Source organism: Euprymna scolopes, chromosome 45, assembly GCF_053919585.1.
Source record: "Euprymna scolopes isolate OS-2025 chromosome 45, ASM5391958v1, whole genome shotgun sequence".
NCBI classification, from domain to species: Eukaryota; Metazoa; Mollusca; class Cephalopoda; order Sepiida; family Sepiolidae; genus Euprymna; species Euprymna scolopes.
Genome location: NC_136526.1, coordinates 58,474,329 through 58,546,417, shown reverse-complemented (window position 1 = coordinate 58,546,417; position 72,089 = coordinate 58,474,329). Strand labels below are relative to the sequence as shown.

The window sequence follows — 72,089 nt, the reverse complement described above, 5'->3', positions numbered from 1 at the left end:
AGTGGCCGGGAATTATCCATTTGCATAATCACATGAGAAAGAAACGTGATTTTCCGAGAGTTGCATGGGGTAAACGCTAATAAAAACCCCCGGACGCCATCTTGGAATTCTCTCCCCCCCCCCAACCGGTGACACAACAGACGTACCCGAGGTAAGCTCTTTTTCCCCTCCGCTGTGGCTGCTGCTGCTGGAAAGAGCTGAAAGAACGGCTGTGGCTGCTGCTGCAAAGAGCTGAGGGGAACAGCTGTGGCTGCTGCTGCTGCAAAGAGCTGAGGGGAACAGCTGTGGCTGCTGCTGGAAAGAGCTGAAGGGAACTGGCGTGGCTGCCGCTGCTGCTGATACTGTTAGCGAGGCGATCTTCTCTGGTCGGCAATCTGCTGGTGACAGCCTTTTTTCTCTGACGGTCGGCTTATTTTTACAGCAAGTGCGGGTGTAGTAAGAAGCATAGCGGCTCCGGAGTCAAAATGGCCGTCGTATTTTTTATTTGTGTTAGTTTTTTGTAATTAACCAAACATCGGGGATTCGCTTATTTGAAGGTATATTCAGTTGTATATATCCAATCAAAGCTGTAAACATTGCGAATCAGTTTATGTAGGAATCACGTCGCGACCGCACTCCGTGACCTAAATATTTATTTTCGAAGTACATGTGAGAGGGGTTGTGAGGTGTATTATTAATATTTCCACTCCTAATTTAGTTGACACCGTAAATGTGTTTCCTGCCCGGATGATTTGCGGGTTATGCTGTTGATGTGAGAGTGGATGTGTTTTGACACCTCGATGTGTATTTAATACGGCTCTGAACATTTTGCCGACAAACAACATTTTTGTTCTATCATTCCTCCTCGTTCCGTGCTTCGTTTATGTAACTGTGTGGGGATCTTGCGATATAACAGATTTATAACAAGTTTGAACAAATGTCTTTCGACTCTATTCACGAACAAGGCGACAGTCGGAGAGAGGTTTTCACAGACCTTGTAATCAAGCTTCCCAACCTCCCAGGCACCCATTTTCTGAAAGCCAAGGTTGAAACAGGAGCCGAAGGCAACATACTTCCATTACGTATCTTCCAGAAGATGTTCCCACACCTAATAAGTACAGCAGGACAGCTACTCCCCGGTGCAACAAAGGATGAACCAACTGTTCTAACAGCCTATAATGGTACTCATATTACCTAACATGGATCCGTTAAAATAGCTTGTTCACACAAAGGAATATGGAAGACCATCAAATTCTTTGTAGTGACAACAGAAGGGTCTATCATCATAGGACTACCTTCAATTAGAGAACTGAGACTGGTAACGTTACACTGTGCGATCCAGGAAACACCAGTCTCAGTACTTCCAACATAGGATCTGGTAAATATGTACCCAAACCGTTTTGACAATATCGGCAATTTTGAGGTTGAATATCACATTGTCCTGAAACCAGACAACACCCCTGTCATACATGCACAAAGAAAATGTCCTATACATATGAGGGAGGAAATCCAGACCGAATTGGAAAATATGACAAAACAAGGCATCATACGGAAAGTAACCGAGCCTACACCATGGGTCAGCAGCTTGGTTTATGTGCGGAAAGGCAATGGAAAGCTCTGTATGTGTTTAGATCCAAAAGATTTAAACAAGGCCATCATGAGATGCCATTACAAGACCCCAACAATGGAAGAACTTGCACATAAACTCTCTGGTGCCAAATATTTCTCCAAGTTGGATGCCAAGAATGGATATTGGTCCATCAAACTAGACGCAGCCTCACAACTGTTGACTACCTTCAACTCCCCTTTTCGAAGATTCTGTTTCCAGCGGATGCCTTTTGGTCTGGTAATGTCTCAGGATGTATTTGCCCAGAGGATGGAAATGATTCTGGAGAAGTTCTCTGGCACCTTAGGAAAAACCGAAGAGGAGCATAATAGGAACCTCCACAATCTAATGAGAATTGCTCAAAAGGAAGGACTGCGCTTCAACCGCGAAAAGTGTGCCATCATTAAGAAACAAATTTGTTTTTTTGGGCGCAATCTATCATCAAAATGGTATGCACCCTGATCCCAGCAAGGTAACAGAAATAAAAATGTTACCTAGTCCAGCAAACACTACCGACCTGCAGAGGGTGTTGGGAATCATCACATATATGGCACCTTTCATTCCACACCTGTCCGATCTCACAGCACCTTTAAGAGATCTTCTAAAGAAAGAAGTGGAATACCAGTGGACAGAAAGTCACCAGAGATCCCTCCAGCAAATCAAGGATCTAATTTGCAAAGACATCTTGCTATCATACTTCGACCCTTTCAAGCAAACTGTTATCCAAGTCGATGCATCAAGTAAAGGACTCGCCGCCGCCGCACTCCTGCAAGAAGGTAAACCCATAGCTTTTGCATCCAAGTCCTTAACAGAAACTGAACAACGCTATGCCAACATAAAGCGGGAGCTCCTTGCAGTTTTTTTCGGCTGCGAACGATTTCGGACTTATATCTATGGAAGTGCGTTCCAGGTGGAAAGTGATCATAAACCCTTGGAAATAATCAACTTAAAAAATTTGGTTGCAGCTCCACCTCGCCTCCAACGCATGCTACTACGTTTGCAGGGGTATGATATGACAATTGTATATCGCCCTGGAAAAGATATGGCACTAGTAGATTGATTCTCAAGGTTACAAAATAAAAAAGCTAACGAAGCTATTGACTTGGATCTGAGGGTGGATTTTGTTCAATTTTCAACACAAAAGCTAGCTCAGCTAAACCAAACAAGTGAAGATGCCACACTATGGGAATTGAGGGACATTATTCTGAGAGGTTGGCCCGAGACTCTCAGAGAAATGGGCAAGAATATGAAACCTTATTGGCCCTATCGAGACGAACTATTCATTGAAAATGGCATATTATTGAAAGCAAACAGAATAACAATACCTAAATCGATGCAACAAGAGGTATTACAGAAAATACATTATGGCCACCAAGGGATGGAGAAATGTAAACTCCGAGCAAAAAGTTGCGTTTATTGGCACAACATTAACAAAGACATCGACAACATAGTACAACAATGTACCATTTGCCAGCAACACCAAAAAAATCCAGAGTGCTGAACCCCTGATGCCCCATGAGATTCTGGTGAGGTCTTGGCAGATAGTGGCTACCGACATTTCACATTGAACGTCTCAACTTTATGCTCATTGTGGACCATTATTCCAAGTTCTCATTTGTGCGAGTGTTGAAGGAGTTATCTAGTCAGGAAGTTATTAAACTGACAAAGCAAATATTTGGAGAACAAGGAATTCCAGAGAGAGTGATAAGTGACAATGGCCCACACTTCAGCTCGATACATTTCAAGCAATTCGCAAAAGAATGGGGTTTTGAACACCACGCAAACTCACCTAAGTTTCCGCAGTCAAATGGCTTTGCTGAACGCTGTATCCAGGGAGCGAAATCTGCATTCAAAAAAGCATCTTAAAGTAATCCCTTCCAGAAGCATAGCACATCCAGAGATGCACTCCACTGAAATTCCTCAGGAACCTACCAGGGACGGTTCATCGAGTATAGAGACGGACAGTACACAATGTCAACAGGCACCTTTCAAACGTACACCCCATGGAGTGCCAGACACGGGCACCTATAGCAACCATACGAAAGTTCAAACCACCAGATCTGGACGTGTCGTCAGACCCCCCAAAAGATTCAGAGATGAGACAGTTACTAACTGACTTTTTATTTTTTTATTTTTATTGTTTGTAATAAACTGACAGAACAAATATACATGCATATGTGTTTTCCGTGGAAAACTTAAACGTCTGAGAACTTATACATATACTTCCAAATATATGTATATATTTTTTTTAATGACAGTAATGTATATGTATTTATTTATTTTCGTTGCATTTGAAACACGAAACACGAAAAACAATGCTTACTCACAGTTTGAAGCTTGGCGCCAAGTATTTATTTTTCCCATGCGGTCTGAACGTGGCCAATTTTATTCAATTATTTTTATTTTTTTTATATTTCTTTTACTGTCGTGTGTATATAATAGGACGACCTGTTCGTGCTACCATGAAACATTATGTAAACGAATACCAAAACATGAGATTCATTTATGAGAAGCGGAATACGGTCTCCATTTTTTTTTATTGAACTGTTAGTTCCATGTCAAACGGAAGTGAAGGTATATCCGAAACTTCTTTACTGAAGAGTTTTTTAAGGGGAGGTAATGGTTCGTACTATCACATTCGGTTTTTTAAATTATTTTTTCGACAATATGTAATGTTGAGCTTATATGGATGTCTCGTGATTATGTAAAAATTTTGTGTCCCAGTGTGTAACCGAACTTTCATTTTTGTTATTCAGAAAAAATTGAAAATTAATATTGAACTTTTGATGTCAAGAAGAACATATTTTGAATTGTTATAAATTGTTAATGCATGTGAAAAGTTAGTTTGATGTATTTTTTGGAGACAATTGTTGGCATGTTTTGACAAACTTGTTGAAAAAAATTAATCTGTATGTATACATGTATTGTAAATTTTGTCATCAGGAATTCAAGCCATAATTAAGTAGACAAAAATTAAAACGAAAAACACGTTAAAAACTGGAACGATAATTTAGACGAATGGTTAGCCTAAAATAATTTAGAATATTAGAGAGGGGACAAGAGAAAATTACGTAAATGGGTATTTTGAGAAGTTTTTGGATGTGATAAGCCAGAAGATAAAATTTTTCTTTTTGTTTTTTTTTTGTTCAGAACTTTTTTCACAAGCAAGTTACTTACAAGGAAAAGCACTAGGTGCACCTGCATAAAAAATCTCAAAACAATACGTTAAAAATGCAGATAGATTGGAAGATACGAGAAATCTTCAAATACATGGATGACAAAAGGAAGTCAGTACAAGGGCAAATCACTCAGAGTAATAAGAGGGAAAAAGTAAAATATGCCGTAAATACATAGAAACATAAGATATAACCTTATGATATTTTTTTAGAGATGAATGTATGTTGGATATCCCTGTTTTGTTAAAATATATATTGCTTTTTTCTTTGCATTAGAAATGAAATAAATCGGATATTTAATGTTTTAGTGCATTTGTGATATGTTGAATTTCACTATCAAGATATGGGTTGGTATGAGGAGATATCTATTTAGTAGGGATGTGACTGATTAACCTAAGGGAGCGTTTTGCTCCCCATTCGGGGGGATCAGACTTCCAAGAGTTCGAGAAGAGCCGGATAACTATGCAAAGATAGCTTTAATATATCCTGGGCAACGGCGGATATTCCAAGACTTGAATTGAAATGTATAGATATATTTTGCTTTATTGTTTAAAAATTGGAGATTTATTATTTGAAAGGTGGACAATAGGAAATGTGAGAATGTTAGTATAACCGAGTGTACTTGTCGACCTAGGGGATCCTTTAGACTATGGCTGTCTGAATGACAAGGTTTGACCACTGAGGTCATGAGAATTAAATCTTGATTTTGATCCCAGATTGCAAGCTACCGACATGGCTGAATTGCACACCCGCAAACTGGGGTTTTCCCCAATGTGTATCGTGATTTAATTGGTTTGGGGAATTTTCCACCCTGAACATACACCCGACTATATAATGTTAACCCGCTCGAAGATTAAGTAGATTCCCGTTTGGTTCCAAGGAGCACAGATTTTGTGGAGATTCGACATTCCCTGAAGACGGGATAAACACACACCTCCTCTGATCTGTCAGAGTGTTACCTCCGAAGAGAAGAAAGATTTGAGACTTTTAAAACTTACTATGACCTGAACAATATATTTGTACAAAGTCTGTAATAGAGTTATGAAATTAGAATAGAATTCAAGCGTCTGTTGTCTTTCTTGTCTGCGTGAGATTTGTTATTCGTTTTGTAAAATGTTTTTGACTTGTGATGGGGGTATATATTTAAATGCTGCCCACATCAGCATTATGTAGGACAATGCCGGAAAGTGGGAACTCCGCAGGCTCCCCTAAAGAAGGGGCACTCCGGCAATTTTAAAAATTGCCTGAGTAACCCCGTCGGCATTCCCCGGTCGGGCGCCTCAGGCAGCAAGCAATAAACTTGCCCCACTGGAAAGCCAAGTGGCAAGGTCTGGGAGGATGAACCTCCTAGGTATTACCCCGGTGGCGTACTTCAGTCCAACAGGTGCTTGGCCGGTTCCCGGCCCCTCACCTGTTGGGGTGAGTATCAAATGACGAATCCTTGACTTGTACTACCTTGTCTCCCTGCAGCCGAAACTGCTAGGAGACCTTCCCCATCAAGTGCAGTGATGGGGGTAGGAGACGAATGGATTCGCCAATCATTTTTATAACCAATGGCTGTGCTAAACAACCAATGAAAACCTTGCAAAATTATTATAAAAATTGTCGAATTTTGGATTCAGTCAGTTCGCCGTTTGCTACGCCACGGACCGCATTTGATTCTTGGTCGCCATCTTGGTTACTAATCTGAACTATGCTGCCATCTCTGTTCGACACAATGTCTCAAAACTTAACAGGTTATGCGCCCAGCCACCGTCTTTTCTTTGACGGATCGGAATCTAAATTCAGATTGTGGCAGGTAAAATTTCTGGGATATCTAAGGATTCGAAAACTACACAAATTCATACAATCTACAACAGAGAATCCAAACGACCTCTAATTTCTCGAAAAAAAAAACGCGACTGTTTTTGCAGAACTGATTCAATGTTTAGACGACAGAAGTCTGTCTCTGATTATAAGAGATGCATTGGATGATGGGAGGAAAGCATTGAATTGACCATATTACGAGAACATTATTTATCAAAAGAGAAACCGAAAATAATATCCCTATATACAGAATTAATCTCTTTGAAACGTAACGAGGATGAAACAATTACCGACTACGTTATAAGGGCAGAAACAACCGCCAATGCCTTAAAACTCTCAGGTGAAATAATAAGCGATAGCTTGTTGATATCATTGACCCTCAAGGGACGTCCAGCCGATTTTAAACCATTTAAAACTGTTATAACTCAGAAAGACAACCCCATAAATTTCAGCGAATTTAAAGGGGCATTGCGCAGTTACAAAGAGACTAATCGTATGCTCGTGGACAATGATAACTCCAGCAATATTATGAAGTTCAAAAATGCTTCTCGAAAGCAGACACCACCAAATTACGCAACTCACCGCAACGTATTCTCCAAAAATAATTTTCCAGAGAAAAAGAATAAAATTATCTGCTATAATTGTGGACGACCCAACCACAAAAGTTTCCAATGTCGATATAAACGCTCTAAAATGGATTCTGTAAAAAACGTTGAGAACTTTGAGGAAGAAGTTACATTTCTATTCACATGTAACTTCGACAATACCACAAACGGTAAAAATTTCCTTGTAGACTGTGGTGCTACAGCGCACGTTATCACCAAGGAAAATGATTTTATTAATTTTGATTCAAACTTTAATCCTCAAAGTCATTTTGTCGAACTTGCCGACGGTAGTCAAATAAATGATATAGTCTTGAAAAGAGGCGATGCTAAAATATACCTAAAAATAATAAAGGCGAAATCTGTAACTGTATTCTAAAAAATGCTTTGTTTATACCTACATTTAAGCAAGACATATTTTCCGTGCAGGTTGCAATTAAACAAGGCGCGAATATACAATTTGGTCAAAATACATCAAAATTGATATACCTCAATGGAACTGTAGTTGACATTAAAGAAAATGGCCGACTATATTATTTAAAAAGTATGGCTCCCTCAAACACTGCCTGTCACGACTTGGAAACCTGGCATAAAATTCTAGGACACTACAGCTGATATTAAAAAATTACCAAATGTAGTCGAAGGCATGAAAATAATACCTTCAGACGATCTCCCAAATTGTGGTGTGTGTGCACAAGGGAAAATGAAACTATGACTATGAACCAATCACGATACATTGAAAAAATTCTGCTCAAGTTCGGAAGTTGCAAGATTGTAAGCCGCGTTCAACTCCCATTGAAATGGACATAAATAAAAATATAGGGACCGAAACAAAATTCATAGATAACCGAATATACAGGGAAATGGTAGGAAGCCTCATCTACTTGATGACCGCAACAAGGCCTGACATGTTACACTGTAACAAAGCTATCTCAAAACTTATCGAAACCGACAATTAAAGACCTTAATCATGCAAAACAAATCCTTCGTTACTTAAAAGGAACCAAGGAACAATCTTTAAGATTTAAGAAATCCACATATCCTCTAAATTTAGAAGGCTTTTCGAATTCGGATTGGGCTAACTCTAAGGATAGAAAGAGTATAGCGGGGTATTGTTTTAGACTGTCAAAGACTAGACCTATGATCTCTTGGAAAACTAAAAAGCAACAAATTGTTGCCCTTTTTACTTGTGAAGCAGAATATGTGGCTCTTACTCATTCCGCTCGGGGGGCAATTTTTCTGAACACCCTTCTAAAATCTACTTTAAAACCAGATCTAAGTAAAACACCTATAGTCATTCATTGTGATAATCAGAGCAGTATCTTATTCGCAAATAATTCTATGATTCATCAAAGGTCGAAGAATATTGATATCAGATATCATTTTATAAGGGATGAAATAAGAAAAAATCTATTACTCTTACTTATGTGACGTCTGAGAATAATATAGCCGACATTTTCACTGAACCTATAAAAAGAATAAAATTAAGACATTTTATAACCGAAGTTATGGAATCTAATTATGAATAAATCTCTTTTTGGAAACCCAAAAGGAGAAGCATGCACGGTTAAAATTACACACAAAAATGTAAATTGTCCCGGGCACGACGTTAAACTGCGACCATTCCTACCTTACTAACCAAATTAATCAACTAATACTTAACAAAATGCTTCCAGTTTTTGTTACAAAAAAGCCACTTGTTAAAACCCTTTTGTAAACCTCCTATTTTCTCAAATAGTTCTCGTTGTATCTTTTTTTTTTTGGCCAACATTTGTTATAACAAAACAAAAATGTATATTTGTGAATTTTTGTGCATATGTTTATATGTATTTGAAAAGTATTCTATTTGTATGTTTATATATATTTAAAAAGTGTTTATTTTTATATGTATCCCCAAAAAAATGGCTTCTTTTTGCACACATTATACCAATATATTAATTCTTTTTGACCAATGAGAATAAAGACAAATTCCCATAAAACCAGAAAAAATACAAAAAAAAAATACAAAAAAAAACAATTATTTTATTGGTTGATTTTTCTTTGTTCATTTATTTTTATTTATTTATTTTTCTTTCCTTTTCTCAAGTGAAACCAAAATTGAATCCGAAAGGATTTTTCCATTATATCAAAAAAGGGTGTGTGTAAAATGTTTTTGACTTGTGATGGGGGTATATATTTAAATGCTGCCCAGTAATTGGGGTATGAGATGAATGGATTCGCCAATCATTTTTATAACCAACGGCTGTGCTAAACAACCAATGAAAACGTTGTAAAATTATTATAAAAATTGTCGAATTTTGGATTCAATCAGTTCGCCGTTTGCTATGCCACGGACCGCATTTGATTCTTGGTCGCCATCTTGGTTACTGATCTGAACTACGTCGCCATCTTTGTTTAACACAATGTCTCAAAACTTAACACGTTTTCATCATATCAGAGTCAATGTGACGGCCTCTAGAAGAACCAGACAACATGAGTCGAAGTTTTCACGAGAGAGTGTGTTACATGAATGTGTCTGTTATTTCATGTTTCTGTTTGCTTATGTAAGAATATATTTTTGTGGCATTTTTCTTCACATTAGAAATGAAATAAGTAATGTTTTTAGTGCGTTTATGATACATTGGATTTCATCATCAGTTATGGGTTGGTATGAGGAGATCTCTATTTAGTAGGGATGTGTCTGTTATTTCATGTTTCTGTTTGCTTATGTAAGAATATATTTTTGTGGGTTTTTCCTTCACATGAGAAATAAAATAAGTAATGTTTTTAGTTTGTGATATGTTGAATTCCATCATCAAGGTATTGGGAACTACATATTCTAAAGGCATGTAAGAAAAAGCCAATGAACATGCCAGTTTTTATCTATCATTTTTATTCGAGTAGTAATGTAAGTAATTGTTCTTATGTGTAAGGAGAAAACTAACAAATAAATATAAATAAAAATGCATTAAAAAAGCAAAATTAACGGTTCAGTAAATATGCATGTATATATGTATATAAATAACGTTTGAATATGTGTTATTAAATAAAATGAAAATTATTTGAACCATGGTATTACAAAGCTTAATTCTTTTCTTCATAATATAAGAGCACGGTTATATATAGATAAAAACTGTCATAAAAATAAAAAATATACAATATGTATATATTTTTGATTTTCAATCAAAAACAAAGAAGAAAGATAGAAGAAATATACAAATATTTAGAAAAAATGTGGGGAAGGAATATATAAACAAAATATAGAATAATATATATATGTATATATATATATATATATATATATATATATATATATATATATATATATATAAATGAAAATGTCTCTGTGTCTGTCTGTCTGTATGTGTACATTTCCCTATACAATAACTGTATCATTTTTCGGTCTACAGACTCGAAATTTAACATAAGGGGTATTGAGATATGGAAAAATATTTTGATCCGTTTTCGGCCAGAAATTGAACTGTCAAGGGATCAAAGTTCAACGATTTGCCTTTTAAAAACTCTACGAAACTCCTCCGCCAATTTTGGATCTAAACACTTGAAATTTAAGATGTAGGTTCTTTGGACATGGATCAAACTTTATAATTTAATTTGAGCCCAAAACAATAAGTGCTAAGGAGTCAAAGTTAAAAAAAATTGACCTCTGTTGTCTCTTCCAAATTACTCAGCTAATTTTTGGTCTTAATATTTGAAATTTTACATAAAGTGTATTCAGACATAGGGAAAGTTTTGTAACTGGTTTTTGGCCAAAAATTTGGCTGCCAAAGTATCAAGTTCAGAAGATTTTTCATTTTCGGTCTCTTGCAAACTATTAATCAATTTTTAGTCTAAACATTTGTAATTTTACATAAAGGGTGCTCACGCATACAGCAAGCTTTTTAATCAGTTTTTGGGCGAACGTTCTACTGCCAAGAGGTCAAGGTTAAGATAGTTGACCTTTGCAAACTCTACCAAACTCCTCCGCCAATTTTGGACCTAAACATTTGAAATTTTACATGTAAGTTAGCTGGACATGGCTCAAACATTTTAATTTGATTTTAGCCCAAAACAATAAATGTCGAAGGGTAAAAATTAGGGTCAAAGTTTTAAAAATATTTACCTCTGCTAACTTTTCTCTATAGTAGTTAAGGAAGTGCATTATATAGAAAGGCATTACTGTACATATGCACACTTTTTAATATATACATATGCACATGAAAAGTACATAGGCCCCAAGCAAAGCCGGGTTGAACTGCTCGTAAAATAAAAAAATAAAGATTAAACAAATGCAGTACAAATTTTATAAAGTCAACAAAATACGATCCATCAACATATCAAAGAAGGAAAATGGTAATCGATTAAGTCTTCAGTGCAGACTGCAGACCAGAAACCCCAAAATGATGATCTAACGTGTAAAATATAAAACTTTATGTGAAGCGTATTTGCATACATTTCTACACAACAATAAAAAACATCTATAAAAGTGAACCTATATACTCAATAAAGTTTTTATTTACATACTTGAAATTTAGTATATAGGATATTCAGATACGTGAACATTTTTAATCGATTTTCTTCCAGAGAAAAGGACTGTAAAAAGATCAGAATTAGCAAATTGGGACGTGGGAGTCATCGGATGTTTTGTGTTTGTCAACTGTTTTATGAGTGTGCATGCACGGTTGAGAAACATGAAAGCGTCTTCATGTTAAGTATATGTAGGTTTTAAAACATATTTAGCTGGACTCATGGTCATCGTACTTGACTCACTGTATTTCGGTTTGGGTTTCGATCTCAGCTCGAGTCATAATAATGAAAAGAATATGCTGTTGTCACAGCCCTAGTTATAAGGCAATTACAAACAGTAAATTATAGATGCTAGAAGTCCTTGTAAGAGCGAAATAACCAGTCAAGAGGAAGCATGTTGAAATAACCAGGAAACACATAGAATCACAGATTTGAAACATAATCGTTATTTTTATTAAATGGTGTTGTTAGATTTTTAACACTCAGAACCACACGTTGTCTCTCAGAAAATCACACCAAAAAAATCGACTTTTTCAGTTTAAATGAAATGCATTTATTTATGATTTTTCGAAAATAACGCATTATCTCGTTTTATAAGCCTTTTAGTTTATGTTGTCGTCAATGTAGTTAAATGATAAGGTGGGCGACCCAAGGTTGTAGCCGTTGATAAATCCAATGACTTTGACAAAGCCTGGCATAAGCTCTTCTAATAAAAAGTAAATCACATGGTATAACTGGACGGATATTAAATATAATTACATCCTTCTTAGACAACAGAACCATCCAGGTTGCTCTTAATAGACGTACATCTAAAAAGTGTAATATTAATGTAGGACTGCCTTGTTGTATTATTTACATGTGCTGATGATTAGTGATTAACTAGAACGCTGAGAGACTGGAATGAAACGTGTTTATTTTCTAGTCTTACAAACCGGAACTGCTTGGCGGTGAGCCCGAAACCGGAAGTAGGGTTATGGGAGAGGAGTGGGAGGAAGACTGGATGGGGGTATTACTATTGGTTCTACAACATCTCCCTTTCTATTGAAGGAGAAGTATATTGGGTTGTGATGGGCTGGGGACGGTTTGTGGGGAGGGGGTAATAGATCGTTTGTTATGTGTCACAGGTCGAGTCTCTGTATAGGTTTGCTCGGCCTGCTTGATCTGCGTAGTTTGGCAGGCGTCGATGGAACTGATGGATGTGTCCTTGGGATGGTTGATAGGTGACCATCGGTTTGCCTTGGGTTTTGTGCTGGAATAGCGTTGTGAAGATAAGGAACTCTGTGTGTTCCGCAACAAGTTTTCAATTGGTGCTGACACTTCATATTGGCTGCCTTGCCCTTTGTTGGCCTTAATGACTGTCTGTTTATACGATGTATTACACCACTTGCAAGTTTCACCTGGTATGACCTTGGCTCATCAGCAATCTGTACAATCTTTCCGGGTTCCCAGAGTCTGGTTCTTTTGTCTTGAACATAAACCTGTTGACCGGTCTGTAACTCTGTGTGTTGGTGGCTATTCTTTCGGTCGTACCATTTTTTTGTTTCTTCTTTTGTTTTTCTCAAGCTCTACCTTTGTTTGTTCATCTCCTAGTTGTTGTTTCGATATCAGTGGGGTCCTCATGGGTCTCCCATTCAGTAACTCTGCTGGGGATTTGATTTGAGCTGATAGCGGTGTGGCCCTGTAAGCCATCATTGCTAAGTGGCTGTCTGTGTTTGTCTCTCGAGCTTTCAACAATAGCTTTTTACAGATACCCACCATCCTCTCTGCGAATCCATTTGACCGGGGGTGGTGTGGTGACGAGGTAGTGTGCTTGAAGTTGTAGGATTTGGCAAAATCTGCAAACTCTGTACTGGAATACTGTGGCCCATTGTCACTGTATACCACCTCTGGGACACCACGTTCTTCAAACAGGAGTTTCATTTGTCGAATTATTGCGGCTGATGTGGTGGAGTGGAGACGCCGTATGAATGGGCTGCGGCTGTAATGGTCTTCCATTAGTAAGAATTCCTTATCTTCCATAGCAAAGATGTCTGTACTGATATACTGCCATGGGTAAGAAGGGGTTTCATGCTAATGTAGTGTTTCTGATGGGATTCTGGGTTGGTACTTCTGACATGTAGAACAGTCTCTAATTAGTTCTTCTATGTCCTTGTTGATACCGACCCAGAAAACTGCTGTTCGAGCCAGTAAACGTGTTTTCTCTATCCCTTGGTGGGACGAATGTAGTTGTTGTAGGATGTCTGATTGAAGTGAGAGAGGTATAATTATTTTATTGCCTTTAAGGAGTATCCCATCCTGGAGTCCAATTTCGTCCCTATAGTTCCAGAAAGCTTGTATATGATGGGTGGCAGTTGGATCTATTTGCTGGCCATCCCGACGTAACGGTGTTGGTGAGCTCTTGTAGTACTGGGTCCTTGAATGTTTCTGCCTTGATATCTTGCAGGCGAGTTGGAGATGCATTGAGGTGTGCGTTAAGTAGATGTATGTTGATGTCTACATCTCTGATTGGTTCCCCTGGTCTTGGTGATACCCTGGACATGCAGTCGGCTATTGGGATAGACTTTCCTGGATTGTAGTTAACTGTGAAGTCATAGCCCTGGATTTTGAGTAACATTCTTGCTAGCCTTGGTGGTGCATTAGCCAGATTCTTTAAGGCTATTGATTCTAGTGGTTTGTGGTCTGTTTGTATTGTCACTGCTTGGCCCAATACATAGTGATGAAATTTCTCCAATCCAAAGACCACTGCTAGCATTTCACGTTCTATGTTGGAGTATCTTGTTTCTGGCCCTGACAGGGTTTTGCTTGCTAGAGCGACTGGCATCCCATTTTGAATGAGGGCTGCGCCCAGTCCAGTTGATGATGCGTCTACTTGTATACTGATTGGCGCTTTTGGGTCAAAATATTTGAGCACAATTGCTTTTCCTATTTCCTCTTTTATGTTGTTGAATGCCATCTGTTCCTGTTCTGTCCCGATGAACTGCGTTTTTGTCGACAGAAGGTCTCGGAGCGGCTTGGTCAGCATTGCCAGATGTGGTGAAAATTTGTTCAAGTAATTTGCTAGCCCAAGAAAGCTTGTTAGTCGTTTTTCATTTTTTGGTGGTTTCATCTGAACGATCGCTTCTATCTTCTTTGGGTCTGGTTTCACTCCATCCCTTGATATGACATGTCCAAAAAAAGAAATTTATTGTGCGTGGACCACTAATTTGTCTGGGTTGAACTTGCAGTTCTTAGACCGAGCTCTTTCTAGTAGTTCCTTGAGCGCTTTGTCATGATCGCTGCCATCCTCCTCAAATCCGACAATAACAGTGTCATCTGATATTGAGAGAACATTCTTGATGTCTCCAAAGGCATCAAACATAGCTCACTGAAATTCGTCTTGTGCGCTCTTAACTCCCATTGGGAAGCGCTTGAACATATAGCGTCCTTCAGGGGTGATGAAAGTGGTTAGTTCTCTTTATTTCTTATCCAGTTTCATGTTCCAGTAACCAGATTTCATGTCGACTATTGAGAACCATTTTGCTCCATGGAGTCTGGAGATGATTTCCTCAAATGTCGGTGTGACAAAATGTGGTCGCAACACCGCCTTGTTTAGATCTTTAGGATCCAGGCATAGCCTGACAGATCCATTGGGTTTTGTGACACACACAAAGGAGTTGACCCAGGATGTCGGTTTTGTTACGGGAGTTATTATATCCTGGGCTACAAGGGAGTCTAGCTCTTCTTTGAATTTCTCTTTTAAAGCTATTGGCACCCGCCGGGGTGAGTGTATTACTGGAGGTATTGATGGGTCAATCTTAATGCTGTACTCTCCTGGCAGGCACCCGATGCCCTTGAACATGTCAGAAAACTCTCTCAGTATGCGCTTTCTTTCTTTCATGTCTCCTTCTGGTTTTGCATGCGTTGCTGCAGTTGAATCGGTGTGGCCATGCTCCACTGTATTGGTCCCTATTGTAAAATTAAGGGTAACTAGTGCCAGTTTTCTAGAAGTCTGGAGGCCAAGTAGTGCAGGTCCCCTGCTTTTTACCACGTGGAAGTTGGCACTCGTAAATTTGTCGCCATATCTGACTCCTGTGTGACATATACCCACTTGGTCGATTGGGACACCACCGAAGGCAAATAGTTTGATTGGAGTGTTTAGAAGTTGCACATGTTTGAGTTGTTTGTAACACTCCCATGGGATAAGGTTGCTCATGGCTCCTGTGTCCACCTTCGCATTTATTTTTATTTGTGATTTTTTGTTCCCTATTCTCAAGCCTGCATATGCCTCTCTAGCATCTGCTGGGACATGGGATTTTGTTATTTTTGGCCCTGATATGGTATGGAAATATACCTCTGTTGGTGAGTGGTCATCTTCCTCATCGCTCTGCATTGTAATATTATGGGCGTTTCTGTTTCTTGGATTTCTTGTTGCTCTTGGGGGCCTGTCTTGTTTCCAAGTTGAATCTTTTGTGTCTCTGGTGCGGCAAGCGACTGCAAAATGTCCCGTCTTCCTGCACTTCCCACAAGTTTTCCCTTTTGCTGGGCATTCGCCTCTGTAATGGCTTTTCCCACAAAAATAGCATTTGTTATAATATTCTTTCCCAGCCTTTATTGCATGGGCAGCTTGTGGTTTTTCCTCGGAAAATTGTGGGACACTATGCGTGTTTTGTATTGCCTCTACCTGTTTCAATGTTGCTTCTTCTGTCTCTGCAACATGTAGTGCTTCTGCGATGTTGAGATTATATCCTTCCTTAAGTAAGGATTTTTGTGTGGACTTATTGTTCAGTCCAAAAATGAAAATATCTACCAGAAGAGTTTTTCAACGGGGGACTCGTACTCGCATTGTTTCAATATCTGCCTTAATCGTTTAAGAAATGTGTGGGCGTGTTCATCAGGTTGTTGTCGACACTGTAGAAGCTGATACCTCGAGACGCGGAAGTTTGATATTGGCTCTATACATGCACGAAATTTCTTAATATAATTTTCTACATTACGTGTTTCACTTTCCTCAAACTGAAATGTGTCACTCAGATCCTGTCCTTCAATCCCTGACCACAATAACAGATAATTAACTTTTATGTCCTCACTTACATCCTTGAGGGGTCTGTTAAAGTGCAACATGACCTGTCGAATGAATCTATCAAAATCTTTTGCTAAATTATTACTCTGCCAATCCATAGAAGGGGGCGGTATTTGACAAGCCATTGTTGATAAGGAATTAGCACCTGAAGAAATAAGAATTTTTTTTTTTATTTATAAAAGTGTCTGATTGGCGTATGGTATTTGTTTGCTTTTGTAAAAAATAATAACAATAACGAATCGCCTACCTTGTGTCGTGTCTTGTCTTTATTTGTGTTTTTTTTATTACTTTTATTCCTCAGTCTGTGACTTCGTTTATTTCCTTGTTGTTGAGTTATTCAGTTGACGCTTCACTTTACACTGTGATGATACGTTTTTGAGTTCCTGCGTCACATTCGCACGTGGACTGATGGGTCGATGTGTTTTCGTTTTTTTTTCTTCTCTTTTTTGTTTAAATTTTTTTCTCTACTATAACCGTAGATATCTAGTTATATTTAACCATTTCTAACACCATGTTGTATTATTCACATGTGCTGATGATTAGTGATTAACTAGAACGCTGAGAGACTGGAATGAAACACGTTTATTTTCTAGTCTTACAAACCGGAACTGCTTGGCGGTGAGCCCGAAACCGGAAGTAGGGTTATGGGAGAGGAGTGGGAGGAAGACTGGAGGGGGGTATTACTATTTGTTCTACAACATGCCTCAGGGGTCAATCCTTTTGTCATTATTATTCCTTATATTCAATAACGACTTCCCTAATAATATTGTTACAAAATGGGTATATTTGCCAATTCTGGCCATGCTTTATTAAAGGCACAAAGAAAAACGGATATACACAAATCTTAGATAATGGAATAATCCTTAAAAAACTACTTCTAAACTGTAGTGAGGCCGGAAGGTGACTTCAAAGCAGGTGGCTTTCTCCCTTTTGCCCCATACTAAGTATGTAAGTCGTTTAAAAGATTGCCGGCAGCATGTTAGCGTTAAAGTTAGCTGTTCTAATATTTTTAATTAAGATTCGAATGTCTTCATGTGTAGCATTGGATTTGACTGCAAATGCTTTGCCACATATATGATAAAAATACGAACGTAATTCTAACAGGCCTTTCTGGAAAATTAGCATCAGAAATGATGGAAGATATCTTCTCACAAACTTAGACTCTTAAGGACAGTGTCAAGTTGCCATTCAAGTTCTATGAAGAGTATGTTCTGCAATGTTTTCATATTTTTATCAATATATATTTAAATGTAATTGTTTTACCACACACTCCATATGAATAACAACTCTTGTTAAAGTGTGTTTTCATGTGTAGTTAAGCATTTGATTTGACTGCAATGGTTTTGTTACATATATTACAAATTTTGGTAATAGATTGTTAAGTAGGCAATCAATTTCTATGCAGGCTGTGTTCTCTAATCTTTTCCTATGTTGCATCAATATTTATTTAAATGTAATTGTTTTACCACACATTTCATAATAATTCTTGTGTCTTTATATGTAGTTTAGCATTGGATTATTCTACAAATACTTTGCCATATATTACTAACTTATTAAAAGTAAGGAAAATAATTTTCTCTCTCCCTAGTTGACAATTTAAATATGTTGTAGTATTCTTTCTTGTGATTTATGCGTTAGTTGGAGTTAACATTTGAATTCTATATGAGTCACTTCAATATTCGAATTTTCCATTAAATTATTTCCTCTGAAACAGTAAAGAAATTGTGAACAAAGCTTTCCTCTCCCCAATTAACCATTAAAGGTCTTACCTTAAGCATTCAAATTCTCTCTCTCCCGTGTGTTTGCATCAATCTCGTTACAGTTCTTTGATGTTTAAATGCTTTACCACAAACTTAACTAGAAAAAGGTTTCTCTCCAGTGTGTGTTCGCATGTGTCCTGTTACATGATTTTGATGATCAAATGCTTTACCGCACACTTTACAAGAAAAAGGTCTCTCTTCAGTGTGCGTTTTCATGTGTCTCCATACATCAATTTGTTGTGCAAATGCTTTACCACGCACTTCACAAGAAAAAGGTTTCTCTCCAGTGTGTGTTCGCATGTGTTCTGTTACACCATTTTTATGTGAAAATGCTTTACCGCACACTTTACAAGAAAAAAGGTTTCTCTCCAGTGTGTGTTTTCATGTGTCTTGTTACACTATTTTTATGTGCAAATGCTTTACCGCACACTTTACAAGAAAAAGGTTTCTCTCCAGTGTGTGTTCGCATGTGGTCTGTTACATGATTTTGACGTGCAAATGCTTTACCGCACATTTTACAAGAAAAAGGTTTCTCTCCAGTGTGAGTTTTATTGTGTCTCTTTACATCATTTTGTCGCGCAAATGCTTTACCGCACACTTTACAAGAAAAAGGTTTCCCTCCAGTGTGTGTTTGCATGTGTCTTGTTACACTATTTTGATGTGAAAATGCTTTACCGCACACTATACAAGAAAAAGATTTCTCTCCAGTGTGTGTTCGCATGTGTCCTGTTACATTATTTTGTTGTGCAAATGCTTTACCGCACACTTTACAAGAAAAAGGTTTCTCTCCAGTGTGTGTTCGCATGTGTCCTGTTACACTATTTTGACGTGAAAATGCTTTACCGCACACTTTACAAGAAAAAGGTTTCTCTCCAGTGTGTGTTCGCATGTGGTCTGTTACATGATTTTGACGTGCAAATGCTTTACCGCACACTTTACAAGAAAAAGGTTTCTCTCCAGTGTGAGTTTTATTGTGTCCCATTACATCATTTTTTCGTGCAAATGCTTTACCACACACTTTACAAGAAAAAGGTTTCTCTCCAGTGTGTGTTCGCATGTGTTCTGTTACATGATTTTGTTGTGCAAATGCTTTACCGCACACTTTACAAGAAAAAGGTTTCTCTCCAATGTGTGTTTGCATGTGTTCTGTTACATCATTTTGTAGTGCAAATGCTTTACCACACACTTTACAAGAAAAAGGTTTCTCTCCAGTGTGTGTTCGCATGTGTCCTGTTACATGATTTTGTTGTGCAAATGCTTTACCCCACATTTTACAAGAAAAAGGTTTCTCTCCAGTGTGTGTTTGCATGTGTCTTGTTACATCATTTTGATGTGCAAATGCTTTACCACACACTTTACAAGAAAAAAGTTTCTCTCCAGTGTGTGTTCGCATGTGTTCTGTTACATGATTTTGATGTGCAAATGCTTTACCACACACTTTACAAGAAAAAGGTTTCTCTCCAGTGTGTGTTCGCATGTGTCTTGTTACATCATTTTGATATGCAAATTCTTTACCACACACTTTACAAGAAAAAGGTTTCTTCTTTTTTGATTTATTTTATTTAAGTCGAAGTTCTCCGTTATCTAGGGGCCCACAACCTCGCGCTAACACTTGAAATCTTTATTAGATACATAGATATTCGAATGTTTCATTTAAATTCTTTATCTCTCAAACACGGAATTAGTAATAAAGAAATTGACAACATAATTTTCCTCTCCCCAATTAACCATATTCGTACGTTGTTGTATACTTTTCATTTTGATCTCTTGATCATACTTGATTCCAGGACAAGTATTTATCTAGTCTGGTGGAGTGTCGAGCTGCGTGCTATTACTTGAGGTAACATCACTTGGAGAAGGTGCACCATCCTTTATAAAAGCTAATGTGGGTTAGCTATAGAGAGATCTTATTTGCGCAGCAAATACTATGTGATTTGTAATATTCGGTCAGGGTTTACTTCTATGGAAAAAGTATCCTCATGCCCAGTTGTTCTGACAAACCCCTGTACAGAGAGACTTAGACACTCGAGGATAGTGTCTAGTAGACATTCAATTCTCTCCAGTAGACATTCAAATTCTCTCCAGTAGGTATTCAAGTTTTCTCTCCAGTTTGTTCGCATGTTTGATGGTACATCACGATTGTTTGCAAATGCTTTGCCACTCTCTTTACAAATAAACTTGCTCTTTTGTCGGAGTTTGCAGGTGCTCCTTAGTTTCAGAATAATTTGAAGATGCCATACCACACACTTCACATGTGTTATCTGTCAGCGTGTTAGTCTTTAAACTTTAACTGGTTGAACATGTTTTACCACACACTTCACAAATCTTTATTTTTCTAGTCTGTTATGATTTCAAATTGCTGGAAGATGTTCCTCCAATATTATATTTTTATAGCAAAATGTCATTTGCAAACATTTGCAAAAGATAAGCTTTTGCAGTATTGTTTATTTCTACACTTCTTACTGAAAATTTTATGCAAAGATGTATTCAAGAATAACATTTGTTTTCAATGTCTCCAAACATGTTGTTATATCAAAATACAACACATTTTCTGAGAAGTTATTTTTTCCACTGTGTGTTCATCAACATATGTTCTCCAGTTTCTGATTTATTTCTGCAAATTGATTCATCTTTCTTACCTGTGAAGAAAAAAAATAAAATTATACAAATTTTACATAAAAAATATGCAATCAATCAAGCAACAAACAAATAATGAAAAGCTGTTTAATTCAGCCAGCCTTATTCTAGAAATTGAGGTCCTATTTTACCTCTTTACCAACTGGACGACTCTCTGTCCATTGTGTCCTGACCTTTTCTTTCACATGGTTGTTCTACTAATTAGTGCTTTGGTCATTTTCATACTATTTCTTTTAGGACATACATCAAAACTCATTTACTTACATCTTTGTGGTCGGCTTCTAATTATCAAAGTATACCTTTATATCACACTGATTCACTGGGATTTCCTCGCGTGGACTCTTCAAACTCGACAAAGACATCAGAAAACAGTACCCTTTACTTAATAACAACCTTTTCTGTCAAATCCTACTTACACACTGAATCCTTACCTATGATGGTGAGTTTATCTGATTTTTCCTTTCTTTTCCATAAGAGCGTCCAAGATCTCAAAACCAAGATATTCCACATACATTCATCTCTAAACAAATTATATGGTATTTTGTTATATCTTTTTTTATATACGGCATATTTTAGTTTTTCCCTCTTATTACTCTGAGTGATTTGCCCTTGTACTGACTTCCTATGTACCTGAAGATTTCTCGTATCTTCCCAACGTCAGCATTTTAAACTTGTGTCGAGATTTACTATATAACAATCTTTTACATGCATTAACATTTTACATGCATGCAAAGTAACTTAATAACACATTTAAAAATGTGATCTTCTAGCCATAAAAGTTAAATAAACATTTTTAATTATATTAGAAATGGCATTTATATAAAATCAACATTTTTACTTATATCGAAAATAACATTTATATTAACTCAACATTTTCAATTATATCAGAAATTACATTTATCTAAACTCAACATTTTCAATTACATCAGAAATGACATTTATATAATCTCAACATTTTTAATTATATCAGAAAAGACATTTATATGAACTCACCATTTTTAATTATATCAGCAAGGATGTTTATCTAAACTCAACATTTTTAATTATATCAGAAATGACTTATATGAACTCAACACTTTTAATTATATCAGAAATGATATTTATATAAACTCAACATTTTTACTTATATCGGAAATGACATTTATCTAAACTCAACATTTTTAATTATATCGGAAATGACATTTATATGAACTTAACATTTTTAATTACATCAGAAATGATATTTATATAAACTCAACATTTTTACTTATATCGGAAATGACATTTATATAAACTCAACATTTTTAATTATATCAGAAATAATATTTATATAAACTCAACATTTTTACTTATATCGGAAATGACATTTGTATAAACTCAACATTTTTAATTATATCAGAAATAACATTTATCAAAACTCAACATTTTTAACTATATCAGAAATGATATTTATATGAACTCAACATTTTTAATTATATCAGAAATGACATTTATATGAACTCAACATTTTTAATTATATCAACAATGAAATTTATATAAACTCAACATTTTTAATTATATCAGAAATGACTTATATGAACTCAACACTTTTAATTATATCAGAAATGATATTTATATAAACTCAACATTTTTAATTATATAAAAAATGACATTTATCTAAACTCAACATTTTTAATACTATCAGAAATGATATTTATATAAACTCAACATTTTTAATTATATCAGAAATGACATTTATATGAACTGAACATTTTTAATTATATCAGCAATGATATTTATATAAACTCAACATTTTTAATTATATCAGAAATGATATTTATATAAACTAAACATTTTTAATTATATCAGAAATGATATTTATATGAACTAATCATTTTTAATTATATCAGAAATGATATTTATATAAACTCAACATTTTAAATTATATCAGAAATGACATTTATATAAACTCAACATTTTCAATTATATCAGAAATGACATTTATATAAACTCAACATTTTCAATATCAGAAATGACATTTATATAAACTCAACATTTTCAATTATATCAGAAATGACATTTATATAAAATCAACATTTTTAATTATATCAGAAATGATATTTATATAAACTCAACATTTTTAATTATATTGAAAATGAAATTTATATAAACTCAACATTTCTAATTATATCGGAAATGACATTTATATAAACTCATCATTTTTAATACTATCAGAAATGATATTTATATGAACTCACCATTTTTCAATTATATCGGAAATGACATTTATATAAACTCAACATTTTCAACCATATCAGAAATGATATTTATATAAACTCAACATTTTCAATTATATCGGAAATGATATTTATATAAACTCAACATTTTTAATTATATCAGAAATGACATTTATATAAACTCAACATTTTCAATTATATCAGAAATGACATTTATATAAACTCAACATTTTCAATTATATCAGAAATGACATTTATATAAACTCAACATTTTTATTATATCAGAAATGACATTTATATAAACTCAACATTTTCAATTATATCAGAAATGACATTTATATAAGCTCAACATTTTTAATTATATCAGAAATGACATTTATATAAACTCAACATTTTCAATTATATCAGAAATGACATTTATATAAACTCAACATTTTTTTTTCTTCATGGTCACTACTTATTAAGGCCCGGAAGCCACTCAGGGATAAGTGTTATTGCAAGTAGAGTACGTTCGAGTGGAGATTTAATGAAGTGTTTACTTAAGGGGGTTGTTCATCAGTAATTCGTTTACATTGGACTTGAAGAAATCCAGGTTGTAGTCAGGTGGGAAGCAGGCAGAGGGAACAGAGTTCCACAGAAGTGCACTTCTAAGAAAGAAGCTTTATTCATGGAATCTACGTTTTGATTTAGGCACAGATAAAAAGTGGGGAAAATTTTTGACAGTGGATTCAGCTAGACGGGTGTTTTTCATAAATGATCGGCGAGGCGGGTCCAGAGATTGGAGTTCAGACGAGCACCTGCCATGGAAGTAACGATAAAACTAAGACATGCTCGCAACGTCTCTTCTGTGGGAGAGAGGTTGCAGGGAAGAGAAAAGGTCATCCCCCCACTAAGCCACAAAGTCTATTTTGTACTCTGTCAAGGCAGGATAGGCTGTTTTTAACAGCTCCTGCCCAGATATGGCAGCAGTACTCCATCCTTGGACGTACTTGGCTTTTATATAGATAGAGAATTGCATCAGTTGTGAGATATCTTCTGGAGTGGTAGGAGGATCCCACCATCTTTCCAGCGACCTTGGCAACAGACTTGATATACATGTTCAATTTCAGATCAGGTGTAAAGGACCAACCCAGAAGCTTGTCAAAACATGGGGCTTCTCTGAGACGAGAGCCATCCATTTCAATTGATGCCAGATTGCGATCAGAGCGTTGATGATGTAAAGATAGGAGTTTGGTTTTAGATGCATTGAAGGTAACCAGCCACGTCTTCCCCCACTGAACCACACGCTCAAGATCAGAGGAGAGAGAATCAGAGAGAACTTTGTCATTTACAGCCTTTGATGTGTTGCCATAGATGTCGTGTCATCAGCATAGATGTCAACGAATGATTTAAGTATGTGTTTAGGGAGATCATTGGAGTAGATCAGAAGAGAGTTGGGCCCAGGATTGACCCCTGAGGGACTCCAGCATTAATACTGCAGCCTTCTGATTTTTGCCCATCGATCACTACTCTTATGAACGTATCGGAGTGAAATGATTTGATGATTTAGAAAACATTTCCAGTTATACCGTAGCTGGAAATCTTATGAAGTAGGCCCTTATGCCATACCTTGTCGAAGGCCTTTGATATTTCAAGAGCAATTGTCCTAGAAAGGAAGCCTTTGTCAAGAGATTCACTAATTCTATGAGATACAACCGTTAGCACATCTGCGGTAGATCTTGCAGAACGGAAACCATATTGTGTGTCACTAAGAAGGTTATTTCTGTTGAGGTGGTTGACAATTTTCCATTATAATTGAAGTAACATTATCATAAACTCAACATTTTCAATTATATCGGAAATGACATTTATATAAACTCAACATTTTCAATTATATCGGAAATGACATTTATATGAATCAACATTTTCAATTATATTGGAAATGACATTTATATAAACTCAACATTTTCAATTATATTGGAAATGACATTTATATAAACTCAACATTTTTCAATTATATTGGAAATGACATTTATATAAACTCAACATTTTCAATTATATCGGAAATGACATTTATATAAACTCAACATTTTCAATTATATTGGAAATAATATTTATATAAACTTTACATTTTCAATTATATTGGAAATAACATTTACATAAACTGAACATTTTCAGTTATATCGGAAATGACATTTATATAAACTCAACATTCTCAATTATATCGGCAATGACATTTATATAAACTCAACATTTTCAATTACATTAGAAATAAAATTTACATAAACTCAACATTTTCAATTACATTAGAAATAAAATTTACATAAACTCCACATTTTCAATTATATTTCAAATGACATTTATATAAACTCAACATTTTCATTTATATTGGAAATGACAGATGTCAATGTGTATTTGAGGTAACCTTCTCTTCCCTATATGTCTTGACCTACTATGAATAGAGCTCATTCGTCGTTTGCAGTTAGACTTCCTCAGGTTTATATCACAGGACCCATGTTAAGTTGTAAAACTAAGAGATTGAGATTTCAAGATATTATTAAATTCTCACTGAAAAAGGATGCTTCTTATGCAGATCTTGGGGGTTTCATCAGCAGGACTAATTCTATCTTGGAGGAATTGACCAGCTCACTTGATTGTGACTTCTCTGAGGATGATTCGGCAGGGGCTCAATTTATAGCCAAAATTTTTGTCAGTTGCTAAGATATTTGAAGGGAGAGTTGATTCAATTATGTGGAACTAGAATTCTGTCTTTGTCTTTTTGCGAGATACCAATGAAACAATCAATCATTTGCTAATTCCTGGCGGCAGATTGTCTGCTCCTTCTCCTCTGATGATCTTGCAATGCATGTTCTGGTGCAAGTTGCCAACTCATTGGATATATTTTTAAATTTAGTATTTATTGTTGGAGAGATTCAAATGAACTCAATGTCATTTGGTGTCTATTGCATTCATTTCAATTAAGTAGACTTTTTTTCCAGCAGTTTAAAAAATCCAAAACCTTCAAGGATGGAAAATATCATGGTCAGTTGCCCTAGCATGCAAATAAACTTGCAGGGGTTGCATCAAGAGTACAGTATAAAGAAGCCTAAGGATACTCCTCAATATAAAGGGGTGGGAGGTGAACCTAAAAATCAGTTTAATAGCAAGAACATCTAAAGCGAACACCATCCTTAACAAAAAAGCAAAATCTGTTCTTTTCCTTTTCCAGGGAAATGTGAACCATCAAGAATGCTTTCCTGATATCTCCAAACTTTGTTGGCCCTGAATGGCATCAGTAAGTCCAATATGTCCCTGTCATGTTCACCCAAGAGTAAACAACCCCATTTAATGAAGCCAAGCAACCAGTCTTTATGCTTCAATAATATATTGGACTGATCTTCGTAGTTGCTGCTGGATCTGCCTTAAAAATGGGTCGATGCAGTATCCAGATATAATCCCAAAACTTTTAAGGAGCTACATGTATTTCCTCAATCATTCTTCTGCTGAAGAAACACATTCATATACTTCTCATACAAAACTTTTGAGGAGCAACATTTCCTCAATCATTCTTCTGCTGAAGAAACACATTCATATACTTCTCATACAAAACTTTTAAGGAGCAACATTTCCTCAATCATTCTTCTGCTGAAGAAACACATTCATATACTTCTCATACAAACCTTGTTTCTCTAAGCTCTTGACTACTCAACTCAAAATGTGGAAGGCAATTGCATGATTTGAAGCTTCTTGAGCAAGTTTATCTGCAGGTAAGGACAACTGAACATGATATTTTCCATTCTTGAATCTATTATAATTTTTTGAAACCGCTCCTTCTGATCCTGCTCATAACTTAAAACATCTTCTCTGAATGCCTAATGATTCAATACTGAATTAACAGCATAACGAAAAATATTCTTCTATAAATAGATACATATGCACACAATATCCGGTTAATAAAAATTACCTTTCCACCTCTAAAAAATATGGTCAAATTCTCTTTTGACCAAGCAAAACGGGCTGGAAACCATAGTGCCTAAAACAAACGATAAGTGTTAATTTTTAAAATTCATCTTAATCCTAACAAAATGTATACATGCTGCATTGTTTGGTTTTGTTTTTCTCTTGTCTTGCTTTATTTATATTTATTTATTGTCTTTATTTTTCTTGTTTTGCAAACTTTCTCTTGTCCTAAGTTGAAATTCGTTAACCCTCTCCTTCATACGGGAAAAACGCTGTTCACTCCTACTATATTCCAAGTAAACTAGCCTACAACTTTCATATATTCGCAACTACTGGAAATCTGCCCATATATCTATTTACTTTATTATACATACTGAATACACCATAGCTTATAATTTTCTTCCAATTACAGCTAAAAAAATGACGTTACTTGTATCTACATTGAATATACATCTTAACCCTCATGCCATCTAAAATAACCAGAGCTTGGGCAACAAAATTTTTAGTTAATTTAGTTAATTCTTAATATCAAGCCACTCTGTACCACGTTTTCCTATTCCTAAGCCAACATAAAAAAATTTAATTATGAATTTAAAGGAAAAATATTAAACCATATATTAACTCCTTCCAACAAACATGTTTCAAATATAGCTGCTTCCACTGTGTGAACCTTTACTCACCTCTCCTCCAGTAACAATGAAATAGCAATGCCCCTTAATCGCTTTGAGGAGGGTAATTTTTCAGTAAATATATAACCTTTACAAACTAACCTAGTAACATTAACTTTCCATGCGGGGTTGCAGAAATATCTGGATTGGGACCCAGGCGCAGGGCCAACCCTCTTGGTGCTGATGGACCCGTAGATCTTCCCAGGTCATCTCTCTAAAAGAAGGAAAACTCTGAAGCTAACTCTAAGGGAAAGGAGGCCTATCCAATCTTAGATGACAACCTTCCTAGAGCTGGTGACTCAAACAACTTACTGGTCTGCAAACCTAAACTGCTTAAGGAGTAGATAAGCACTGATTATCTCCCGGCTTCCATACTTCTTCTTTGCCTATTAGCTAGGCATAAGGTTGAATCACAGGGATTCGACAGAAACACTCAGAGGTCGATCTTGTTTCCTGACTAAGGCAATGAATGCTGTTTTCCCCACGCCCAATACATCCCCTCCCTCTAAACTGGTCACTTGGGAATGCTTGAATGCTATAATGCCAGTGCAAGTAGATTGGGTTAACCATCGTTTGATGGGTTTAGGGTACCAGATTGACAGTTCCTGGCTGGTAGTACAGGTGCCCTAACTCTTTGGTAGCGCTTAGAGTGGCTGTTCCATCAACAGTTGAATAATATTGAGATGCTTGTAGTGCCATGTCGTGCAAGGAAAGAGGCCCTGCTCTCATCCTCTGTGGACTTTCCTAAGACCAAAATCCTAGTAGATGGAAGATCAACTGATGGTCTACTTGTGTTGCATGTCTGATATTCTGCATAGCCACTTGTTCAAGAACCCTTACCTAAACTGAAACTCTTTAAAAAAAAAATGACAGTACAATCTTTCTATGCAATTTAGGTTATATTATTTTATTTTTCTGTTAAAGTAGAAATGTAAATTAAGAAATATTATTTTAAAAATCATTTTCTCGCATTAAATCCAAATTGATTCCTGATAAATCCAAAAGATCAGTCATAAATTTTATAAAATGTTCAAATTACATTATTTTTTGTTATAGAACAAACGATTTTTTATCAAAAATTGTCCATATTTTCATTTCATTTTAAAAGTTATTCAGCTTTTGTATTGATTTAATTTCTACAAAATTTGATTAAACATATGCACCAAGAATTGTTCCAAATGTTTACAATGACATTATTTTCCAATCGATTTTATCTTAGAAAAAATTTTCTTTTATTAAATAGATTAAATCAACTATTTATTTCAAACATTAAAACGAAATAAAATGAAAAAATAGCAATATTAATAATATGGACATTGGTTTCATGCTAATAATATTTGCATATGTGTAAGGTGGTCACACACTACAAAACATTCGTTCTAGTGAAAATATTTACACACTCCATTGTGTCGCATTGTATAATAGTCGTCCCCCAACAGGACTTTACAACTGGATCTCAGGTGGATCACACTCTCTACTCATGTGTGACAGAATCTGCACTTGGTATTGCTGAGACCACTTATCTTTTTAAAAGCATTGGTCATCAACATTTTTCTTGTTTTAGTGTCTAGTCTGGTAATGTCTCTCTGCTTTGTACATTTTCCCCCACACAGCGCAATACTCTTTGCACATTCTTTCTCTCATTCTGCCATGCTGAACTGAATCATTTTCTTCTATGCCAAGATATTTGCATTTTTCCTGCTCTTCTTGGACTCTGATCTCAGTATCCTCATCAAACTGTATGTTTAATATGTGGATCTTCATCCCATTTCTGATAAAGACCTTGGCACATTTATCCAGACTGAATGTCATATCTTTAGAAAAGGTATGCACAATTTGTAATAGCTCACTTATTTTGCCATCTAAACTGGCTTAGATTTCTCTGCCTCTTCCTAATCTTCAAGAATGGACCTGTTAATCAGCAACTAGTTTTTAGTGGCTAAGCACTTCCTCTTGCATCCTGCTTGTTCTTTTTCAAGGTATACTTCTGAAGAAAGGTGGTCATGAATGCTGTCTGCAACAAGGTCAGTGGGGACTTTATAAATGATAGTGAAACAGAAGATTGGCGTGTACTTGCTAGGGTGTTGTGTCTTAACCATTTTAGGTATGAGGGTGGTATCACCTTTCAATAGATATGTTGGTGTGACCTCCTAACCCTTCATCAATCTAGTGAACCAGCCACCATAATGAATACAGAGGGCTGTAAGTTTTTTAAGTCAGAAATTAGATAATTTGTCAAGTTCATATCTATTCGAATCTATCCAACTTTTGTTTTACTATTGTAGATATTAGCTTTGGTTCTGGCATTTCTGGCTTGTTTTTATTTGTTCTAGCTATATCCTGGATCCAATTGGCGTAAAAGTTGCTAGGTCCTTCATCCTCAAATAGAGACCTTCAATACACTTCATATCTTGATATTTAGGTGCCTCATCCACAGTGATTTTGTCTTTTAATTCCTGAAGAGTTTAATATCATATTTTGCCTGTAGGGGCAATAAGGGATTGTCTTATCTGAGAGTTGAAGGTTGTTATTTCTGACTTTTTATGATCAAGCTCAGCTTCACTAAACATTGTTTTGCCTTTGTTAGATTATTTTTCTGGGTTAAATATTACCTTTGCCTGGGAAGAAGTTGAAGAATATTTTCTACCATGTTTTCTGTTTGGCTTGAGTATGAGCCTATATCAATGACCACTTCTCGTCTCTTTCTCATCTACCATCTTGAGAAGGTAGTTGTTTTTCCACTTCCTTCAGAGTTTTCATCATTATGAGGGCGCATTCTTATGGTACATATTTTATCATGTAAGAAACCACGAATTGAAGGCAAGAAACTCGTTTAACTTTCTATTCCTCAGAAGGTTAGATTTTCTTATTCTCTAGATCTGATTTGATGTTTTGCCCCACTTTTCAAACTTTTACTAGTGGTAGCAAAACAGCAGTACCCTCTTTTGAGCAACAGTCATTTAAGCCTCCTGTTTATTTTTTTGGTTGCTGCAGTTGTTGATGGTAGTGGACAAGGGTCTTTTTTCAAGGCCTCATGGCTGATTCTGGTTTGCCTCTGGTATTGCAATCTTGTAAATTTAGGAGAAGTGAAGATCTGCACCATTGCTTTCCTCTTCCCGTCTGGTGTATGAACGAGTTGAGGGGGCGTTTTTTTTCTGGGTGCCGACCTGTCAGTAATTTTTTTTGTTTTACTTTTATTCATTTTGTTTCTCTCTTTTGTTTTATTTTACTTCAGTCGAAGTTCTCAGAAATCAAGGAGCCCCCTACCTGAGGCTAACACGAAGTCTATATGAGATACATAGATATTCGAATGTTCCATTTAAGTTCTTTATCTCTAAAACACTGAGTTAGCAAAGAATTTGAGAACATTATTTTCCTCTCCCCAATTAACCATTTTTATACATTGTAGTATATCTTTCATTCCATTTTGGTCTCTTGGTCTTACTGGATTCCAGGACAAGAATTTATCTAGTCTGGTGGAGTATCCAGCTTCGTGCTATTACTTGAGGTAATACCACTTGGAGAAGGTGCACTGTTCCTCGGTAAAGCTGTGGGGTTCTCTCCAGTATGTGTTCGTACATGAATGACCAATTCATATTTTCTTTTAAAAGAAGAGTCACATAGTTCACAAAAATATGGTTTCTCTCCAGTATGTGTTCGTACATGAATGACCAAGTCGTGTTTTCTTGTAAAAGAAGAGCCACATAGTTCACAAAAATATGGTTTCTCTCCAGTATGTGTTCGTACATGAATGATCAATTCGTGTTTTCTTGTAAAAGAACAGCCACATAGTTCACAAAAATATGGTTTCTCTCCAGTATGTGTTCGCATATGTTCACACATGTGGCGCTTCTGAATAAAAGAACGGCCACATACTTCACAAGAATATGGTTTCTCCCCAGTATGTGTTCGCATATGATGTACCATGTTGTGTTTATGAGTAAAAGAACGGTCACAAACTTCACAAAAATATGGTTTCTGTCCAGTATGTGTTCGCATATGTATCAACATAGTATTTTTCTGTGTAAAACATACTTCACAAGAATATGGTTTCTCTCCAGTATGCTTTTGCATATGTTTCAACATAGTATTTTTTTGTGTAAAACAAGAGCCACATAGTTCACAAGAATATGGTTTCTCTCCAGTATGTTTTCGCATGTGCATAACCAAGCTGTGTTTCCTTCTAAAAGAAAAGTCACATACTTCACAAGCATATGGTTTCTCTCCAGTATGTTTTTGCATATGTATCAACATAGTATTTTTCAGTGCAAAAGAAGAGCCACATACTTCACAAGCATATGGTTTCTCTCCAGTATGTCTTCGCATGTGATTGACTAAGTCGGGTTTCCTTGAAAAAGAAAAGCCACATACTTCACATGCATATGGTTTCTCTCCAGTATGTTTTCGCATATGTATCAACATAGTATTTTTCTGTGTAAAAGAAGAGCCACATACTTCACAAGAATATGGTTTTTCTCCAGTATGCGTTCGCATATGTACCTGCAGGTTTTGATTCTGTGTAAAAGAAGAGCCACATAGTTCACAAGAATATGGTTTCTCTCCAGTATGTGTTCGCATATGAATCACTAAACTGCGTTTACGTAAGAAAGAACGGCCACATACTTCACAAGAATATGGTTTCTCTCCAGCATGTCTTCGCATGTGAGTGATTAAGTCGTGTTTTCTTGTAAAAGAAAAGTCACATACTTCACAAGCATATGGTTTCTCTCCAGTATGTTTTCGCATATGAATCAACATAGTATTTTTCTGTGTAAAAGAAGAGCCACATACTTCACAAGAATATGGTTTCTCTCCAGTATGTGTTCGCATATGAATCTCTAAACTGCATTTACCTAAGAAAGAATGGCCACATACTTCACAAGAGTATGGTTTCTCTATAGTATGTGTTCGCATATGTGCTAACATGTGTTTTTTCCTTTCAAAAGAAGAACTGCATATTTTACAAGGATATGTTTTTTCTCCAGTATGTGTTCGCATATGTATTGCTAAATATTGTTTTCTTGAAAAAGAAGAGCCACATTTTTTGCAAGAATAAGATTTTTCTTTCGTATCTGATTTAGTGTTCATTTTTAAGTTCAAATATTTACAATTTTTAGACTTATTAGTTCTTTTATATTCTTTTTCTGTTTTAAAATAAACAAAATGAAAAGAACGATAAGATAAACAAAATGATTAAGAATGATTCTTGTTTTTCTGTTTTAAAATAAACAAAATGATTAAGAATGATTCTTGTTTTTCTGTTTTAAAATAAACAAAATGATTAAGAATGATTTTTGTTTGAGTTTTATCGATTTAAAGTTTACAATTTATATTTTTCTCATGTCAAAATGAAAATACATATTTTATGTTTTTTAATATAATTGATAATATAAGAATTGTGTGCGCAGATGATTAGGTCAATGAATTTACATCTACAGTTCAATCAAAATAGAAAACATCTGATGAATAAGCAGCGATTGTTTATCTATCAAATGAGATGATATTTACACCTTACGTAAATAACACAATATAGATATCTAAAACTTCAGATATATTTTCTGTGTATTTTAATTGATAATTTTACAAATCGACTATTTTGTCCACCAAATTAGGGGTGTCATATGAATGTTCCTTTAAGCTGTATGTTTCTTTTCAATAAGTTGGATGCCTGAAATATTGCATTTATTAAAAGGCTCATGAGTGCATTAGTCATATGCAATCAAAAGTACATTAGTTGTATGAATTTGGAACAATTATTGAATAGATATTTTAAAGATTCAGTAAATGTTTGTACACTTGTTTCAATGGAAACATGTTTTTCAATGTGTGATAGTATATTTATATATATATATATATATATATATATATATATATATATATATATATATATAATTTATGCTCTCTCTGTGCCACCTCACTATAAAACCAAAAGAATCCACATCAAATCAATATTGGATGTGAATTGATTGATGAATACTGAACATATAGGGTAGATCCAGTGAATGTTTTTGCAGTTTATGATATTTAAACCTTACGTATTAACATAATGTGTACAGATTCTCACAAATCAATTATATATACATTATTTTCTTTACCATATTTAATAAGCCAAAGAAGAGAAGAAATACATACTCAGTTGTCAGTTTTTTTCCATGTATTTTCATAACATTCTCTTTGTGTAGTTAAGAAAGATATGATTTCTCTTGTTTTCCGGCTTTTAACTTTGTGCAATTTTCATTGTATTGATTGCTGGATATTCTGCAAAATGAAATAAAGAGAAATTTCAGTAAATAATATAATTTTAGACATGTTCTTTGCAAAATGCTAAGATGTTAATGTGTATACACGATTATTTTTAAAAATGGATAAATTAGAGATAAACATCTACATTTTTATCTAAAGGCACAATTACACAATCATGCACAATTATTTTAAAAGTCCTCAAATTCATTTTTATCTAAAGGCACAATTACACAATCATGCACAATTATTTTAAAAGTCCTCAAATTCATTTTTATCTAAAGGCACAATTACACAATCATGCACAATTATTTTAAAAGTCCTCAAATTCATTTTTATCTAAACGCACAATTACACAATCATGCACAATTATTTTAAAAGTCCTCAAATTCATTTTTATCTAAACGCACAATTACACAATCATGCACAATTATTTTAAAAGTCCTCAAATTCATTTTTATCTAAACGCACAATTACACAATCATGCACAATTATTTTAAAAGTCCTCAAATTCATTTTTATCTAAACGCACAATTACACAATCATGCACAATTATTTTAAAAGTCCTCAAATTCATTTTTATCTAAACGCACAATTACACAATCATGCACAATTATTTTAAAAGTCCTCAAATTCATTTTTATCTAAACGCACAATTACACAATCATGCACAATTATTTTAAAAGTCCTCAAATTCATTTTTGGTTGAACTAAAATTGTAATCAAAATATTTATTGCAATAATTATCCATGCAGAAAATTATTTCTTTTTCATAAATATTAAAAATCAACAAAAATCAACAAAAGATTTCTAAGTGATTTTCAACATTTCAGAATTTGTTTTTCATGAACATTAAATTAAACAAGAATAAACAAAACATTTCTTGGTGATTTTCAGCATTTCATAATTTTTTCATAAATATTAAAAGTAAACAAAAATAAACAAAAGATTTCTTAGTGACTTTCAACATTTCATATTTTTTCATAAATATTAAAATAAACAAAATATAAAAGATTTTTTAGTGATTTTCAACATTTCATAATTGTTTTATAAATATTAAAATAAACAAAAAACACAAAAGTAAATTTAATGATTTTCAACATTTTATAAATATTTTTCATAAATATGAAAATAAACAAAAATAAACAAGATTCCTTAGTGATTTTCAACATTTCATAATTTTTTTCATAAATATTTAAATAAACACAAATAATCAAACGATTACTTAGTAATTTTCAATATTTCATAGTTTTTTATAAACATTAAAATAAACAAAAAATAAACAAAAGATTTCTTAGTGATTTTTAACATTTCATAGTTTTTTATAAATATTTTAATAAACAAAAATAAACAAAAGATTTCTTGATAATTTTCAACATTTCATATTTTTTTTAAATAAATATTTAAACAAACAAAAATAAACAAGACATTTCTTGGTGATTTCTAACATTTCATAATTTTTTATAAATATTAAAATAAAAATAAACATCAGATTTCTTAGTGATTTTCAACATTTAATAATTTTTTCATAAATATAAAAATAAACAAAAATCAACATTTCATGATTATTTTTTTTATTATTTTTAACCCATACTGTAATAATGGAAGAAATCGCTGTAAATTCTCAATCCAAAACGACAAGGCATCATAAAAGCTTCATAAATTATTTACAGGATTTAATTTATTGGTGGTTTTCAACATTCCATAATTATTTTCTTTAATTTAAAATATTTTATATTTTACAAAGAAATGATTCTTTTGGAGAAGCAACAATATTATATTTATAATCTTTATTTTGTAACACATTTGACTAATGTTTCTCGATGCATTAAATAAATCTAGCAATTTTTCCAATGCTTTTGATTGAACAATGCAAATAAATGTTTGAATATATAATATTCGAAAATTCTAAGAAATTGAAGAATATATAAATCACTATAATTTTCGATAAGTTGCCCAGATTAGCAAGATAAACAAATCTCAATTCTAAATCTATTTCTGACCACAGTTCCTGATTAATGTGCAAGGAATACTGTTAAACCATGCCGTGATAATTGTACAATTCACCCTAAATTCTTAGCCCAAAGGTAAAGAGGAATTACTCAAAAAAGCCATTATAAGGCTTACTTGGACGTTATCAGGGATCTCATCAGATGCCCATTGGGAAATATATTTTCTCTTTCTGCAGAACAGTGTGCAAATGAGACCACTGAATTGTTCAAAGCAGCAATAGAGGCTCATGTTCCCATGCATAAATTTTATAGCAAACCACACTCCCTCAAATAGTTTACTTTAATTGATCTCATTCCGGCTATACTATTAGAAAAATGCTCTGCTGAGGTTGCTCTCATCGTCTTCAAACTTTAAACAAATGCCTTAACTAATCTTGCTTTATGCCAAGGCTGCAGTGAAGAAGGTGGGCTCTCTTTACTGTGCTAGAAAATTGCTTATGCCTAAAAGTATCCTGTACATCAGCAAGGCCACCATTTTCTCATGTCTGGAGTATTGTTGTCCCATTTGGGCTGGTACATCTAGTCCCTAACTCCTGGACAGGGTTCAAAAGAGAGTCGCCAACCTGATAGGTCATGAACTGTCATCTAATCTTCAACCTCTATCCCATCGACAAAATATTGCATCCCTCTGCCTGGTTTACAAATATTTTAATGGCGGATGCTCTTACAAACTACTACCCCTTGTACCCCCTTGATGTAAATAGCCCTGACAAAGTCGATAAGCAGCAAGGTCCATCCTTACAAACTAGAGATTCCTAAATGTTAGAAACCTTTATACTCTAATAGTTTCTTATACAATAATTTAGTAATGTGAACAAATGTCAATCCGTTATTGAATAAATTAAAGTAGCTAAGCATGTGTGCTATTTATGATTGATGAAGAAACTCAACTGTTGGTCTCCGTACATATGTTCATGGTTTGCTAGTAATAAAGTGAGACGTAATGGAGTTTTGTTTTTAAACAAAAGTCATATTTACAACATTCATTAGTGACATTTACTGGAATGAAAAGGGGAAGACTTGCAGCCATATTTCTCCACCAAGTAGAACATGCTGAAACACTATCGTTATTCTTACAGCTTCTACACAATATTAAGCAAGAGAATTTGTTGGATGATTACAGCGATACTTTATTGTTGGGTGGATTTTTACCATAAACTAAGGTTTGAGCTCCTATAATTGCTATTCACGCTGATGGCTGTCCTCAATCAGCACAAAGCAAAAGTGGTTTATAGTAGATGAGAGCCATTCATTTCAATTGAGGTCAGACAGGAATCAGAACATTAATGACGTAACTATTTCTCCAGTACATAACATGCTCAAGATCAGAGGAGAGAGAAACAAAGAGAACTTGGTCGTATACGGCTTTTGATATGTTGCCATAGATGGAAGTGTTGTAAGCATAAATATCTATTATCTTAGGACGTGATTTGGGAGATCATTGATGTACATCAAAAAGAGAGTTAGGCCTAGAATGAACTCATGATGGACTTCAGCATTAATACTGTGAGCTTCTGATTTCTGCCCATTAACCACTACTCTTATGAACTTATTAGAAAGAAATGATTTATTAACTGACAAGACATTTCCAGCAATACCGTAGCTGGAGACTTTGTGGAGTAGAGCTTTATGGCATATCCTAGCAAAGTCCTTTGATATGTCATGAGATATTTGCCTTAAATGGAAGCCTCCATCGAGAGATTTGCTGATCCTATGAGATATGACTTTTAGCACATCTTCTGTAGATCTAGCAGGATGGAGGCGATATATTATGTCACTAAGGTTATTTTTGCTGAGGTTGTTGACTACTTTTCTATTTAACACAGATTCCAGCAACTTATGATGCACAGGAGACTGATACATCTGTATTGAGAGAGAGATAACTGATCACCTGAATTTTTCAATACTGATGAGGTTTTCCAGGCTGTTGGAAAGAAATTTTCCATAAAACAACACAGGATGATAAACACACACAGACAGTCCTCAATTATTGACAAAATTCATGCTGCAGAAGAAACTTTTCAACAAAAATGCAGAGAAAATTGCACAAGTTCTCTTGTGCAAATAAAAATGATCATGATAATTCATCCTGTGGCCACAGCATGGGGGATGTAAAGGGAAAAGATCATCAACTAATGTGTTGAAATAGTATCTAGAAGTTATCTGCCAATTATACAGGAAGTACCAGTGAGTTACATATAGTGAGCCGTTTATGTCTACCAAATTCGGTTTGTCTAGATCAAACACAAACACAGAACAAACTATGCAGTAAGTAGCACACACACACACACGCATGGAGTGAGGCACATACAAACATGACATGGTTTAATGATACGTGTGCATTTCCTGTGACCTCTGACATAGCCTTCCATTTCCCTTCTCTATTTCCTCTTTTTGCTTGGCACCAAGCAGTGCACATGTACAAACACACACGCTACATAAGCATGCAGTCGGAGAGCAGCAATCACACTTGTGAGGTAAAGCGATTGATCCTTCACGAACTTTAATACGAACCAAAAGCAATCGAACATAATGTCTTACCAAGAACAATCAATTATTCATAAATTCAACGATATTATTGAACTTTTATAAACATTCAGTTACACAGATTTTTACACAATGAAACTTGCAGTTTATCTTCACCTGTTCGTGTACACCTACAAATGTTTTCATGTTATCTTGCTTGTATGAAGAAATGTTTCTTGTATATTTTTTGTAACTTGGTATTTGGTTATAATTAATTACAGTTGTAGTTATTGGACATGTTCTTATTTCTTTACCGATTGGTATATACAATCCCAACATATCTGTCCCTCGAGAGTATATAAGAAATGGAAAATAGCCATTTTTGTTTTGAGTGGATCTTAACAATGAATTGTAGAACCACGTCTTCCATATTTACAGGACTTTAGCGTCTTTTGTAAAATATATGAGAAATATTGAAAAAACAAATTGCTAACATCTACAATGTTTCATCTTCATCAAAACTAAAATAAATGCGCTTTTAGTACTTAAAATAGAAATTTAGAAAATGGTTATTTTGTTTAAATAAAATAATACATTTCTACTAAGATCAAAATATGTTTATTATATTCTGTTATTTTTAATTAATGCAGAAAACTTCATTAAAACTGATTGATTAGGTGAAATTTTTGTGTTTTTTTAAGTGAAGGGAGAGGCACTTCCTGTTGATTTTTTTTTTTTTTTTGTCAATATAAGTATTATTCTTCCACGTTTTTCGACATTTTCATTCAAAATATAAATATTTCCTGTAAACATTGAAAATTTCCATAACATGTTAAATATCTTCTTGTGATGTTTTTATTACCGGGCTTTTAACGTTTCATTTCAACTGAATAATACTAACAATGTTAATAATATGTTAGGTAATTGCGATGTTTTCAATATAAAAAATAATTTTAAAGGCACTTGGAAAAAAATTAGATTAGAGTGATTTCTATAGTACCATTCTTCGTTTCTATGCAATCATGGAATGTTGACTCATTTCTCTATTTAAACAAAGGCAATCATAATAGTTTCGACGCGCTCATGTAGTGAAACAAAGGGAATCATAATGTAATAAAAAAGAGCTTCAAAAGCAATTAAATTAATAAATACTTACTTTTTGTTTGGCAATCTGTTTTTAACAAAGAAACGATTATAAGATGAGTTAATTTAAACGAGACGAGTTTGACGGGTGGAAGTCAACATTTTAAGATGGCGACCGGAAAAGCAAGTTCGCAGAAAATTGATTTTTTCTTTTTTTATTTGTTAATTTCATTTTTTTTTGTTAAAATTTTATTTGTGAATTAATAAATAAATAAATAAATAAATAAAGCACCTATTTTTTTTTCTCTTTTTTTTTGCGTTGTGTTAAGTTGCAAAATATTATTTCATCGTTAAAAATTATTATTAACTTACGCTAGCCATCACCCACCACGCCATCGGAAATAGACGGTGATAGATTACCATTTTTATGTGAACTTTTCCAAAATGTACGCATGATCTGATGACGTCATCAATTGATGTGCTTGATGCTAGCCACGGCGAACGATTTTTTTTTTTTAAACTATTATTTACTACTGTAATTTAATTTAATAGGAATTTATTTTACATTCAAGTAGTTTACTTAAAGATCAAATTATCGAAATGTAAAAAAAAGATTCATCATTATCGTTAGAAATAATTCAGTAAAATCTGTTGTTTTTTTTTTTTCAGTGGGGTGGGGGGTAGAAAACATAACACAAAAATAAAATGTTACGTGACTTTTTTTACATCTACGGAAGAGCAAAAGCAACAATAAAATACTTTGTAAGTTCACTACACCTCACCTGTTATTTGTTTATTTAAGTTTTCAATACTTTGGAACGATTTAAATTATTTATACGGAAGAGCATTTTTCTTCCCCCCCCCCCGGAATGCTACTTGGGAATAATTTTCCCTTTTACCAGTTTAATGCCTCCCTTATCGTTGAGCACTTTCTGTTGAAAAAATAATTATGACAGCCCCTTTAAGAAATACGTTTCTTATCGTTGAGCACTTTCTGTTGAATTAAAAGTCGGTCAATTTAGCTCTTATGCGTAGATCATCGTATAACGATTTGATCACTGTCTGTCTGACGTAATGAACATTTAAATTAAAATGTTTAAAATTCAACGCTATTTCACACGATTAATGGTAGCCGAATGGATACGGCCTCCGCTAATCGAGCCAGAGATGTCTCGTGTCGCGGGGTTCGAATCGTTCGACTGGTAGTAATCGTGACACCCTGCACTGAAGAATCCCGAAAGGATGAAACACTAGTGTCTGTAGGTATTTAATTATTATAGTAAAAAAATAATTATGACAGCCCCTTTAAGAAATACGTTTCTTATCGTTGAGCACTTTCTGTTGAATTAAAAGTCGGTCAATTTAGCTCTTATGCGTAGATCGTCGTATAACGACTTGATCACTGTCTGTCTGACGTAATGAACATTTAATTTAAAATGTTTAAAATTCAACGCTATTTCACACGATTAATGGTAGCCGAATGGATACGGCCTCCGCTAATCGAGCCAGAGATGTCTCGTGTCGCGGGGTTCGAATCGTTCGACTGGTAGTAATCGTGACACCCTGCACTGAAGAATCCCGAAAGGATGAAACACTAGTGTCTGTAGGTATTTAATTATTATAGTAAAAAAATAATTATGACAGCCCATTTAAGAAATACGTTTCTTATCGTTGAGCACTTTCTGTTGAATTAAAAGTCGGTCAGTTTAGCTCTTATGCGTAGATCATCGTATAACGATTTGATCACTGTCTGTCTGACGTAATGAACATTTAAATTAAAATGTTTAAAATTCAATGCTATTTCACACGATTAATGGTAGCCGAATGGATACGGCCTCCGCTAATCGAGCCAGAGATGTCTCGTGTCGCGGGGTTCGAATCGTTCGACTGGTAGTAATCGTGACACCCTGCACTGAAGAATCCCGAAAGGATGAAACACTAGTGTCTGTAGGTATTTAATTATTATAGTAAAAAAATAATTATATATATATATATATATATATATATATAGGGTTTGTTTTATTATACACATTGATTCGAAAATGTTGTCAAACAAATATATAGCAAATAAATGTAATAAAAGACAAGATAAGTAATTTTTCTACCTTATTGGGTAATTTTGTTTTTTAAATATTTTTTATTTAATGTAAAATGTTTATTCGGTTCGAAAAAGACTCGATATTCACTTCAAAATAAGAAATAAAACAAAGACATCGAGGCCATATTTTCTTGTTCGCCGACAACCTTCAACATTACTGTTTTTTTTTTTTTTTTTTTTTTTTGTAAATATGAAGAATTACGCCACCCTCGAAAATTCCTTTAAAATTACCATTCATATAAGTTTTTACCGTCGCTGAAAACGAAAATAACATTTAAAATTACGGCAAATGAGTACTTTCCAAGATATGAATAAATGTTAGTTTTAAAAAAGTAGGGGATAAGTTTTAATAATTTAACGTATTTTTGGGGGGTGGGGGGACTTTCTTTTCGCCCTCAGAAAATCCTTTAAAATTACCGCTAAAGTTTAAAATTCCAGGAAACAAGTAGTTTCCAAGATATGAAGAAATGCACTTTTGTAAGAAATTCTCTTACTCGTTTTTGCCTTTGGCAGAATGAAAGAGACACAGAAAAGCAACAAAGGCTCACCTTAAATCCAAGAATAATTTTATTTACAAAGGTGAAGCGAGGTGCTCGCTAGGCAAAAACAACGAACAGCTCACTTACGTTTAATTTTTCAAAACATTAATACGAAAGTAAACATCTGGAAAAATCAATTAAAAAAAAACAAATCATCAGACTTAGTTCTTTGTAATAGATGTGAATTTATTTGCCTGGAATATCTCACTCGTGTTATTTTTAGTCCGAAGATAAAGAAAAGAAATCCTTCTTGACTGGTTTAATGTTTTTGATGTTACGTTGGGAATTATTTTTTAGAAAATTCGTCGAGTAAGGAGCTGAGGGAAAAATAAGAATGTTTTTCTTTCTTTTTGTGTGTTGTTTCATCAATGGAAATTGGCACAGGATGTGTTGCGCACAAACGACGGAGTGTGGCAGTAACGCGTCTAACCTTTTTGGGTGCGCGAGCAAAAAGAGGGCGATAGAGAGCTTGAATTTGGTGCCACGCCTTTTTTTTTTTTTTGGAGCTCTGCGGAAACGGTGAAATATTCAATGTCCTGACAAAATAAATTCCCGGGTAGACGCTACATACCCCCCTACTAGACAGTATGTCGACAAAAGAAAGTGGAAAAGTCACTGGGTATACACAGCAAATCGGTGAGGACGTTGCACTAATCTGCCCGATTTGGTAGAAGTTGTAATTACTGGTGAATTGCAGTTTCCGTTCTGAACTGCAGTGTTTTGTGTCCGTTTGTGTGCTAGCACATCGTCATCCAGAATAGCTTTCTTCAGGCGATCAACACTGACTGAATCTCGTCTTTCGTCAATGTCGATAACGAAAAACTTTGAGTAGCGTTTCAATACCTTAAAGGGACCGGAATACAGTGTTTGCAGTCGAGCTGTGCCTCCATCGTTCCGAACAAACACATGAGTCCACGATTGTATGTCTTTGGGGACGTGAGTGCGTGTGTTCTGTGTTCTCGGGGAAACGTTAAAAGGTTTCGCCAAGTATTCCCTCACATGAGAGGTATAACTTGTTGGGTCAGGCATGCGTGTAGGAGTGGCTGGTGCGACCATCTGTCCAGGAAGAGTCAGCGTTGTTCTGTAAATCATTTCGGCAGGTGTAAAGCCAATATCTGCTTTTATGGTGGATCTAATGCCTAATAGAATGAAGGGGAGGTACTCTGTCCACCTGTTAGGGTCGGAATGTGCTCTAATAGCTGCTTTCAACTGACGGTGCAGACACTCGATCATGCCGTTTGCCGCCGGGTGGTACGAGGTAGTCCTTATGTGTTTGATTCCCAGTAGGCGAGACAACTCAGAAAAAAGATAGGAATCGAATTGTCTGCCCCTATCGGTTGTGATGGTGTGAGGCACACCATAACGCAATATCCAATGTGTAACCAGGGCTCGGACAACAGTTTCTGCGGAAATATCTGCGATGGGGATGGCTTTAGGCCATCTAGAGAATCTGTCGATGCAAGTCAATAAGTATGTACAGTTTCTCGAATGTGGGAGTGGACCCACTAAATCTATGCTTAAGGGGTACATAGGGGCGTTCATGACCGTTTGAAACATCGCACCATATTGTCTCGTTGGAACAAGGTACTGGGACTTGCTTGAAAGTTAGATTTTCGGAGTGACGTAAGCGATTTAGTTCTTCGTCATCCCGTTGGTCGATGGCGATCTGGTGGAGGTCGATCTCGTAAATCGCTTGAATGGCATCGATGTGCATTCTTGACAATGCATCTGCAACTACGTTCTCCTTCCCTCTGATATACTTGATATCCGCAGTAAATTGTGATATAAAATCCAAATGGCGAGCTTCCCTGGGTGAGTGTTTTCCGGGCTTGGCAAGCAAAGCATGCGATAACAACTTGTGATCCGTAAAAAGCGTGAAAGTCGATCCTTCCAACATATAACGAAAGTGTTTAACTGTGCAGTATGCGGCCAAAAGTTCCCTGCTGAAAGTGCTGCATTTGGTTTCAGCGTGCTGAAGACGCCTTGAGAAAAAAGCTAGTGGTTGCCAAGTATTATCCACTAATTGTTGCAGTACACCACTAATGGCAACGTCGGATACATCGACGGATAAAGCTAGGGGTGCATCTGGACGGGGAAAAACCAACATTGTCGCTTCTGTTAATGCCTGCTTGACTCTATCGAAAGAACGTAATTCTGTTTCGCTTAATGTAATCGTCTCATTTTTTTTGTTTTTATTTCTGAGTACGTCGGTTAATGGCTGAGCGATTTCAGCACAATGGGGCACGAAACGTCGATAGAAATTAATTAAACCGAGGAACTCTCGAAGTTTACGAAGTGAAGTGGGAGCTTGGTAATCGACTATAGATTGGACGTTCTCTGGAAGGGGACGAATACCTTCTTTGTCGATTAAATGGCCGAGAAACGAAAGTGAGAAAACTCCAAACTCACATTTTTGGGGGTTAATAATAACGCCATAATCTGTCAATCTGTGAAATAACTGCTGCAGATGCTGTAAGTGTTCACATTCCGATGCACTTGCCACGAGGAGATCGTCGATATATGCATAGACGAACGGTAGTCCTCGCAAAACTGCGTCGATAAAGCGTTGAAAAGATTGCCCTGCATTATGTAATCCAAAGGGCATGTGCAAGAATTCAAAAAGGCCGTCTTCCATCATTTTATTTTGTATGCTCGTGCAATTGGAGTTGCAGGATTGGAGTTTAAACCCGGCTTCTCCAAGTCTGTCACGGACTTTATTATACACATGGGTTAGAGTATCTCGGTCACTATTAGTAGTAACTAAGTTGTCAACATAGAATTTATTGGAAATCGAATGTGAAGCTAAATCGGCTTCATATTTTTTGGCATGATACTTAAGTATAAAGTTAATATAAAAGGGCTGGCATTGAACCCAAATATAATAGTATTAAATCGGTAGGCGCACAATTTGCTATCTACCTTGAGGAAAAAACAAAATCTATTTTTATCTTCAATAGTTTTTAACTGATCTGTAAAAAAGCTTTGCGCAAATCGCCCAAAAGCACATATTTTTCTTTTCGGAAAGCTAGTAGAATATCTAGCAACAATGCAGTCATGTTAACACCCAGATAAGCAGCATCGTTAATCAAAATGCTACCTTTACGTTTCAACGAACAATTGAAAACAGGGCGGATTTTTGTAGTTATTCCCAGACCTTCTTTAATTACTGGCCGATGGGGAATCTATTTATAATTCTCATAAGTTCCATGGGGAACGGAGAAAGGTTCAATAATTACACAGTCTTCGTATTCTTTGAAGACCTGCATATAATCGTTATACAGTCCTTTCCTTCCAAGGACTGGGCCACCCTATGCATTATTCGCAGTGAAGGCACATAATTGGGCTCCACATTGAGAAGCTTGTCATGCTCCCAAGGCAGCTCGACGTAATATTTTCCTTCCTTGAGAACTATAGCCTCTTCGAAGGCATTTATTTTTTCTTTATCAATTGAAGACAACTGGTTGGCATCCTCGATACCAATGGAGTCCAGAGAAAAAAAAACTTTTCTACGCCACGTTCAACAGCAGGACCGTCAAAAAAAGGTTGCAGCACATCCTCGTAAGATGCTACTGGCTTTAATACACTATCAATTATATTATGACTGACACATAGGGAGTGTTTTAATCACTTGATCGAAGGCTGGCAATTTTTCCACAGCCTTATAATTTTTGTTTAAAAAATTTGACCCCTCACCGAAGGAAATGATATAATTGGGGAGTTTCCAAGAACCTCCCAAGCACTTAATTAAACTGAGATTATGGATTCTAGGAATAAGATCCAGGCCAATGATACCGAGAATGTTAGAACCGTTTAGTTCAGAATAACCAGGGCAAAACTTATACCCTTTTTCAGTTAAATTCGACGTAATCTCATCGAACCTGTTTACGTTAAATTTCAATTTCAAATTTTCAGCAAACAATGCAGAATGATAAAAGGGACGCTGATGTCCCAATTTAATAGACATTTCCAGCTCTGAAAGATGTAAGGACTTGTACTGACCAAAGATTTAGGCCACAAAAGCAAAATTAATACTACCATTCCCTTTTGCATTATATTAAACCTTCCTTTCCCTAGAGTGAAAAAGAGACAATTCTGATTCTTCGGCCTTCCTCTCACCAGGTGGCCCTGCTTGCTGACTCGTCCCCCACCGCCTGCTATCGTCCAGAGAGACGAGGGTAGGTGTGGGTGTCCTTTTTAACTACAACAGTCAGAGAGTTCATGCGACTAAGTCCAGTACGCACGCGTTTATAAAAACTGCTACATAATGTATCTTACCAATGTTTCGCAGTGTTAACTTAAAAATAAAATAATCATTCAAGTTAGCATTTGTGTTGTGTCTTATTCATATGAGATAACAGCAACTATTTACAGACTTATTCCCCACGAGGGTATTGACAGACATTTGTACCGTCTTAGGATTTAGATTACGGTTGTGAATCAACCGGTCCAGAATTGTTTTAGAGAAAAAGGATTTTTGGCTACACGTATCTATCAGACAGAAAAAATAAACCGGGTGCCCTTTAACCTTCATATATATCTTGAGTACAGGACTAATACTCTTGTCCTGATCCACCACGAAAGTACGTCCCACAAAGGACCTAGATTCTTTTGGACACATTAAGGAATAATGGTTTTTTAGACCACAATTACTGCAAGGGAAGGGGAACCCCCCTGCAACTGGACTCTGAGTGCTCACCAAGGCACCGGAGACATAATCTTAATTCTTTCGCTCGAATAATTTTAGATTCCGAATTTGGAAATTTAGAACAAACTTTTGTCAGGTGACCATCAACCTGACACAATTTACAAAATTTATTTTCGCCATTTTTGACGAAAGATTTAGAGTTATTATTACTCTGAAAGGACTTGATTTGTTTTGGCTCCGAATTCTTCGCCACGAGGGTTCCAGCATTCAACGAACCCGACATGTTTGGCGGAAATTTTTCCCGCCTTGACGCATTTAAAGGCGACGCCATTATTATGTCTATAACGTCAAACGTATACGTTAAAATAGACTTTAAAGAAGGAAACCGTTCACAGGATTTATTCATTATTTCTCTGCGAACACTGTTCGGAAATTTAGCAAACAGAATATGAGCTATTAATCTTCCTGAGGTGGATTTATCTGTAAGAAAATCCGTGCCAAAGGAATTATCCATCTCCGTCAGTTCAAGTTTGACTCGCTGGACGAGGATTCTGATATCCCTCAAAGACGCAAAATGGTCTGGTTGTGGAACAATGTCATCGAATATTTTGTTCATAATTGCTGAAGGATTTAAATATTTTTCCTTCAGACACTCCAAAGCTGCTTCGTAATTCTCGGGAATCACATCAAACCTAGAAATAATATTAAACGCCTCTCCTGATAATTTGGATTTTAGCAATAATAATTTATCTGCACTTTTCATGTTCGCAGTACAGAATTCAAATTTCCTTAGGAACCCACGGAATTCAAACTTATTGGGAGTTGGATCCCCACTAAAGTGGGGGCACTCCAACTCCATTTTCATGGGAACAATATCCCTTGATTTCTCAATCTCCGGCTGGAGCTCAGCCAGTCTGTCATGGACTCCCGCTTTAAACATTTCGAAATCACGACAGATATGTAGTCTTTCCTCATCTGGGGACTTGAAAATTAACTGATCCAATAAATCGTCCACTTCAGACAATCGTTTCTCGATGTCGGAAGAAAAATTATTTATACAACGCCCACCTCCTCTCTCGTTCATCCAATCCAAAGAAGCCGTTATACGAAACTTTTTAGCTTCTATTCGACCAACAAGATTTGAATTTGCCATGTTCGAAGGACACAACACGAGAAAAAAAATGGCGGTTCCTACGTGGGGAAATAAAATCAAAGGGCGCAAAAAGGATTCTCCGACGAGAACCACTACTATCTGAAGGGGATTATGTCAACAAAATTCGAAACTCTCAATGAACAAGGAATTTAAACCCATAAGCAAAGTTCAGACTGACATTCGACAACACATTTCAACAATGAATCAATTATAAATTCAAGAATCAATATATAATTTTTTTTTTCGTACATTATTTAAACGATTACAATTATCGTAAAATATTTGAAAGGTAATTTTTTTTTTGCGAATTAAAACTTCAGTTTACAAATTACATGAAATAATATTTATTTTCAATGAATAAGTTCTTTTATGGATTATTACAATTTAATATAAAATGAATATTCAATATATTATTTTTTTTCCAAACCACATGGTCTTTTAAGGACCATTACAAATTAATATAAAAATGAATATTAAATATATTATTTTTTTTAAAGGCGACACAATGAAAGGAAAAAATCCAAAATAATGTGGGCGGGGGAATCGAAATCTTATGCAATAAAACGTTATTACTCATAAGAAAAAAAAATTGGAGGGGGGAAGGAATATCTTTTGCAATAAAAACGGTGTAAGAAATTCTCTTACTCGTTTTTGCCTTTGGCAGAATGAAAGAGACTCAGAAAAGCAACAAAGGCTCACCTTAAATCCAAGAATAATTTTATTTACAAAAGGGTAAAAAAGGAGTCCATATTGTAAAAGAGTGCCCTCTTCAGCTTCTGCCAAATGGCGGGTAGTTCACGCCTTGAAAGGCGAAGGTAGTTTTCTTTTTGTTGAAGATGCTGGTAGAATCGGCCGCTCGTAGAAATGGTTGAGGGTTCTCGAAATCCTTCCAGACTGTCGATACGAACAACGCACTTTGCGATCGATGTTCATAAAATAATATGCCCTCTTGCGGGCAATGATAATGAAGTAATTAATCCGTAGAACATTTTAGCCTCCGGCTAGTATCCGCATTTAAATGAGCGGAGAAATAAATGGGGTAGAACCATGCCTTAGTTCATTAGGCATAGAGCAAGATTACGCGCGTCGGCGTTGCTCGACGCCAAATTGAAATCTGTTTTTTGAAACATAATATTCCCGCCACTTCTGAATCCTCCGCAGCAACTGAACAACGCAATACCATTGGTCGAAATAATCGCGTGATTGGAACGATCACGCGATTATCGCCCTTGCATTCTGAAATTTCTAACACTTTATGCTCAGTGTAAACCAGGCAAAATACGATAAGAAACTCAATATATGTTACCGTGACATAGGCTGACATATAATCGGTGGGCTTTTAAGTGTATTTTGTCTAGTTTTTTTTTATTTATAACACTTTTCACAAAACTTACCGTGTTAAAGAGAGATACGGCCGCCATTTTAAATTTTCCAATGCATCGGTAAACACTGTATACTTTTCGCGCTGAATAAACATATTACATTGAATAAAAACACAAAAAATATATCTAGTTTGGTAGGAAAGTAACTTATCTTGCCGTTGATAACATTTATTGTTATATGTTTGTTTTTTGACAACTTTTCGAATCAATGTGTACAGTAAAACAAACCTCAAAAACATTATCCAGTTAGGTAGAAAATGTAACTTTTGATAACATTTTTTGGTTGTTTGTTTTTTTAAGGTTTTTTTTGACAACTTCTTCGTGTCTATGTGTATAGTAACACAAACCCAATACAATTATTAAATACAAATACATATGAATTAAATTATTAAATACAATAAATAGGAATTCATTTCTTTTTTCAATAAAGAACATAACCACTTCATTACGACTAAAATTAAAAACAAACGTTAACGAAATAAGTTCAGTTTTTAAAATATCTAAAATTGGGGAAAAAAGTTTAATAAACTTTAAAATTAAACGTAAACCAAGAAAAAACTTATAAAAATAATTAACAACTTTATTACATTGTTTTTATTACATTTTCACCACAAACAAGGAAGGCACATTGCCACTTTGGTGTAGGGGGCTACTATCAGGGGCAACAACTACTGGGGCACTATGGTTAACACTAACAGAATAAGCTGTAATGTTTTTGAACGACGAACGCAACGGCGGAAGTGATGTTTTCAACCAGTTTATTTAGATCCGTCCCAGCTTCCGTATTTTATTTCATTAAACAAGGCCTCCGGGAATACGGAGTTCATGTACAAAAACTGGATTTTAACGCAATATTAATTTTGAATTGGTTTTTAAAATAGTTGGTAAGAGCCATGTAAATTTTTTAACTTAATATTTAAATAAAAATAAATACACAATTGGACCCTGCGCAAACATTTGTCTATTTAGTCACGAAAAACTTTTTCAGGCCCAAATAAATTTTGCAAAAGCCCCCCCCCCGCCCCCAAAAAATGTCAAATTGATTTTAAATTCCAAAATAATCGAGTTTTCCGTTTGGACTTTTTTCTATGCGTAAATTTCATTCATAGTTTTGTTTTTTGTTTGTTTTATTTTATTTAAAATTTATTTTAAATCATCATTTATTTTTATTTCATTTAAAATTTATTTTTATTTTCATTCATTTTAAATGTATTTTCATTTTAAATCATATAAAGTTATTTTTATTTTTATTCATTTTCAATTTATTTTTATTTTAATTCATTTACAATTTATTTTTATTTTCATTAATTTTCGATTTATTTTTTATTTTATTTAATTTATAATTTATTTTTATTTCATTTCATTTTAATTTTTTTTTATTTTATTTCATTTTTAATTTATTTTTATTTTATTTCATTTTAAATTTATTTTTAATTTTTATTTTAATTCATATTAAATTTATTTTACTTTTTAAAATTCATTTTAAATTTATTTTTTATTATATTTCACTGGATTTATTTCTGTTATAATTAATTTACAATATATTTTTATTTTATTTCATTTTAAATTTATTTTAATTTTAATTCATTTTCAATTTATTTATTTTTAATTCGTTTTAAATTTATTTTTATTTTTATTCATTTAAATTTATTTTTATTTCATTCATTTAAAATTTATTTTTATTTTATTTCATTTAAAATTTATTTTTATTTGAATTAATTTAAATTTTTTTTATAATTTATTTTAAATTTATTTTAATTTTATTTAATTTTAAAGGCATATTTATGTTATTTCATTTTAAATTAATTTTTATTTTATTTCACTTTAAATTTATTTTAATTTTAATTCATATTAAACATATTTTTATTTTTATTTCTATTTTTTATTTTTATTTTTCATTGGTTTATTTTTATGATATTTTTTCTATTTTATTTTTATTTTAATTCATATTAAATTTATTTTTTTAATTTATTTAATTCAAAATATATTTTATTTTAAATTTATTTTTTATTTTATTTCATTTTCTATGTATTTTTTATTTTATTTCATTTTAAATTTATTTTTATTTTATTTCATTTAAAATGTATTCTTATTTTATCTCATTTTAAATGTATTTTTATTTTATTTCACTTTAAAATTATTTTTATTTTAATTCATATTACATTTTTTGTGATATTTGTTTCATTTTCCATTTTTATTTTATTTTTTCATTCAAATTTATTTTTATTTTATTTCATTTAAATTTATTTTATTTTATTTTAAATTTATTTTTTATTTTAATTTATTTCAATTGTATTTTTTTAATTTATTAGGAATTTTATTTTATTTTATTTTATTTGCAATTTATTTTTTTATTTTATTTCATGTTGAATTTATTTTTTTATATTCCATTTTAAATTTATAGTTTTTTAATTTCATTTTTAATTTTTTTAAATTTTTTTTCATTTAAAATTTATTTTTATTTTAATTAATTTTTAATTCATTTTTATTTTAATTCATATTAAATGTAATTAATTTTTTATTTCATTATTAATTTTTTATTATAATTCATGAAATTTATTTGATTTTCATATAATTTTAAATTTATGCTTATATTATTTCATTCTAAATTTTTTTTTTTTTTTATTTCATTTTAAATTTATTTTCATTTTAATTCATTTTAAATTTGTTTTTGTTTTATTGTATAAGTGGTAATATATATTTGTTTTATTGTACAAGTGGTAATATATATTTTATACAATATATATATATATATATATATATATATATATATATATAACAAAATAGGTTGGAGTCGCTGAATTACTCATCCTCCCGTTAAAGTGGTTCCATCGTCTTTCCCGAATTTGACTACTGTGCAAATTTCATCCTCGAGTGGCCTATGGGCCTTGATAAGTGGTAATATATATTTTTTAATAAATAAATATATATATATATATATAACAAAATAGGTTGCAGTTGCTTAATAACTCATCCTCCTGTTAAAGCGGTTCCATCCTCTTTCCCGAATTTGACTACTGTGCACTTTTCAACTCTTATCCTCGCGTAGCCAATGGGCCTTGATAAGTGGTAATATATAGTTTGTACAAAGTATATATATATATATATATATATATATAACAAAATAGGTTGGAGTCGCTTAATAACTCATTCTCCCATTAAAGCGGTTCCATCCTCTTTCCCGAATTTGACTACTGTGCACTTTTCAACTCTTATCCTCGCGTAGCCAATGGGCCTTGATAAGTGGTAATATATAGTTTGTACAAAGTATATATATATATATAACAAAATAGGTTGGAGTCGCTGAATAACTCAATCTCCTGTTATAGCGGTTCCATCCTCCTTCCCGAATTTGACTACTGTGCACTTTTAAACTCTCATCCTCGAGTGATTCATTTCTGCACGCTCGATCAGTGGCCTAGCAGCATTGTAAAATGCCTGGCTAATACAGTCACCAATCTGAATCCAATCGTTCTCCAGTTCTCTCAAAACCAGTTTAGAAATGTCTTCCACACTTTTACATTTTGTATTGATGAAGCGGAGAAACGAATCCTCATTCCTCCACAATCATTTTTATTTTCGTCAGTTTTTACGTAGCGCAACAGCGCAACACTATGTGTCTCAGAATTTGGGGGGAATTTTTGACACCCCTAACAAAAACCTGCGAATAAAATATTAAAAAAAACTCGATATTTCTCTTTTTAAAGTGGGTTGTTTATTTTCCAAAATAAACTATTAAAGTCCTTTAAAAATAATAGAAATATTATTTTTTATTAAAAAAAAAACAACCAGTGTTTACAAAGTGTTTACAAAATGTTTACAAAATGTTTACAAAGTGTTTACAAAATGTTTACAAAGTGTGTACAAAATGTTTACAAAGTGCCTGCGCGCCGTCATGTAGCCATTTTGTTTACGTAATGAAATCAATTGAATTTTATGAGTTAATTTCTTTTTCAATTTTATCACTTTAAAAATCTATCAAAATTTTTCTATTGGTTCAATTTTTACGATATTTTCAGGTTTAATGTGAAATTTTATGCTCTTTCCAATGAAGCGAAAATAAACTTCTAGACAAGGTTGTTTTTTTTAATTCATCCCCCCACATTTTGAAATGTCTATTAAAATTAACTTTCTCAACTCAAATTTATAGATCACAAATTGAAGATTAAAATCAGTAAATAAAATAAGCTAATTTAAAACAAAAAATACAGTTTTTTTTGCAAATTTACATGTAAAGTCCAAAGTTTAAAAAATTTTCCAATCCATCGGTAAACACTGTATGCTTTTCGAAGTGAATAAACATGTTACATTGAATAAAAACACGAAAAATATATCCAGTTTGGTAGAAAAGTAACTTATCTTGCCGTTGATAACATTTATTTGTTATATATTTGTTTTTTTTACAACTTTTTCGAATCTATGTGTACAGTAATACAAACCCCCAAAACTATATAAATAAAACGAAACACTAAACAGTTGCGTAGTCGTGACAGAAGTCAATATATTAGGCACCGCCAAAAATGGCCGCAAAATCAAGTTGTTGTTGTTTTTTAAAACTAAATTACATTTATTAAAATCCATTATTTCTGAGTAACTTTTTTTTTTCCAGAAAGATAAAACCCTGAATTTTATCATATAGAAAACAGAATAATGTAAAACTTTTTCTACGATTTTTAATTCAATTTTAAATGTTAAATTTTCCCAAAAAGTTAACAATTGACATTTTTTGTCTTGCACAAAAAACGTACTTAAATATTTAAAAAAAAAAGAGTTTTTGAAATTATTTATTTATTTATTTATTGTCTAAGATTTAGGATGATTTTCTAAGAGAATATGCAAAAATATTATAATATAAGTACCTGAATTTCAAATAATTCCACTTATTCATATAGGTAACCAAATATTTCGCGTCGACGTAGAGTTCAGATCGACTCTGTTTACGTTTTCTTTTGATAAGAAGAAAACTATGGAAGACCAAACAGGCCAAAAAAACTTATTTTTCAGTGACGAAAATTTCAATGTGTTATTAAGCTGAGGCTGGCCAGTACCAGATGGGTGACCATTTGTATGAGTTTGGTTTGTAATGTGTATGTGTGTGGGGACTAGGCTCCCCAAAATGAGGGGGGGGGCAATTTAAAGCAGAATGAAAAAAAATATTTCAGCACGTTTGGTCCACCGTAGTCGAAAGCGGCAAACGTTTTCAAACGAGATCGAAAAAAATGATGCTAATTTTTTTTGTATCGATTATTCAAAGCATGCTCTGTTTAATAATGGTCATGCATTATTCGGCTCGCTAAAAAAAAATTGTTAATTTATTTATCAAAAATTTTAAAATGGTTTTTTTCGTATAAATATTAAAATTTTTTTTTTTTATTTTGCTTAACTTAAATTAATTATTTTACTTAACATATTCACTGAATTTCACACTTCAAAACTCAAAAGCGGGATAATTAAACACAATCGAAGTTCTGATATTCAGACGTCAAAATAAGATATGCAAACAATTTTTTTTTTTTAATCTATAATTCTCTCCCTTACAACAACACAATATGTTTTGTTCAGTTTCAGATGATTATTTTAAGCATATTTGTTCCCACTTCAAAACAAGGGGGGGGGTTGTAAGCAAAAAAAATATATATATATATATAAATATCGTTTATGAAAAATAAGTACACACACTGTTATAAAGTTCATTCTTCTCCTAATAATCGCTGAAAATTTCGTATTGATCGGATAATTACCTGATTTTTGGTAGATTTTTAAAAAGACGGTCCGTCAAAAAGTACTGACCTGCCCCCCCCCCCCCCCCAGTTTTGGCGGTGCCTACAATATATAGATAAGTTATCGTCCTTTTTTTTTTTTACTGCTGGCGTTTTTATGCTACCATACGTGACAACTGGTATCTTTTATTTTTGGATTTACACGGATTACAGATTAACGTGCATAGTAAATGTAATTTTTTTTTAAAAATATCTCAAAGAAATACCTGAATTTTTTATTTATTATAGTATAAATCTGCATTATTCGGTATAGTCTTTTTTTATATCGAAAAAAAGGAAACCAGGAAGTAAATATAAAAATATACACTGACCGAAAAATATTGACTGGAAAATTCTAAACGAAAAATAAGCTTCCACTTAAAAAAAGCAAAAAAAAAAAACAAAAAAAACAAAAAAATAAACAACGTGATTATCGAAAAAAAAAAAGGATTTACACTTTGGACTTTACAGGTAAATTTGCACATAACTGTTATTTTATTTTTTTTAATTTGATTATTTTATTTATTGATGTTTTATCTTCAATCTGTGGTATATAAAACTTGTGCACAAAAATTAATTATTAAAATGCTCGTAGACATGTCAAAATATGGGGCGGTGAATTTATAAAACAACGTTTGTCTAAAATGTTATATTCAGTTTATTGGAAAGAGCATAAAATTTCACATTCACCCTGAAAAAACCGTAAAAATTGAACCAATAGAAAAATTTTGATAGATTTTTAAATTTAAAAATTGAAAAATATTCAGCTCGTAAAAAAATCAATTGATTTCATTACGTAAAAAAATGGTTGCCTGAACGCACGCACGCACTTTGTAAACACTGTTTTTTTTTTTTAAATGAAAATAATATTTCTATTATTATTTAAACAACTTAAATAGTTTATTTTGGAAGTATATTCTATAAAGAAAATAAATAACCCACTTTAGAAGGAGAAATTACGAGTTTTTTTTAAATATTTTATTCGCAGTTTTCTGATAGGGGTGTCAAAATTCCCCCCAAAATTCTGATACACCTATAGCAACATACCGGAATGTTCGATATTCAAACTACTTACAATCTCATTTAATATGAAATATAATCAAACATGAAAAAGAATCACGTTAACACAAAATAGAATCAATTTAACATGAAATAGAATGAATTTAACATGAAATAGAATGAATTTAACATGAAATAGAATTATGTAACGGGAAATAAAATCAATTTGCCATGAAATTTAAATTTATTGGCATATCAATTACTTCCCCTAGATCAGAAAGCCTGTAGACAAGTAACAATGAATTACCTCCCTTGAACATAACTGAATGCATTAATCTGTGACCGTTTGAATTTAAAACAAACACACACACACACACACACACACACACACACACACACACACACATTTTAAAAACAACGCCAGTTATAACCATATTAAGCAGAATTTGAATTACGTCCCTTGATCTTAAAATCTATAGAATTATCTCCCCTGAGCGTTTGGATTTAAATGTAACTAAAACAGCCATTTTGCAATTTACATCCTAGAGAGAGGATTTCTTTCTCACTGACGATGGGTTATTACCTGAAAGGACCTTTGGAATTAAATACAAGCCACAGTTAAAATTCAGGTAGATAAATGAATATATATTTTTTTTAAATAAATAAAATAAATAAATAAATAATGAAAAAAAAGAAACAAAAAATTTTAATTATTTATTATTCATTGTTCTAGTCCTCTAAAAATCCTTTTTACGTAATAACATGTTTTGTAATTGTGATGTTTTCAATATGAAATTAATTTTCAAGGCACTTGAAAGAAAAAAGAAAAACTTTAAAAACAAAAGTAAACAATAAAAACGCGATTCGAGTGATTTCTATAGTAGGTACTCCTGCAGTATTTTACCCACCGATTTCACGATCTTAGCCGAGCGTTGACGAACGCTTTCGGCGTTAACGCCGACGAAAGCCGAGAATTCGGAGCTAACGGTGCAAGAACGCTAAAAGTATGTGAATAGCAACAACATTACAAGGAAAAGATATTACACACACACAAAAAAATGGATAAAATTAATACAAAAAATTTGGATAAAATAAATCACAAACACTTACCGTAAGTTTTTTTAAAGTAAAATAAATTTATTTTGTTGAATATTTTTTTTTTTTTTTTTGGTTCATTTTGTTTTCCGATAGCTTTTTTTGGGGGGGGGGGGTAAGCAACAGTAATAAACACTTCAATGTTTTTTTTGTTTGTTTGTTTGTTTTTAACAAAACGTTATTAAACAGTAACAACAATGTTTTTTTTTTTTTTTCAGTAATGTTTGTAGGGGGGGGGGGACAACAATTACTGTTTATCTTTAGTTCCGACTGGAAGATTTTCTACTGACTGTAAAGGCAAAGTAGGGAGCAAAGGGTTTTCAGAGGATGTGGAAAGAAACTCCTTCCCAACCGGGTAGCCTTCCGCGATTTGATTTATTATGGAGACAAAAGGGTTGTGTCCAAATTTTTGTCTCCACATAAATTCGCATAAATATGTTTCCAACAGCTTCCGTATTTTTGTTTTTTTTTTATCGCTAAATTAAATAGCTGAAATGAAAGGCTGTGTATTTTTACTTTGAACAATAAATATTTTTACTTTGAACAATAAAATAACTGAAATGAAATGCTATGTGTGTAATTTCAATGAAAATTATTTGTCTGCTGCGCGTTCGTTTGAAGCGCCCTGATTGGCTGATAGAGTATCGTACCGCTCGCCATGTTCCGGCGTTTTCCGACGGATGTCGATCAACGCTCGGCAAAGATCGTGAAATCGGTGGGTAAAATACTGCAGGAGTAACCTATAGTACCATTCTTCGTTTATATGCAATCATGGAATTGTTGACTCATTTTTCTATTAAAACAAAGGCAATCATAATGGTTTCGACGCGCCCCTGTAGTAAAACAAAGGGAATCATAATGTAATAAAAAAGAGCTTCAAAAGCAATTAAATTAATAAATACTTACTTTTTGTTTGGCAATCTGTTTTTAACAAAGAAACGATTATATGATGAGTTAATAATCGGTGTAACCGAATAAGAACCGGTGCAAGTAAACACCGGTGCAATGTGAAAATGCCAGAAACCTGCGGCCGGTGTCGTAAAAAATAATCCCCTTTTAACAAAAAAAAACGATTATAAGATGAGTTAATTTAAACGAGACGAGTTTGACGGGTGGAAGTCAACATTTAAAGATGGCGACCGGAAAAGCAAGTTCGCAGAAAATTGAAATTTAAAAAAAAAATTTTATTGTGATTTCATTTTTTTGTTATTTTTTGTTTTTTTTAATAGATTTTATTAATTCCGTTCCTTTTTACCAACCAGGCACACATGTTCCAAGTCTCATTATTGCCCATCCAAACACAGCATGACATGGTGACAAGAGGTATTATCATACAACACAAGGGTAAAACAGTGAGTAAAAAGAAACTTCTTTTTTTACTCACTTGCACGCTGAACAAATTACCACGTGTTGGGATTTTTTTTTTTCTAACCTCTCACGCCACACAAATTGTCTGTACTTTTTCACACTTTAATGGCCACAGTTTCGTTGCAAGTCCCTAATTGTGATCGGGTGTCGATATGTATTGCCGAATCGTTCAAACTATTTCAAATGAATGGAACCTTATTTCACCGTCAAAGTGACGAAACACGAGGATAAAGTCCTCTAATTCTTCTCCCGACCGACGAAGAAGGTTTACACTGGTATAACTAGATGTTGAATGATGATCGCAAGCATGCACAAATAATATTTGCTGCATTTTTGGAGCAGCTAGAACCGGCAACAAATCACCGCGTTTGTAGGCTGGAACTTGGAAAATACCAGCAGAAACCAAATGAAACAACAGGCATCTTCATCAATAGATGTCGACTGTTGGCAAAGAAATGTGATTACAATGCTGACGAATTAAATGAACGCCTCGTGGAGTTACTAATTGCCAGCACACCCATACCCAAACTGCAAAAGGAACTGTTAAACAAACCGAAGGGTTACAGAATCGAGGAAGCTGTTAGATTAGCCCGTTCATACGAGGCATCAGCAGTTTATGTCAACCAGCTCCATCAGTTACAGGGATAACTACCCATAGCTGGATACCCAATTCTATGTTGTTGATATACCAGGAGCAGCCATATTGGGCATGCCAACATCAGTAGCTCTAAGGGTAGTGACAATGAACTGTGCCATCTCAGCCCAGCACCAACACATCAATAGTGTAGCTGACCTAATGCATCTCTACCCTAAAAGATTCGACCGTATTGGTGAATTTCAGAACACTCACAAGCTTGTTGTCAACCCCAATGTACTATGCCACATAGACCCACCAAAAAGGACACCTATAGCCATGTGCAGAAAAATCAAATTGGTACTTGACAAGATGGAATCGCAAGGAGTCATTCGCCACATAAACGAACTCACAAACTGGGTAAGCTCTCTCACTTATGTCACCAAATGTGATAACACAATTAGGGGTTGCTTAGACCCGCGAGCGCTAAACAAGCTCTCATAGAGCCATACCACCAAATTCCGATTTTCGAGGAGCTCAACCACCGGTTTGCAGGAGCAAAATTCTTCTCTAAGTTGGATGCTATGTCTGGGTACTGGTCTATAAAGCTCGACCCTGAAAGCCAGCCACTAACAACCTTCCAAACACCATTTGGAAGGTATTCATTTGAACGACTGCCATTCGGTTTGTGTGTCAGTCAAGACATTTACCAACTCGAGATGGACAGAATACTCGAGAAATGCACTGGTGCTTGTGGTATAGCTGACGATATCACCATATATGGGTTGACAGAGCAGGAACATGACGAAAACCGAGGACGTTTCATGGAGGTCGCTACCGAAGAAGGCCTTACTTTGAACTCGGAGAAGTGCAAAATCAAACGCTGAGAAATCTCCTTCTTTAGAAACCTGTACACACACACACTGGACTAAAACCAAACCTGGGGAAGGTATGTGACCTATAGAAGATGCGTAAACCACATAAGAAGGAACTACAACAATTCTTTGGTATGATGACATACCTGTCTCGTTTTGTCAAGGACTTCAGTTCCAAGACTGCAGTGTTGCGTGATATATTATGCAAGGACTCTGCTTTCCAGTGGGAATCATACCATCAGGAAGCTTTCAAAAAGATAAAAAGTGAAGTATCTGAAACGTCCCTGCTTCACTATTTCGACCCTAAAAAGCCGATATTCATGCACTGTGATGCGAGTTTACATGGAATCAGTGCAGCTCTGCTACAACCAGATGAGGATGGCAATCTATCGCCTGTCACATATGCTAGCAAGAGCCTCACACAGACAGAACAGAGATACGCATGTATCGAACGTGAGCTACTGGCCATCATATCACACAGAGGTTCCACATATATCTCTATTGTCACCATTTTCAAGTCGTCACCGACCACAAACCCTTCACTATGATCATCGACAAACTGCTAACCTCAGCCCCGGCACATCTGCAAAGAATTTTAATAAAACTCCAAGGATAAAACTTCAGGTTCACATATAACAAGGGATCTGACAACATCTTGGCTGATGGACTATCGTGCCTACCACCTTGTAAGCTGGACCCTATCGAGCTTGATGTCCGGGTTGATAAAGTTCATTTTTCCACTGATCACATCAAACAGCTGAGACAGTGTACAACAGCAGATCCTCTTCTTAACCAGCTGAGAGAGACCATCATTACGGGATGGCCAGAGACAATCAAGCAGCTGCCCACTGACATCAGCGTGTTGTGTGGTCTAAGAGATCAGCTCTCAATTTATGATGGTCTTATCCTCAAAGGACAAAAAATTGTCATCCCCAGACACTTCAAGAAGACATATTAGAACAACTTCTTGCTGCTCATTTAGGACAGGATAAAACAAAACTCCTTGCCAAGGACCCTGTTTATTGGTTAAAAATAAAGACATTAAACAGTTCACAAAGTCATGGAGTATCTGTCAACAGCATCAGCCCTCCCTAATGCAAGAGCCACTTATGCAACATGACATCTCAACAAAACCATGGGACGTAGTTGACACAGACCTGTTTGATCTCTATGGAACTCAATGGTTGATCATAGCTGAATATTACTCAAAGTATCCTATAGTCAAACGCCTACCTGATCACTCACCGAGCAGTGTCATAGTGAACATCACACGCCAAATCTTCTCAAAGTTTTGCATACCATCAAAGATAGTCAGCGATAATGGACCAGACTTTTAAAGTGTCATACCAAGCCCTGCCCAACTACTCATTGGTAGACGAATCCAATCTCCACTGATCACCAAAATTAGGATCAGATATACAGTTCATTCAAACAACGTCAGCAGAACCAAAAGAGGTATTTGACTGACATGCACTCAAGGAAGATCTACCACCCCTATACCGTGGCCAATGGGTAAGGGTACAGAATCCTGTGTCTGGAAGCTGGGACCCAGTAGTATCCCAGGCAGATGATCACCACTCCTATCTCCTGGAGAATTTCAATGGGAATGTGCTGCGAAGAAACCGACGACATAAAAGAAATATTCTAGTGACGACCTCCCCAACACAGCTCCACAAAAATGTACGACGTCTGTGGATAAACTTGTCTGGGTAGCCCCAAACATGCCAAATGACACTCAAAAATGTACCCGTAATGGTAGGATGGTAGGACCACCATCAAAAATGAACTTATGATGAGTACACACTCATAACCTCCCAGCAAGCTTCTCATGGGACAGAATAATCCCCTGCTTCGCTGTAGCTGTTCAGGCAGTCTACCCTAAACCAGCTTTTCCATTTTCTTTGTTTTGTTTTACATACCTTAGTCATCTTTGTTTTCAGAGAAAGGGAGATGTAATGATAGCGCTGCTCTTTCGTTTCAGTAACTTTTATATAGACTCTTTCGTTTCGGTAACTTTTATATAGACTCTTTCGTTTCAGTAACTTTTATATAGACTTTTTCGTTCCGGTTTCGTGATCTAACTTTTGTATGCACTCACGCATGCGCATAGCAATCTATTATTAAAGCGGGATGCCATTATTCGGTTCCCTTCTTACCAACCAGACACACCTGTTCCAGGTCTCATTATTACACATATATGCACAACGCAGCAATGCAGTGTCAGAAATTTCATGAAAATAGCGAATAATTCCACCCCATCTTTCCAAGCTTATAACTCCTCGAAAAATGCAATTCAAGCCCTAATTTTTTTTTTTCAATTAAAGGAGCAAGGACCAAGATTTCATTAAAAAAAATAAACAAAAAAAAAACAAACGTGTTTTTTTTTTAAAAAGGTTTTAAACTTCGGACTTTACAGGTAAAATTCTACAAGAACAATATGTTTTTTTTGTTTTAAATTTGAATATATTATGTATTGACCTTTTCTCTTCAATTTGTGAGTAAATAATTATGTACTTATCGGGGTCTAAATTAATGATTATTAGACATTTACAAAATGGGAGGCGTGAATTATTCGACCCCCTGTCTTTCCAAACTTATAACTCCTCGAAAAATGTAATTCAAGCCCTAATCTTTTTTCAATTAAAGGAACAAGGACCAAGGTTCCATTAAAAAAAAAAAGAAAAAGCAAATAACGTGTTTAAAAAAAAGAAAGGTTTTAAACTTCAAACTTTACAGGTAAAATTCTAAAAGAACACTATGTCTTTTTTTTTTTAAATTTGAATATATTATGTATTGACCTTTTCTCTTCAATTTGTGAGTAAATTAATTATTTACTTTCGGGTTACTAAATTAAGTATTTACTTTTTAATAGACACTTAAAAATTGGGATGGGGGGGTCGTGAATTTAAAAAAAAAACGTTTGTCTAAAATATTATATTCGATTTATTGGAAAGAACATAAAATTTCACATTGACCCTGAAAATATCGTAAAAATAGAATCAGTAGAAAAATTTGGATAGATTTTTAATTGAAAAATATTGAGTTCGGAAAATTCATTGTTGTTTAAAATAAATATATTTCTATTACTTTTAAAACAACTGTAATAGTTTATTTTGGAAGTATAATCCATAAAGAAAATAAATAACCCACTTTTAACAGAGAAATTCCGAGATTTTTATATTGTATTCGCAGTTTCGTGTTAGGGGTGTCAAAAATTCCTACAAAAATTCTGATACTGCTAAATGACACTTATAACAATAGCCTCCTTTTTTTGTCAATATATTACGTTATTCTAAGTAGAAAGATATTTTATATAAATATTATGAAAGTATCTGTTTTGAAAAATAAATTACGCTTTCAATTAGAATACATGTTTACAGTAAAATTCAAAATTTAGTTGTGAACAAACGATATTTTTAAAATTCTGTTTTTTTTTTTACTTTTATTGTCACAGTCGCTTATCATTGGTTATTATTATTATTATTATTATTATTATTATTATTATTGTTATTATTATTATTGTTATTATTATTATTTTTATTGTTGTTATTAATATTATTATTATTTTTATTGTTGTTATTAATATTATTATCATTTTTATTATTATTATTATTATTATTTTTATTATTATTATTATTATTATTATTATTATTGTTGTTATTATTATTATTATTATTGTTATCATTATCATTATTTTTATTATTATTATTATTATTATTATTATTATTATTATTATTGTTATAATTATTATTATTGTTGTTGTTATTATTATTGTTATTGTTAGGGTTATTATTATTATTGTTATTTTTATTATTGTTATTATTATTGTTATTATTATTATTTTTATTATTGTTATTATTATTATTGTTATTATTGTTATTATTATTTAATAATAATAACAATAATAATAATAACAATTATTATTATTATTATTATTATTATTGTTATTATTATTATTATTATTGTTATCATTATTATTGTTGTTATTGTTATTATTATTAATATTGTTATTTTAATTGTCATTTTTTTATCATTATTATTATTATTATTATTGTCGTTATTATTATTATTGTTAGCTTTATTATTATTATTATTATTGTTAGTGTTGTTATTATTTTGGTTATTATTATTGTTATTGTTATTATTATTATTATTTTTATTATTGTTATTATTGCTGCTATTATTATTTAATAATAATAATAATAATAATAATAATAATAATAATAATAATAATAATTATTATTATTATGATTATTGTTATTATTATTGTTATTATTGTTATTATTATTGTTATTATTATTATTATTATTATTATTATTACACATGCACTCTTACATATCAATAGCATCAATATTAATATTGATGAAGTTTGACATTGATTGTTAAAGAAAATATTATTTTTTAAAAAATGCAAAAAAACTTTGAATTTTAATTACTTAATTTTATATTATTTCTTTTTATTTCGTTCATTTTTAAAAAAAGATATTTGTCATGTCTGTAGATGTCATTTTGTTCACACATAAATGAATAGAAGTTTTGATTAGAAAAAATGCCTTTGGCGTTTCCAGTAATGTTTTTTTTTTTGGTGGGGGGGGTGCTGACAAGATAACACGAGGGCATTTTGTTCATGAGTTTCATTAATAGGACTAGAGATTACCGCTGAATAAAAATCAATTTTATTCGAAGGGAACTCTTGAATATAAAGAGAGTTCTTTGGTGGGGGATACGGTTGTCGAAAAGTGAATGTGGTATTGTCGTGGAGCAAGAAAAACTATTTTCCCTTTCCCCCCATTACACGGTCTCATACAACAAAACAGACATGCGACATTCCAGCATGAGAGAGAGAGAAAGAAGAAGGTAAGAGAGGACGAATAAATCCGCTGAACACAAACCCAAAGCGAGGCAAGTTGATCTACTTAAGCCCCTTTTTCCCAGCATCCCCGTTGTTTGCTAAACGAAATAAACATAAAACTTAATTTTTTATGATTAAAATCTAAATGATTGTCCTTTTGTTTTAGACGGAAAGAATTCAAATACAATTATCGAAGTTCTAAACTCAGTTTAATTTGTAAATTTTTCGTCTGGAATTAATGACCTTCATTTATTCATTTCCTGAGAGCGACGTCACACGTAGGACTCTGTCGCCATAAAGAAAGCGTTTCTCGACCAAAAAATCAATCCGGCTGGGGGGGGGGGGGGGCTAAGAGTCTCCCGAATTAGGAGATCCAAACACTGCCAACATGCAGCAGAAGGACTAGGTTTACTCTATTAGCCTTCCTGACTTAAAATTGAACTCGTAAAATTCAATTGATTTAATTACATAAAAAACATGGCTGCAAGAACGCACGCAGACACTTTGTAAACACTGTTTTTTTTTTTAATTATATTTCTCTTATTTTTTAAACACCTTTAATAGTTTATTTTTGGAAGTATATTCCATAAAGAAAATAAACAACCCACTTTTAAAAGAGAAATTATTAGTTTTTTTATATTTTATTCGCAGTTTCGTGTTAGGGGTGTCAAAAATTCTGATACACCTACACTCTCGTTGGCTCTCTCGTTGAGTTTCTCCTGTCTTTACGGTACCAATCATATTTATATGGTTGACACTCCACGTATGCTAATTAGGTGGATCCTACCACAAGAATACTTTAAATAAATAAATCCTCTCATATAAAATAAATTATTTATAAAAGTTTGATTACAATCCTCAATTTTGTAAAAACGGCATAGGTAAACAAAACGTGAAAAATTACATTTACAAAAAAGTTGTAGCAGCCGAAACTTGCTATAATCACAGACAGGAGTTAATTCTCGTGACTCGAGATTTGACATCCATTTTTCCCCTAGCTTGTCCAATCAAAACCCAACTCTTAATCACGTGACCGATTACATAAAAGGGGAAATCTGAAACTCTTAACTCTCTTTCCTCCTGATGCTGCTGGGCAGCAGACTTGGCCTGAACGTGAGTACAACAAGTTAATATATGTACTCTTTTCTACCATGAGACACTAACACTTTGTCTCGTCTCTCGTCTCTCATATCGGACGCACGCTCCTACCACGTATACATTGAACAGCTTTCTCTTTTTTCTCCTTCAACATGGCTGCCTAAACTCTAATCTTCGTCTCCACATCATGAACTCTTTTCACGACTACTATGAATACAAGCACGCACAAACACTGAACTCTCCTAACCGGTTTCTCGCATGTACATGCAACTAACGAGGATGACAAATAAAGTTGTTTATTAAATTTTAAAATGAGATTTCCTTTCATTGTCTTCATTATTAACTAAAGAATCCTGAGCAATGCCAGTATTAAGAGTTCGTTTATTCAAAGCATTTTCAGATAGAAATTAACAATTAGTTACTTTTCAGTTTAAAATATTGTCTTTTTAAATGAAAAAACATTTCAAATAACGAAAAACATTGCGTCCTAATATAATATTGTCAGTATTAACTCATTTGTAACAGGTAATAAAGGACCTGTAATGTAAAACATATAAGTGAAAACTCTTTATGTTTTCTAATAACATTTTAAAATACGTTTTTGATTCAATCATATGCATGCACATACAAAACGAGCAAGCTGCACCCATTCATACAGATTATGCAGCTGAATAAGATAGCTTCGTTCAGAAGATCGTGAAGAAATATGGTCGACGTGTTCTGCTACATATGTGGAAACTACACCATTGCTCCAAATAGGAAACCAGTTGCAAGTTTCATTAAGTGTGATTATCAATCTTATTTTGGTATTAAACTTGGTGACCAGAAAAAAGTTTGGGCGACACACATGGTGAGCAAGGTATGCACCGAGACTGTGTGCGTAGGTGGACCAATGACAAGAAGAGTCTAAAGTTTGGAATTCCCATGGTTTGGAGGGAGTCGACCTACCATGTCACCGACTTCTGCTTCTGCGCTTTTGATTGTAATGTGATCAACAGAAAGATCTGGGGCAGCCTCAAGTATCCTGATCTTCAATAAACATGTCGTCCTATAATTCATTCTGATGAAATCCCAGTGCCTATCTTCATAAAACTTCCAGACATTACTGACGAAGATACCTCCAGTTTTAAAAGACACGAAGAAGAGGAAGGGGAAGAAGATGAACAAAAATAGAAATTGACGATTAGATACTTTACAAGTTAAAATATTGTCTTTTCAAATGAAAAACATTTAAAATAACGAAAAACATTGCGTCCTAATATAATATTGTCAGTATTAACTCATTTGTAACAGGTAATCAAGGACCTGTAATGTAAGACATATAAGTGGAACTCTTTATGTTTTCTAATAACATTTTAAAATACGTTTTTTATTCAATCAGCAGCATGCACATACAATACGAGCAAGCTGCACCCATTCATCCAGATTTTCAAATTCGATATAAAACGAGAAAATATTCTGTTTGAAAATTCACATCCTGCTTGATAAGCTTTTTACTTAAGTTGTTTTTTGTTTGGAAATCTATCAGACAACTGGATTTTTTCTCTTGGGAAAATGTTGATGGCTCTCATATTTTTGGAGTTAACGATTGGATTCGACCTGTGTTTATTGTCATGCCTTATAGATAACCAGATCATTTTAGACAATCACAAATTGCTTTATATTTTAAAATTATTCTATTAACTTTTTTTTATAAAGCTCAATGAACAGTTCATCCTAAATAATAGCTGACGATAATATTATCGATGTTCAGAAAGTGGTCACGGGTCAAAAACATCGATTTTTGAAGTTTAACATGTCATTATCTCAATTATAGTTTTGCGTTATAGAATATTTTTTGTATTTCTTTTGTCGTGAAAAAATATCCACAAAAAGTCACATGTATTTCCTTAACATTAAACCTTTGCAAGTCTTTATTCCACGAGATAATAGTGGTGGAGCTCGAAGTTCTTGAGTCAGGTCCACGTCGGACTGTCGGTGCTGGGCGAGGAGGAGAGGAAGGTGTGTCTTCGCTCGCGGCTCTGTGCTGACTGTTGGATGTCCCCCGCACTCTTTTTGGGGACAGTAGGATCAATGCGCCCTGCCTGTCGATTGGCCAGTCTATGGCCGAAGAACTTACAGGGAAGCATTGATCCGCCAGAGAGTATAGTTCATGGGGGGGGGGGTGCTACAAGATTCCCCAAAATTTCAGGTTTTAGTCGTTTTATATAGTATTTCTGAGACAGTTTTAGATTCGCCCTGTTCTTATTGTCTTGTCCACTATATCACCAGATCATCTCAGACGATCACAAATGGCTATACATGTTTTAAATCATTCTATTAGCTTTTTTTTATTTTATAAAATTCAATAAACATTTCAACTTAAATAAAAGAGATCGATAATATTATCAATGTTCAAAAAGTGGTCCTGGATCAAAGCCATCGGTTTTGTAGTTTAACCTGTTATTATCTCAATTATAGTTCTTCATTATTGAATAATTTTTTGTATATCTTTTATCGTGAAAAATATTTATGAAAGTCACATGTATTTCCTTACATGCTTTGTTGTGTTTGTGATTATATAGGATTATTGATGTTAGATGTTTCTTTATAGTGAACAAGTTAGAATAACATATGTTGCCTCATATAATAAGTATCAAGAGAGGATTGTTATGACGTTAACTGATACAAAGAAGTGACGAGGAACAAGCAGACCAACACCGGTTTGATGGCATAGGAAATCCACAATCTCGGGATTGGAAACTAGTGAAAATACAGTCACTTATACGATATGCAATATAGCATTAAATTCATTAGGCATTTTATGCAATATGCAATATCGCGTTTCATTCAAAAGTTCAGTCCATCAACGACCGCAAATAGTACATTCAATTCTAGGAAGCTTAGAAGAAATTCAGACAATTTATAAACTACAATATGCAGATTTTCTTTAAATAAATAATTCTACCAAGACATTTCATTTCAGCCAATAAAATTCCATGAATCGCTTTTCATTCTCAATCTCACAATGAGGTCAGTGTAATGAGTTTTTCTTAAAAGATTATTCAGTTTAGTAAACATTGTTTCAAACTGCAAGTGCTTAACTTATCTATATTACAAATACAATTTTGCTTATGACATGTAAAAACCGAACAATAATTTCCCTGGTTTTAAAAATGACTTTTGTTTCTTGCATTTTCTACTTCTCCTACTCCAGTTCTTTAAAAAAAATAATTTTCTCTTTCTTATAATCTGTGTAAGTTAATTGATGATTATTTGTACCTATTTTGTTTTGCAGCTGAATGAGATGGATTCGTTCAGAAGATCATGAAGAAATATGGTCGACGTGTTCTGCTACATATGTGGAAACTACACCATTGCTCCAAATAGGAAACCAGTTACAAGTTTCATAAAGCTGGCTTATCATGCTTATTTTGGTGTTAACTTGGTGACCAGGATAAATTTGGGCGCCACACATAGTGTTCAAGGCATGCACCGAGACTCTGCATGGGTGGACCAATGGCAAGAGGAGTCTGAAGTTTGGAATTCCCATGGTTTGGAGGGAGTCGACAAACCATGTCACTGACTTCTGCTTCTGTGCTTTTGATTGTAATGGGGTCAACAGAACCGGGCAGCCTCATGTACCCTGATCTTCAATCAGCACGTCGTCCTTGATTGTGATTAAATTCCAGTACCTATCTTCAGAGAACTTCCAGATATTACTGACGAAGATACCTCCAGTTTTTAAGACATGAAGAAGAGGAAGGAGAAAAAGACGTAGAAGAATTGTGTTTTGAAGATGACGCTTGTCTCAAATGGAGTTGGATGATCTAGTTCGCAACCTCAGCTTGTCAAAGAACTCTGCCAAACTGTTGGCATCAAGACTGAAGGAAAAACTTCTCTTTTACAGTACTAGCATCACCTTCTTCCGCAACAGGCATAAAGAATACCTCCATTTTTTCTCTGAAGAAAAGGACTTGGTGTACTGTGCAGATATTCGGCAGATTTTGTTCAAGCTTGGGTTGCCAAAGATTGGAGACTGTTCATTGACAGCAGCAAGCGATCACGGAAATGTGTTTTGTTACACAACGGCAACAAGTTTGCCTCTGTACCCATCACTCATTCGACTATACTGAAAGAGAAGTATGTTGGACAAAATTGGTTATGATCAGCATACGTTATTTATTACTGTTGACCTGAAATGATGAACCTTTTGTTGGAATAACAGTCTGGCTTCACCAAGTAGACATGTTTTCTGTGTGGGATAGTAGGGATCGTGCTCAGCATTACAAAAGGAAGATATGATGTCTTGAAAAGAAAGGAACGTCATCAATAATCCTCTGGTGGACAGAGACAGAATACTCTTCCCATCGTTGCACATTAAGATCGACATGATCAAGCAGTTTACCAAGGCTCTCAACACGTCGTATGCTGACTTATGGATAATTTAAAGCTGGCATATTTGATGCTCCTCACATCCGTCAGCCCATTAGAGATCCAAAATTCAAAAACATAATGAATGAAGTAAAAGTGGAACTGGAAGGACGGAAGGCATTTGTTCTGGTAGTGAAGAACTTGTTAACAATAAGGCCAGCAATTACACAGAACTTGTCAACAACATGCTGACTTCTTTCAGAAACCTGGGCTCCAACATGAGAAATCAAAATGCACTATTTTCACATATGGACCAGTTTCCTGAGAACGTGGGTTCAATAAGTGAACAAGCAGGGGGGGGGGTCCGTCAGGACATGAAAGAAATGTTTTAAATTTGAATACATTATTTATTGACCTTTTCTCTTCAATTTGTGATATAAAACACTTTGGTGAGTAAATTAATTATTCACTTTTTAATAGACACTTAAAAATGGGAAAAGCGTGAATTAAAAAAAAACTTTTGTCTAAACTATTATATTCGATTTATTAGAAAAAGCATAAAATTTCACATTGACCCTGAAAATTTCGTAAAAATAAATAAATAGAAGAATTTTGATATATTTTTTAAGTTAAATTAATTGAGTTCGTAAAATTCATTACTGTTTTTTAAAAAATAAAAAAATATATTTCTATTACTTTTAAAACAACTTTAATAGTTTATTTTTGGAAGTATAATCCATAAAGAAAATAAATAACCCACTTTTAAAGGAGAAATTACGAGTTTTTTTTATATTTTATTCGCAGTTTCGTGTTAGGGGTGTCAAAAATTCCTACAAAAATTCTGATACACCTAGTGAAGAACTTGTTAACAATAAGGCCATCAATTACACAGAACTTGTCAACAACATGCTGACTGCTTTCAGAAACCTGGGCTCCAACATGATTTTGCTTAAGCTTAGATTACCATTGAGAGCATAAAGATTCGCTATTTTCACATATATATATAAGAGATTGTTCGGTCGGAAGGCATTTGTTCTGGTAGTGAAGAACTTGTTAACAATAAGGCCATCAATTACACAGAACTTGTTAACAATAAGGCCATCAATTACACAGAACTTGTTAACAACATGCTGTCTGCTTTCAGAAACCTGCGCTGCAACATGAGAATCAAGATGCGCTATTTTCACATATATACAGGTTTCCTGATAACTTGGATTCAATGAGTGTCATGTAGGGGGAGGAGATTCTGTCGGGACACGAAAGAAATGGAGACCAGCTATCAGGGTTGCGATCACTGTAATGTGTTCTGTTACACAACGGCAACAAATTTGCCTCTTGCTGGAGATAATTGGTTATGATCAGCATAAGTGGTTTATTAATGTTGACCTGAAAATGAACATTTTTGTTGAAACAACAGTCTGGCTTCACCAAGTAGACATGTTTTCTGTGCATGTGAGATAGTAGGGACCGTGCTCAGTTTTACACGAAGAAGAACTGGCATGTTTGGGAGGAACTGGTGCCTTGCAAAAAAAGTAACATCATCAATGACCCTCTGGTGGACAGAGAAG

At 34.0% G+C, this 72,089-nt stretch overlaps 2 protein-coding genes across 2 annotated transcripts; both read right to left on the bottom strand.

The window, feature by feature from the left end:
• Positions 1-17,295: 17,295 nt before the first annotated feature.
• Positions 17,296-39,922, bottom strand: LOC145269746 (uncharacterized). The gene is made up of 3 exons (XM_080125474.1): positions 39,805-39,922; positions 34,063-34,188; positions 17,296-21,130 (listed from the first exon to the last, which is right to left on the bottom strand). The coding sequence occupies exon 3, from the start codon at positions 19,966-19,968 to the stop codon at positions 18,838-18,840; it is 1,131 nt and encodes a 376-aa protein (XP_079981600.1). The 5' UTR covers positions 19,969-21,130; positions 34,063-34,188; positions 39,805-39,922; the 3' UTR covers positions 17,296-18,837.
• A 3,058-nt stretch (positions 39,923-42,980) lies between these two features.
• LOC145269202 (uncharacterized) lies at positions 42,981-43,601 on the bottom strand. The gene has a single exon (XM_080124820.1). The coding sequence runs from the start codon at positions 43,599-43,601 to the stop codon at positions 42,981-42,983; it is 621 nt and encodes a 206-aa protein (XP_079980946.1).
• Between the last annotated feature and the right edge of the window lie 28,488 nt (positions 43,602-72,089).

Excerpts from the sequence above, each read along its gene's own strand:
- LOC145269202 (XM_080124820.1), bottom strand. The coding sequence starts at position 43,601 with ATGATCGAGTGTCTGCACCGTCAGTTGAAAGCAGCTATTAGAGCACAT.
- LOC145269746 (XM_080125474.1), bottom strand. The coding sequence starts at position 19,968 with ATGCGAACACACACTGGAGAGAAACCTTTTTCTTGTAAAGTGTGTGGT.